The 72,089-nt window shown below is 37.5% G+C and overlaps 2 protein-coding genes and 1 pseudogene across 2 annotated transcripts in view; 1 reads left to right on the forward strand and 2 right to left on the reverse strand.

Moving 5' to 3' along the window:
* Positions 1–3,142: 3,142 nt before the first annotated feature.
* On the reverse strand, positions 3,143–3,592 carry LOC149084007 (uncharacterized; annotated as a pseudogene).
* Positions 3,593–32,235: 28,643 nt separating this feature from the next.
* On the forward strand, positions 32,236–58,570 carry LOC149084008 (uncharacterized). The gene is made up of 13 exons (XM_089235437.1): positions 32,236–32,386; positions 40,222–40,385; positions 40,527–40,611; positions 41,562–41,652; positions 42,695–42,778; positions 43,328–43,401; positions 44,140–44,228; positions 51,084–51,133; positions 51,666–51,721; positions 52,597–52,639; positions 54,036–54,077; positions 55,884–55,957; positions 56,725–58,570. Exons 1-13 carry the CDS (start codon positions 32,353–32,355, stop codon positions 58,524–58,526), a joined length of 2,688 nt encoding a protein of 895 aa, XP_089091563.1. The 5' UTR covers positions 32,236–32,352; the 3' UTR covers positions 58,527–58,570.
* Positions 58,571–64,594: 6,024 nt separating this feature from the next.
* LOC149084009 (vitellogenin-2-like) overlaps positions 64,595–72,089 on the reverse strand; it is an 18,668-nt gene continuing 11,173 nt past the window's right edge. Inside the window, exons 14-27 of the mRNA XM_089234353.1 lie at positions 71,770–71,894; positions 71,502–71,624; positions 71,190–71,307; positions 70,865–71,087; positions 70,449–70,737; positions 70,136–70,339; positions 69,627–69,977; positions 69,355–69,504; positions 67,435–67,641; positions 67,028–67,325; positions 66,008–66,159; positions 65,642–65,887; positions 65,238–65,487; positions 64,595–65,071 (exon numbers count right to left, since the gene is read on the reverse strand). Of these exons, the coding sequence (XP_089090479.1) occupies positions 64,791–65,071; positions 65,238–65,487; positions 65,642–65,887; positions 66,008–66,159; positions 67,028–67,325; positions 67,435–67,641; positions 69,355–69,504; positions 69,627–69,977; positions 70,136–70,339; positions 70,449–70,737; positions 70,865–71,087; positions 71,190–71,307; positions 71,502–71,624; positions 71,770–71,894 (3,017 nt within the window). The 3' untranslated portion in view covers positions 64,595–64,790. The remainder of the gene's footprint in view (positions 65,072–65,237; positions 65,488–65,641; positions 65,888–66,007; positions 66,160–67,027; positions 67,326–67,434; positions 67,642–69,354; positions 69,505–69,626; positions 69,978–70,135; positions 70,340–70,448; positions 70,738–70,864; positions 71,088–71,189; positions 71,308–71,501; positions 71,625–71,769; positions 71,895–72,089) is intronic.

Below are 72,089 nucleotides of genomic sequence, written 5' to 3' on the forward strand. Positions count from 1 at the left end.
CTGAAAAGCAGGTTAACATCTCGGGCGTGATCTTTCGATTCCGTTATCAGAGCGGACAGTAGATTTTTGGTTTCGTTGCATATGCACATGTAATAGGATATAAACGTGTTCTGCAGAACTACGTGCGCCATCACAAGCACAAAACTGGCTAGGAAACCGCCAAACAAGAGCCCTGTTGGACTGTCGTTGTTCTGAAATTCATAAATAATGTCGTAATACCTCAGATTCAATACCATTTCATCGAGGGCATATTTCTGTATGAAATCATACGGTATGAATAAGAATGCCAGTAACATTACTATAATCTGCATGACACTATTTTTGGCTTTAATCTTCCTGTTTCGGAAAACCCGTTTCTGTGCGGAATGTATCCTTCTCAGAAGACGGCGCATCTTTCTGCCCCTGGAAACGATGCTCCACCAAAACAGGACGTGTATGGCGAGCGTACCGCCAATGCTCATCAAGTTGTCATCAGTCTTCCTGATCCATCTCACCACCAACGCCAGGAAGAACTGTAAGCAGTAACAAACAAAACTGAGAAACATAAGGAGGAGTCGAAGCGGGAGAAGTCTTTCCTTTCTGACGAGACCACTGCCGAAATCTAAGATGGAAACAGAAATGAAAGCCAATTTGAAATACGAATCTTTTACTTTGTGATTCAAGATGGAAGCATCCGAGACCTCGGGTGATTTGTAATGGAAGAAAATCCTCTTCATTCTTTGGAAGGTTACTCAAGACTTTTGGATGAGATCTTTTATAATGGGTAGAGTGATGTAGAGCTATACGGCACAAGATTGTCAGAATAGCCCCTATGATAAAGATATCACCAATCTCAATTACTTAGAATCTCCTTAAATTGATTAGTTTGGGAGCATTCATTGGTTGAACGCCATTTACGATGATCGTCACGTCTTCGTAGAAATGTCAAGATTGATAACCAATCCAGTCACCTTCGGTTTTGTTACGTAAAGACTAGAGGGGGGTCTTCGTTTAAACCAGGCTTTGGGTGCACTAAATTGAGCAACTCTATTCAGTTCAGATCATGAACCCATGGTTTGAAAGCAATGGATTTTGCTCCCGAAACACAAAAGATTGATTGCTTATTTTTAATGAGCGGCTTGTTAGTTATTGTACGTGGTGAGGAAAGGGTTTCTCTTCCACAGACAACAAATATCAAGAAAAGCTATCATTCATTTGCAGCAAGTTTCTTAAATAGTTAATGTACATGTCACACTCTATGTCACTTGTCTGATATTTTTTTGTTAATTAAAGAGATCGTGTGACCCACATGTTAATGATGAGAATAATAAGTTCGCGAATGATTGTCACGATCTGTGAAGATGATGTATCGTGTGAAAATGAAAGTGATCGATGGATTTTCCTTTCCCGGAGAATAATAATAATTAAAGTTTTATCAAGACGATAGCTGTATGCAGTGAAACATATGTATATGCATATCTTTTTTCGAACAATTAAACTCTAATTACACGAAGGGTCAACTGCAGGAGGAGAAAAATTTTATTTTTATCGGTTTGGAGAGATTACGGGGGGGCTTAGCAGGATACAGCGACGCACAAGCGTCAAATTCAGAAGGGGTGGCAAATTTTAGAAATGAGTGGTAAATTAATGAAAATGGGAGAGAGAAGGATAAACCACAAATCCCCCTCTGTCTGGAAAGCGAGGGAAAAGGTTAGTAAGTGACCAAACAAGTAACCTAGAAAGTATGCAATCACGTGAGTAACCGAAAGAGTGGCCAAGACAGTAAGCGACCTAGAGAGCAATAGGCCCTGTCAGTGAGTGACCAAAAGAGTGACCTAGAGAACAATAGACCCACCCTGTCAGTGAGTGACCAAAAGAGTGACCTAGAGAACAATAGACCCACCCTGTCAGTGAGTGACCAAAAGAGGGACCTAAAGAGCAAGGGTCAGTGAGTCATGGCCTCCACATTCAATCATCACGTCCATCTAGCAGGGCCCCCCCCAGACTGGGATCTTTGGTGGGCGCCAGGTCAGATTGTCCGCTTCTATAATGAATTCATAGTGTGAAAACACAAACAAGAATGATGAAAATCATCCCGGTGCTCCGAGCTGGATCCCTGTAAACCCCACCCTTGGGCCATGCAGTGAGTGACCAAAATAATGACCTAGAGAGTGTGCAATCATGTGAATGACCAAAAGAATGACGTGAGAAGAAATCAGGTAAGTGAGTGACAAAGAAAATTGCGAAAACATTCGAGTGATCAAAAGAGTCACTTATATATAGGGCGTACTTACAGGATGGCATATTTAAGGAATGAATGATCCAGAAAAATGAACAAGAATAGGAAAAGGTAGGCAAAATTTGTGTAGCCCACAGGCAACAAAACCGTAATTCCGCCTCTATCAATTTGCCGTTTGGAACAGACGCAATCGCCCTTCCCGGACATTTTCTTCCTGATACGGAAAACGAAGGAAATGCCAGAATATGGCCAAATGGTGCTCTGAAAAAAAAGCAAGCGAATGAGGTGAAAGATATTTGAATGCTGTGTGTGTGAGGCGGTCTCCCATTTGTCTCTCCTCAGAGAACAGGCAGATTTTAAATACGATACTTACATAACATGAAAATTGAAGCGCTTGAAACTTTTACTTCAAAATATGGAAGACAGATGTCACCCGTATAACGCAAAACAAGCCTAACTCTTACAACGTAAATACGCTAGGGCCAAGCATACACACAACACACACACGCGACACGTTCCTGAATGAATATTACATGAATGTTGCATTATGTTGACCAATTATTTTTAATACATATGGTTCATAAAATAGAGCTGTGCAATGTTAAAATTTATTGAAAGAGATGAATTATAAATTAATGGCCCAATGAGATGTTAAACTCTATCTCCGCTTCTGCACATAAGCATCTTCATAATCATGTGAGAGACATTTGAAACTTGAAAATGTCAACACTTTTTTTCAGGAGTTGTCACGTCTTCTAAAGACGTCACCCAAAATATATTAAATTTTTACAAAAAAGGGATAGATGAGCGCGTCAATAGTATTGCGAAACACACTATTAAAACTGAAACGTCCGGGAGCGAAAATTATATTGAAGTTCAAATCTAACGTAAACTTGTACAAACATCGGTTCAGAGGACCACTGCTTAGTTGGACAGCATCAAACGCGTGAACTCTTCGTAGTCGATTTTGCCGTCGCCGTTGATGTCCGCATCTTTAATCATTTGCCGCGCCTCGGCTTCCGTGAGTTTCTCACCGAGATGGGTCATGACGTGCCTCAGCTCCTCGGCCGTTATGAATCCGTCGCCGTCCACGTCGAAGACGGAGAACGCGTGCCTGATGTCCTCGTCCGTCATGACGTGTTTCGTCCTCCTGGCCATGAGGGTTACGAACTCCGAGAAGTCTAAGGTACCGTCGTTCTCGACGTCCACTTCCCTGATCATGTCCCGGATTTCGCGTTCTGTCGGGTTCAAGCCCAGAGTCCTCATAACGGTGGCTAGTTCTCTGGCCGATATCACGCCGTCTTCATCTTTGTCGAATAAGTTGAAGGCTTGCCTGAAGTCCTTAAGCTGTTCCTGGGTGAATTTTCCGGTCATTGCATTCGGAAATAAATATACTACATTTGTGGTCACCGTGTCTCAAATCCAAGAAGAAACCGCCGGAATTTTCTCAGTTTGCGCTCGTAATTGCGTGTATTTTCTCAAAAACGAAATTCTAGCGAACATTCATAGACTTGAGACTGTAGCTGTTCAACGTCCCTTTTCTTTTCAGCTGGACTTTGTAAATATTTCGTACAAATACTGCATTTTCAACGGCTTATGGTTACGACCACATCAATGATTTATATCGCGATATAAATCGTACGGTAAGATATTACAACTAGCTATATTCACTGCTTTCTTAGAAAAACAATTAATAGATCTTGTTCTCGGGATAAAATAAAATGAATTCCCAAGCCATGTTATGTATATATACTGTTCCAGAGGTGACACTAACAATAACACGCATCAGCATCATGGTGGAACTAATCCTGAGAATCCAGGTTCGAACTTCGTTGGCGGTACACTAGTGGTCGACTGAAGTTAGTTTTCTGAGGTTACAACTTCGAGGCATGAATGCGAGCTACTGTCCTATTCGGGAAAAGTTTCTCTACTGAGACTAGGCAAACTTTTAACATGCTACTTGCATTATTCGAAAATTCAAACATTTACCATTTTCACTTTTAAAAAAATATGGAAGACAGATGTCTGTGACAGCAAGAACACGAGACAAGCCTAACTTTGACAACATAAATACATTACGGCAACGCATATAACGCACATAGGGGCCGTTCAAGTATTACGTAAGCAAATATTTACCCATTTTTGACCTCCTCTTCCCCCCCACCCTTGTCAGCAGCAAAAGTCAGCAAAATTTCGTCATCACTGCCCCCTACCTCCTATTGTGGGCATATTGGTGGGATCAGAAACGTACGCGGGAGGGGGGCGGGGGCATAGGGATCTCGTGCGCCTTTCCCTTCCCCCCCCCCCCCCCAGACGAAAAAAAAATATTTTTAATGCAAAAAATATTACCTTTATATGCAGGCCCATCATCTAGAGGGCGACGGCCCTTCCCCCCCCCCCCGGCTTTTGAAAATACATTAAAAATGGTATATAGGCCTATATATATATGTATATATACAAATATATATACATACATTGAGTACATGTGCTTCGCCCCCCCCCCCCCCCGGAAAAAGTTGAAATGACGGCCCTGTGTTTATATGTGTTATTATAATCGCTTTCTATTAATTTCAATGCTATTTGAAGAACTCACAATTTTTCTTTAAGAAATTCATCGTAACCCACCCTTTAAGACATATATGGTAAACCCTTGACCCGCAGATCAAATGTGGCCCTGAATGTTATCTGATGTGGCTTGCCTCAAACCCAATTTTGTAAAAATGAACTAAGCGGCACATTTACAAATGACCCGTGGCACAATTCCATAGCATTTAAGTGGCCCGTGGCACATTTTCAGGCCTCAAAGATCACTTTCACTTTCAAAGATCACTGAAGTAGGCCTCAAAGGTCACTTACACATTCAAAGATCACTGAAGTAGGCCTCAAAGGTCACTTTCACATTCAAAGATCACTCAAGTAACCCGCGACACAGTTACAGAACCCTTAAACGATCCGTGGCACATTTAGAGATCCTTTGGGTGACATGTGGCACAGTTTTAGAGCACTTAAGCTATTGACATGAAAATTCGCGCTGACATAAAATTGCACTTAAGTGCTATTTTATGTCAGCGCGTGCATTCATATCAACGAAAATGTTCGTTAGCCGATGCAGAAAAATATAATAGGAAATACATCTTCGTTAGCCAAAAAAAATCGTTTTGTACATTATTCTTAGTTTCGAATTAATTGATTTAATTAATTATGATGGCAAGTCGAATACTTGCCCTAGTAAATATAGAAATGGGGCGAAGTTGAAAACCTTAGCTGTAGAGCTTGATGGGAGGAAAGGGGGGAAGCGTTTTGAAGTAGTTCATCGATGTTCTACGTCCCGTGTTACCCGACTGTTCCGTTATCCCCGAAAACTACCTATATAAGATTTTTTTTGAAGCTCTGGGGAGAGACATACGCAAGTTTTAGAAGCTCAGAGAAGCCACTATTACCACAATGTTTGAAGACCTTTTGTGTACATAAAGATTTCCCAAAGGAAAACTCTCGAAACTGGAAACCTCACATAATCTCTCAACAGTGTTTACAATGAATCATCGCCTAACAGATGGTTCAGCAACCTTGGTTGAGAGAGAACTCCCTCTTTCTAAACACTCTTTCTCTGAAAATTTCATGAAAATGATTGTATCATAAGTGAATATTACAGTATAATATCATTTAATACAGGGGTAACCTATGGGTCGCGACCCAAACTTGGGTCACCGGGGCTCCGAGATGCGTCGTTATCTAAATCTACTAACAACCAAGGACTATGAGCTACGGGGTCCCGACTCAAACGTGATTCGCACTGGCTTCAGAGAAGGGCCGTACACAAATCCACTTGCAGCCAGGGATTCTTGAGTTATGGATCATGACCCAACCTTCATTCGTTGGGGAATTCCGAGTTGGATCGTAAAAATTCATTTAGCCAGGGACTCGAGCTATGGGTCGCAACCCATACTTGATTAGCAGGGGCTTCTGAGATAGGGTCATAGAAATTGACTAACAGCCAGAGTACCCTGAGCTATGGGTCACTAAACGGACTGTTACTTGGTTTCCGAGATGGGTCGTACAAATTCATTTACGCCAGGAGATCCTTAGCTATTGGTTACTAACCGGACTTGCTTGGCAGGGCTTCCGAGATGGGTAGTAAAAATTCACTTAAAGATTGAAAGAATTCAGGGTACAAGGGTTCAAACCCACCCACCTACAGAAAATTGCACTTTTCATTCTCGTCTTCGCCGTCGTTGGGAACGGACGTGCTTTTATCGCGCTCCGCTCACCGACTAATAGAAGAAGTATATCCGAAACCGTTGCCGGGGGATTATCCGTCACGTCAGTGCGCCATTTTGTGTCTTTCTTTGTGTTTTTCTTCGTTCTCGTGAGTTTTACTTAGCGTGTTGTTTATTTTTGGGCCATATTCTGCGGTGTTCTCTTTTTTTACTAGCACACGTTGGATTGCGAGATAAGAGTTTTTTTACTATATTGCTCTTAATTTTTTTAATATTCGTTGTGTATTTTCGATCGACTTAAATTTTTTTTTCTCGTTCGCATTTCATTTCTATTGAATTGTTGCCAGGCTTGTGTTTTCTCGCTTCTCTGATATAAATTCGTAGATTTTTTGGACGTTAGGGTTAGCAAACAGTGTATACTTTTTTCCAAGCTTCTCTCAATAACTTTGTTTTTCCTTCCACTTGGGCCTATAGTTGTAGTGTTGGTGTGATTTGAGATAGTTAGCTAATTCTAATAAGTAAAAATTGTACTTTGTAGCTTAATACTTTTTTTAGAGGGTGTTGTATTCTTTATATACATATTTATTTTATTCTTCGTGATTTAGTGTTGAGCATTCTATTTTACGTAATTTTTTCGTACAATCTCTTACGTATATTTTGCATAGTAATGTATTTTACGTTATTTTAATTTCCTGTGAACGTTTTTCATTTTCCTATTTTTAATTATTATTATTATCTAGCTTCAGCAATAGTGTTAGTATGCCTCGACCTCGACTACTGTTGTGTAGAGCTTGCGAAAAGAGGTTTCCCTGGTCTAGGGGTATAGTAGCTGATAGTTTCAATTGTAAAGGGTGCTTGGATAGGAAAAGGCTGGAACTCGAGGTCGAAGCTTTACGGGAAAATACAAATACAACGCCACAACAGGCAAACTACCCAACGAGGTGGCTGACTTAAGAACATCATGGATCCCCGAGCCATTTTTTGGAGGTCTTACCTACTACTGCTACACCCCCCCCCCCCGCGGAACCCCCAATGAATCGGTACATGCGGGAATGTACGTGTAGTGAAACCTGATGTGAAGTTTTTTTTTGTTTCTCTATAATGCTTGTTATGAGTAGTGCTGCCATCTGCCACCTGATGTTTCATGGGAATATTTTTCTCCATATCACTGTATACATATATATATATGTATATTTTTTTTTTCTCTTCTGTCCCGCTCATTTAACAGAACTGCGCTGTTTGTCATGTTCTTTCCTGACAATTACCACTTGATGTTAAGGACTTGCTGTCATTTCTGTTCAGTGCTTCCATGTGCAATATATGCATGTTTTCTTTCAGGTGGCAAAGGAGCTGAAGCGAATGATTGGAAACCGAGATCCCACGGGTCCATCTGCGGATGGATTGGTGGGGACGGAGTGCGGTGTTGGCATGGACGGGCGCGGGCTGCCGGAGGGGGACGGACGTTTGGTTCGTTCTGTTGCTCCTTTGAGCGATGAGTGGCGGACGGGAGTGTTCTCTCGTAGACTAGGGGAGCCTCGGGCCTCGGAATGTTTTTGCTGGGTCGGAGATCTGGCGGGCGGTCCACCTGTGCTCCTTCTTGACCATCGGAGGTTTCCGGGAGCTTCCCGGAGTGTGGCTGCTTGGGATGGAGTGGGGTCCCGGCGGGACGGACCCGGTGGCTTGCGAGTCGGGGGATGTTCGCCGGGCCCGGATGTCAGGAGAGTTCTTCCAGCATGGCCCAGCCGCAAGGTAATCAGCTTATATCCCGCAAGGGACAGAGCGGGGGCCATGTTTGGTGTTAATGCCATCTGCCACCAGTTTTTTTTTTCTAACTATGAGTGAAGTGTTATGATTGAATGATTTATCGTTGTAGGACTGTTGCTCTCTGTGGCGAGACTTTTTAACGGGGAGATCGGCTCACATTTGCGCCTTGAAGTTGGGAACCACAGAAAACCAACATCAGCCGACCACCACTGTAAGGTTCGAACCCGGATCCTCGCATTGCGAGTCATATCGCGAAAAAGTTAGGGTGCTAGAGGGTCCGGTTATAGCGGAGCCTCTGGTCGTCGAGCCACCTGTTGATGAAGAAGCAATCTCCACGAACAACGACAGTTTAGAGGGCGAATGGGTCGTCGTGGAGGATGTAGAGGGGGATAGTGATAGGAGTTTAATCATCGGCGTTTCTATGGTTGGGGAACTTGGGAACCGCGTGTGTAGGGATTTTCGGGGATTCGAGCGCTGTTGTCTTACTGGGGGGAAGATTGGCAACGTTCGAGACGTTTTTCATCGCCGAAAGTTGCCCTTGCGGGTGATTCTGTGGGTGGGAACAAATCAGGTAGGAGCGAATATTAGTGAGTCTCTGTCAGAGTACCGGCATTTACTATTATTCGCTAGGGAGGGGGGTTCAGATGTGGCAGCGATTCTAGTGCTGCCAAGGGGTAGTAGGGGGTATAGGAATAGGATCCACCAATTCAATATAGGCCGGAAGGACATTTGCTTCTCACTTGGGGTCACGTTCTTGGACTAAATCACCGGGAAAATTAAAATGTGTGTTAATAAATGCCTGCAGCTTTGGGTAATAAGAAAGATTTTTTAGAAACTATGATAGTTGTGGAGGGCTTGGATCTTATAGCCATTACAGAATCTTGGGCAAACGATGGGGATGAATCTTTTTTACACATCTCAGGATACGATACTTTTTTGAGAAATAGATCTGATAGGAAAGGGGGTGGTGTGTTGATATACGTGAAATTCTGTTTGAAGGCTAGAGAGTGTAACGTGCACAGAAGTGATATTGAAACAATATGGGTTGAACTTGAGAACAAAAGACGTCATAAACTTATTGTTGGGGTTTGTTACAATCCAACGAATAGGGATCAAAACTACGTCGCCATGTGTAAGCGAAAGAGGGTTCTCATACTAGGGGATTTCAATTACCCGGGTATTGATTGGGAGAACCTTTCATCTGGAAATCAGTTCGGAAGAGACTTTCTTAAGTTGGTGCTCGAAAATTTTTTGTATCAGCATGTATCAGAAGCCACTAGGGGTACTGCTATTTTGGATTTAGTTCTTACTAGTTCTGAGGATCTAGATGAACATGTTTCAGTGGGGGAAGAGTTTTCTTCCATTTCCCTCGGGTAAGGTTGATAACGAAAGACTGGTTCCTTGTTTTCGGAAAACTAACTTTGATGTTTTGAGAAGGTTAGCTGAAGTTTTCAAAGACCGGTTGGAATCAGTAGGGGTGGTAAGTCAATGGGAAGAATTTAGTACGAAGCTGTCCTCTGTTTTGCACGACGTCATACCCTTTGTTCGAAAAATGCGTGTTTGTACATCGCACCAGCTATGGTTCACGGATAGCGTGCGGAACCTTTATCTTGGAAAGAAAGGGCATTCAGAGAGTATAAAAGTGGACGAGGTGACCTATCATTGTTTACTGATAAAAAAAGACTGTTGAAGAAAGCGATAAGGGCTAGTAAGAAGGAAGTTGAATCTAGGTTTTCAGATAACATTGGCTCTGACCCAAAATAGGAGTAGTGTTGCTGAGGGTATCGTCCCAATAGATTGGTAAGAGCAAAAATGTCGACGTTGTTTACCTTGATTTCCAGAAGGCATTCGATCGGGTCCAACATGGCAAACTCTTGAAGCATTTACACGAGATTGGAATTGGGGGCAACTTGCTGAATTGGATAGAATCGGGGTTAAGAAATAGATCGCAATGAATTATGATGAACGGGGAATTCTCTGGTTGGACAGACGTCACAAGTGGAGTTCCTCAGGAAAGTGTCCTTGGCCCCATACTTTTTTCACTTTTTATCGATAAACTCGATCAGGGTATCGATGGGATTACTAGCAAATTCGCAGATGATGTGAAGCTGATGGGGGTAATCGCGGAATGAAAGCGATAGGGAGTTGCTCCAGACCAACTTAAACAGTATTGCAGCATGGGCAAATGAATGGAGCATGACGTTTAGCGTTGATAAGTGCATGGTCGCTCATTTTGGTTCGAACAACCCACGGTTCTCTTACGAGTTGAATGGTGTCACTATCCCGGATGCAACTAGGCACCGATTTGGGAATTCTCATTGACGAGCGACTTAGGTTTTCTGAACATTGTTCAGCGGTGGTAAAAAAAGCGAATAGAATGCTTGGTCTCATTCTCAAAAAGGTCTCTTCGCGTTCTCCTAAAGTCATTCTTCCGCTTTTTCGAGGCTTAGTTCGTCCTGGACTGGAGTATGCTGTAAGGTTTTGAAGACCATACCTACAGAGGGACATAGACTTGGTTTTAAGGGGTGCATAGAAGAGCTACGCGTGTCCTTATTGACACACGGGGCTTGAGTTATGAAGAGAGACTTCATTTTTTGAATATGTGTACATTGGATGAACGCGAGTGTCGAGGAGTTATGATCGAAGTGTTCAAAATTTTCAATGGGATGGATAGGATGGACCATGAACTTTTAGTACACCGCCAATCGACTGCTTTTACAAGGGGACACCAGTATCGATTGGTGAGGGACAATGCAAGGTTATGGTGTCGCAGGGAAGTTTTCTCTAATAGGGTTGTTAATGAATGGAATAGCTTACCCCCGGAGGTAGTAAATTGTAACACAATTGACACGTTTAAAAAGAAATACGATAAACATGTTACGGTAAATCGAGAAGCTATCCATTCTTAGAATAAGACAACCATAAGTATTCTTTATGGGCATTGTGTAGTGTTTTATCATGTGTATATATTGTTTGTAATTTGTGTTAATTGCATTTTTAATTTGGTTGCTGTATTTTTGAAATATATGACAACCATATTTTTATGGGCATCTTTTTATCAGCCACCCCGTTGGGCATTTTGCCTGTTGTGGCGTTGTTTTTGTATTTGTATTTGTATAAGTGTTTCGCGACACATTTAAAGATAACTTGAGCGATCCGGAGTGCTCTTCTAAATTATTTACGTGGCACATTCTAACATCAATGATGGGCACTGCGGCAAGTTTCGAGATCACTGAAGCAGCCAACGATGAATTTAAAGATCAATAAAAAGTGACCCCCACACACACACACACACACTGCACAGTTGCAGATCACTTAAGCAGCCCATGGCACGTTTATAGATCGCTTAAGGAGCCTAGGGTTCTCTTTAGATGATTTAATTGGTCGTCCCCGCCACATTCTCACTCCAAGTATGTGATCCGTGGCAATTTTATAGATCGCTTAAGTAACCCCTAGGGCGCTGTTTTAGATCACTTAATTGAACCGCGCCACATTTTCACTCCAACTAAGTGATCCGCGGCAAATTTACGAATCACTTAAGCGTGCTCGACCGTTTTCAAGCAGTCGGGGCACATTAGCAGATAACTTAGGTCACAAGCGTGTGATAAAAACTTTGGATTATCTCTATCTGACTAATCGGCGATAAATATGGCAACCTCGTCCTTACCTAATTGTATGCTTTAGAAAAAAAAATAAGGGGGAAAGAAAAAAAAGATAGAAAAGGAAAAAGTGTAATAAATAAGACAGATACGAGAGTTTTTTCCGAGTTATCTCTTCACCATCACCCTACGTGTTCTTTTTGTCTCTTATATGCATATAGTAAAAAGATATGTTATATGCGTGAAAGAAAAAGTCATTAGCAATAGCAATTTAAAAAATGAAGATTCACATATGTATGCTTCTGAAAAAGGCGAAGAGGTTACATATATATATGTCACATACTTTACATTATTACATATACAGGGCCGCAACTAGATGTTTGGTCAGCCGGGACAAGAGCACATTTCGGCTCCCCCCATGCAGGGCCGTCTTAAGAGCACCATGGGCCCCCGGGACAAGTGATTTTTCTGAGGCCCTACCTGACAAATTTTCGAAAATTTCGACTAGTTCTAATTACCCAATACCGCATTTGAAACTGATTAATCACTTCACGTACAAACTTTTGCAACAAATTTAGATAGTCTTTATTTGACGAATTGGCGATAAATCTGGTAACCTCGTCCTAACGCAACCGCACGTTAGAAAAACGAAGAGGGAAAGAAAAAATATAGTAAAACCCCTCCTTTACGGACCCCCCTCAGATGAGGTCACCCCTCTTTTACGGCAAAATTGTAATTTCCCCTGGTATAATGAAATTATGCATTTCATACCCCCTCATTAACGGTCACCTATGTTTTAAGGACGAATATTTGTGTTCCGCCGGTGTCCGGAAAAGAGAGGTGTTAGTGTATATAAAGGGGGAAAAATATAATAGATAAGGTAGATAAGATTGGTTTTTAGGGTCTCTTTTCACACTCACCCTACGTGTTTTCTTCCGCTCTTACATAGTAGAATTCTATAGCAGATATACTACAGTACCATTCTATAATAGAAATATACATTATATGTGAGAATAAATCATTAGCAGAAGTATGGAAAGAAAAGAGTGGGAAAGAAAAAGCAACTTCAGCTGATGGCGTCACTATAAAGCTTCACTATGGTGAAGAGAGGAAAGAAAAGACCGAGAACTTGTTTGGATTTATTCTGCTGGCGTTTGGACGCAATATTATGTCCGTAATCGTAAAGGGGTTAAATATTTTACAAATTTATTTCCGAGAAATCGATTGAGTTTCTTCAATGGATCAGATTTGTCTTCTGGCCGAATTTTAAGCACTCAGCTTTGCATAAACCCAGTAATTAAAATCCAAAAGGCTTTTTTTTTGTACTTGGTTTCAGATACCCGGAGTTATTACTGGAAACAATTACCCACGGAGATGTAATGATTCTACTGTACATGCTACGCTCTATCTTTGAAGGTTGCGTTTTCGTGAAGTGATGGCAACTGGTCGGTGACTTCGAGAAGCTGCCGGCGGCTGAAGCAATGTATGTTGAATTGGCCGATCATTCGGCAAAGACGATAGATTCATACCATGATGCATATAGTACTGTGTCATCAAAGTATTACTCCAAAATTGTAACTACTGTGTACATGGTGAAATTTACCTGAGAGACTCCCTTGAATGAATTTGAATACGAGTGTTCATAGAAGACAACATCAGCAAGTTCCAATTATAATGTGTTCAGCTTTGATTGCTCTTGGTCTTGCAACTGTGAATTACTTTCACTTCATAATCTTTCCATGGAGAGGGCACTACGGAGTGGAACGCCGCTGTTTTGAACGCATTGTCTGTACGGTGCACATATTAATTTTGGTCGACACGTATTCAAATATAACTCTTAGGTTCGGTTACTTTCTGTTTTCATACACTGGATGCCATTTAAGCATTTATTATGCATCTTTTTTCATATATTTTTAATGTTTTTTATATGTTCACAATTAAAAAGAATATCCGTGAAGAAAATATTCATAATAGTGAATTTAACGAAAACAAAAAACTATGTGAATTCCACAGATTATTTCGTATGATTTCCTTTTGATTCTGATCGCCGGTACCGCCATCTATCAACAAATGTCAAAAAATTAATGATGTTTGTTGAGATATTTCATGTAATGTTTTCTTCACCGCTTACTTCCTCTGTAACTCAAGTGTGGCGGCGCTGATATAGCAGCGAGAGAAAGTAGGTTATATATGTTTTCCCGCCAATATAGGGAGTAGCTTGTTAGTCGATAGACGTGATGGTCGTACTGTGTTTTACCGTGTGATTATATTAATCTCTATAATAAACTAGATATTTCGTTACTTAATTGATGAGCGGTTCATGCTTTGACACAACATCTCTGCTAAATTCCCAACAATCTGGTTATAGGCCCAGGCAGCGTAACTCGCTGTGCATCGTTTTCAAAGTTGAACGTTGACCGTGTATCTGCTGTTTAGTTTTCGTCTTCGTATCTTCGCAAGTCGTGTACTGAGCGAGATGTCAGAGCTTACAAGCATACAGAAGCTGAGTAAGGACAATTACGAGACGTGGAAGCTACAAATTGAAGCGGTGCTCATCAAAAACGGCCATTGGGACTTGGCAAACGGAAAGGAAACAAAGCCTCCGGAAGGTACAACGGAAGCTGATGTCGAGAAGGTCAAGAAATGGACCCGGGCCGACCAAAAAGCCAGAGCGGACATTGTCCTATCCACAAGTCCAAGTGAACTATGTCACGTGAAACACTGCACCACAGCTAATGATGTCTGGAAGAAACTCAAGAAAATATACGAGTCCAAGGGGCCGGCGAAAAAGGCAACTCTGTTGAAACAGCTGCTATTTCGAAAGATGAAAGACTGAAGGTATGTCTGATCATCTGAATATTTTTTTCGATATCGTCGACAAGCTCCATGAAATGGACATTCTCATAGCTGACGACCTACTGTCGATTTTGTTGCTGTACAGTATCCCCGCAAGTTTCGAAAACTTCCGATGCGCTATCGAATCCCGTGACGAGCTACCTACGCCTGAAGCTTTGAAAATAAAGCTGCTTGAAGAGTGGGACGCGAGAATAGGAAATAAGGTCGATATTTCCCAGCAAGCTGGCTATTCCACCGACAAGAAGGGACAACAACGTCAAAAAGAAAGCGACGGAAGATGGTGGTCAAACCATAAAGAAAGCGACCGAAGAATGGGGTCAAGCCACAACAAGAATGTGCCGAAGAACAAGCCGTTGCGAAACATCATCTGTAACTTCTGCTCCAAGAAAGGCCATAAACCTTCAGCGTGCTGGAAGAAGAGGGCTGACAGGCAAGCTGAATCTCCGAAGCACGAAGCTTCGATGGCTGCACAGGATCCACAGACTATACTGAACCAGGTTTACCAAACACAGTGGTGCCTGGATAGTGGAGCAACGACGAGAGACTGTTTTGTGAAATTAACAAGCAATCGAACTCGTTCGTGAAACTGGCTGTCGATAAATCCGCCGAAGTGACGGGAAAAGGAACCGATCGCATCAAGGTGCCAGATGGACGCGGGACCAGAACAATTCGTCTGGAAAATGTTTTATTCGTTCCCGAGCTGAAAAGCAATCTGATGTCGACGTCCAAAGCTACTGCGAAAAACCGGTCCGTCATCTTCAACGAGCGAGAGGCAAGAGTCATCGAGACAGATGGATCCGTACTCTTACGAGCACAATGCCATGGGGATTTATACTACGTGACGCCAAGCATCGAAAGCGCAGCAGTTGTCACCGATCTTCAGAAGTGGCATCAAAGATATGGCCATCTGAACGAGAGGGACCTGAAGAAGCTGAAAGCCGAACAAATGGTACGAGGTATGTCATTTGGAAATTCCGATTCTTTGAGGGACTGTAAAATATGCATCCAGTGTAAGCAAACGGCTACACCGTTTCCAAAAGAGTCGCGATATCAAAGCAAAAATTTGCTGGACCTTGTCCATTCCGATGTGTGTGGTCCCATGGAAGTCCCATCATTAAGTGGTTCGAGATATTTCGTAACATTTATTGATAACAAATCTCGTTATGTGCAAGTATATTTTCTCAAAACTGAAGACGAAGTGAAAGGTGCATTCGTGAAATTCAAGGCCGAAATGGAAAATCGAATCGGGCAGAAAATTAAAACACTTCGCACCGACAATGGGCTGGAATATTGTGGGTCTCAATTCACCCAATATTTGCAACAGCAAGGGATTCGGAGAGAAAAATCCACCGCATACACTCCTCAACAAAACGGTGTCGCCGAGCGTATGAATCGCACAATTGTGGAAATGGTAAGATGCCTATTGATCCAGTCAAAGCTAGCCACAAGTTTCTGGGCGGAAGGTGTAAATTGTGCTGTGTACCTCCGAAATCGAGCACCTACTAGGGCTATCGAAGAGATGACGACTCCATACGAAGCATTTTTTGGCATGGAGCCAAGTGTATCCTACTTCAGGGTATTCGGACAAAAAGCGTTCATGTTGAACAAGCGATTAAAAAGCAAATTCGAGCCAAGATCGCAAGAGCATATTCTCATCGGATATGCATCTGAATCGAAAGCGTATCGGCTATGGGACAAGCAATCAAGAAAGGTGATTGCAAGCCGTGACGTAAAATTTATCAACGAGTTTGAAAATAATCTTCCTTCCGATGGTGAAGTCGAATGTGTATTTCCAACCGGAACTCGTGTAAGCGATTGTGATGATGAAAACGAAAACACGTTTCCTATATACAACCGCGAAACCGTAAACACTAAAAGAGGCAACGACGGTGTAAATATGCCATCATCTGATTCTAGCGAGAACGAAAGTTCTTCTGAGGGGGGCGAAGATGACTCGGACAGCGACGCATCTCCTACCCTGCCCTCTGTTCAAGCGCGAGTGCCTGGTCGTCCTAAGCTTATCAAGACAGGGAAAAGAGGAAGACCGCGAAAAGAGTACCAAATAAAAACAATCCTAGATAACGAGGCCGTGCAACTGGCTGATGACACCCACAATAATCTTACTGTTTCTGAAGCTTTGCGTGGGCCGCATCGAGCGCAATGGAAACAAGCCATGAGCGATGAATATGATGCCTTAACCCAGGAAAAAGCATGGGATATCGTCAATAGACCAAGAAACAAAAAGGTAATTGGCTGCAAATGGGTACTAAAATTAAAGTATAAACCTGACGGAAGTGTGGAAAAATATAAAGCAAGGCTCGTCGCTAAAGGTTGCTCTCAAGTACCCGGAGTGGACTTCGCAGAAAATTATTCACCTGTGGCAAGGCTGAGTTCAATCAGAACTGTAATCGCCTATGCAGTTGAGAATAATCTCACGGGTTATCAACTGGACTTTGTGATGGCATATGTGAATGGTGATTTAGATGTAGAAATCTATATGGAAATCCCAGACGGATTCCAGAACGAATTGAGTGCTGATAAAGTGTGCATATTAAAGCGATCACTGTACGGACTGAAACAATCCGGAAGACAGTGGTACAAGAAATTGGATGAAAAATTGAAATCTCTGAATTTCCATCCTCTAAATTCTGATAAGTGTGTGTATGTCAAGAAAACGTCTACCATAGAAACAATCATTATTGTATATGTTGATGATCTAATTGTGTTTACAAATTCCAAAGAGAACTACAAAATCATTAGGGATAATCTCGCAAATTCTTTCAAGATGAAGGATCTTAGAAAGCTGCATTATTGTCTGGGCATCGAGTTTGAACAAACCATGGACTCTATCAAAATGTCTCAAAAGAAGTACACCGAGGATATCCTGGGGAAGTTCAAGATGCAAGACGCTAGGCCAGTATCCACACCGATGGAAAGCGGCTACAAGCTGACCAAAGAGATGTGTCCCGTAAATGATGTGGATAAATCCGAAGTGAAAGACGTTCCGTACCGAAGTCTGATTGGTTCTCTGATGTATCTATCTGTGGCAACTAGACCTGACATCACGCATGCTGTGAATTTTCTCAGCCAATTCAACAACAACCCCGGAAAATGTCATTGGGTTGCAGCTAAGAGAATCCTGAGGTACCTCAAGGGCACCATGGATCAAGGTCTCACATTCAAGCGTTTGGGAAAGCCATTGACTGCATATGCGGATGCCGACTGGGCTTCAGACATCAATGACAGAAGATCATACTCTGGATACGCGTTCACACTCGCTGGAGGAGCCGCGACCTGGGAATCCCGAAAACAACGAAGTGTCGCGTTATCATCGACTGAAGCGGAGTACGTGGCGTTATCCGAAGCTGCGAAAGAGACTGTATATTTGAAGAATTTCATCCTTGAACTGTCTCCAAGTTCATTGACTGCACCCGTGACTGTGTTTTGTGACAACCAATCAGCAGCAAAGCTTGTGCAAAATCCTGTGTTTCATGCTAGAAGCAAGCATATGGATATACGTTATCATTTTGTTCGCGAAGTTTATGAACATGGTATTATCGATATAAAATATTCAGCTTCTTTGGATATGCCTGCTGACATGCTCACCAAAGCACTTGGTAAAGGCAAGCATCAAAAGTGCTGTAAGCTGCTGGGATTGTATTCTGTGTAATGCATTTATTTTGTGTTGCATTTCATGTCAATTGTGTTTATGTTCGTTGCATTATGTCACAAACATTACGTTGATCGTTATATGTTTAAGAGGGGGTTTTGTATGTGAATAAATATATAGAATTTTTTTTTTTTGTGAAATTTATTTTGCATATGTTGTAAAAGAAAACTTTACATTAGAGGGGGGGGGGGGGATTGTTGAGATATTTCATGTCATGTTTCCTTCACCGCTTACCTCCTCTGTTAGGGTACGTCCATAGTGAACCGCTACTCGCTTTATCGCGGCTGAAAATAGATCGTGAAAACTCATTGGGGCGGCCATAGTGCGCCCGCCTACCTGCTTTTACCGGCTGAAACTGCTTTTACCCGCTTTAACCGGAATGAATTGTTATTTCTTTTTCTCGCTTGACCGGCTCACCGCTTGCACTTTAAAACGGATACTTTCCTCTAAGTGTTCGTTTTATAGTGGAATAGTAAATCGACGGAGTTTTTGTAACGATTAATTATCGTTATTACTAATCGTTGATTAATTATGACATAATAAAAGCAAAATCGTTAATCATTAAGTAATTAAGGAAAATTAACAATTATAGTGAATCCAATTGGAGTTTTTGTGAGAATTAATTATTGTCAATACTAATCGTTAACTAGTTATGGCATAATATAAGCGAAATCGGTTATTAATTAAGGATCATCAATGGTAATACTGAATCCAACGGAGTTTTTATGACGAATAATTGTTGTTAATACTAATCGTTAACTAGATATGACATAATAAAAGTGATATCGGTGATTAATGGTTAATTAACGATTATACTGAATCCAACGGAGTTTTTGTGACGGATAATTTTTGCTAATACTAATCGTTAATTAGTTATGACATAATAATCTAAATCGTTAATTAATTAAGAATCATTAATGATCATACTAAATCCAACGGAGTTTTTATGACGCCTAATTATTGTTAATACTAATCGTTAATTAGTTGACGTAATAAAAACGATATCGTTAATTAATCAAAATACCGTTGGATTTCGTTTTAGCGTTAATTAGTTAATTAACTAATTAAGTTGGTGAACTAATTAATGATAAAACGAAACCCAACGGATTTTGCCGTTAATTAGTTAATTAACTAATTATCGGCCAGTTTAGTTTTATCGTTATTAGTTGATTAGTTAATTATCGATCATGATTTAGTTTTATCATTAATATAAACTAATTAACGATAAAACTAAATCAAACGGAATTTTGTAACGATTAATTCTCGTTTTTCTAATCGAAAATTTGTTGTGGCACTAAAAGCGAAATCGCTGATTTATCATCAATTAATTAATTAACTATAATTAGCGATTACACTAAACCTATTGCAACTTCAAGGCGAGTCCTATTCATTTCATGTACATTCGTCATTCTTTCATGTTTAATTTTATGATAAATATTTTTTGTTGTCAACAAAAACACAATAAATCCCCACGTGATAGCTCCATGATGCCAACTGCTCATGCGAGCGGTGCACTATAACCACCACCGGCTAGAATCGCGCGAGATCATCTCGCCTTCTACAACTGCCGCGGTTTTAAGCAATAAAGCGAGAAGCGGGAAGCGGTGCACTATGGACGTACCCTTAAATTGTTATTGACGTTATAAATATGTATGGTATATAAATTAATAATTAATATTCAAGTTGTATAACCAAACAAAAATTATAATTTTTTAAAAGTAAATTTTTATACATATAAATTTATATACACTGCTGGCCACCCAAATTGCAACACCAAGAAAGACAAAAGATATCGCAACAATATTTATTTTGTAGATAACATGTTGACCAAGCATCAAATGATTAAATTTATAGACTTCTGTGAAGTGTGGTTCCTGCCAAAAGCAGTAGCCAGAGTAGCCGCCATTGTTGGAGATCACCGCTGCCACACGCCTCGGCATTGATTCAAAGAGACTTTGGATGTGTTCTTGGGGTACAGCAGACCAAGCAGCTTCCACGCGTTGCCAAAGTTGATCTGGTGTGGCAGCTGGGGATGTAATCTGGGTCAATCGTTGAGCAACCATGGACCACATGTTTTCTATCGGCGAAAGTCCGGAGAGCGAGCTGGCCAGGGAAGCAATTCAATCTGGCGATTGACGAAGAACCTTTGGACAATGCGTGCCACGTGTGGTCGCGCATTATCCTGTTGAAATATGGCTGTGGGCAAGCCTTGAAGGTAAGGGAGGACAACTGGCTCCAACACCTCGGAGATGTAGCGCTGGCTTTTTAAAGTACCGGCAATGCGTACTAGAGGAGTGCGAGAGTGATATCCAATACCGCCCCATACCATAATACCCGGTGCAGGACCAGTGTGGCGGTGCATAACGCAGCTGTTCAGCATCCTCTCTCCACGGTGTCTCCAGACTCGAATCCGACCCTCGTGGTGTTGCAGACAGAAGCGTGACTCGTTAGTAAAGACAATTTCATTCCATTGTGCCGTCCACATCCTTCTTTCATCGCACCCTTGGCGGCGGAGACGTCTGTGGTTCTGCGTCAAGGGTAGACGAAGCAATGGACGTCTTGCGGACAGACCACTCTGCTGTAAACGGCGTCGAATGGTACGCGCAGACACTGGATGATGCGGTACAGACTGAATGTGCTGTGCTATGGTTCGTGATGTGGCTGAGCGATCCGTCACTGCCATACGCACAATACGCCTGTCATCACGTGAAGTGGTGCACTGAGGTGGATGCGATCGAACACGTCGGTCCGTCGTACCCTCCTGCATCCAACGATCACATATCCGCATTCCAGTTGTTTGGTTTCGTCCAACACGACTACCGATTTCCCTGAAAGATAATCCACAATCTCGGTAGGCCACTATCCTTCCTCTGTCGAACTCGGATACTTGATCAAAAGATGATCGCTGTTTACTACGAGGCATAATTGATCGTTTTTTTGAAAAAACCACAAGAAAAACACAATTGCCGTACTTCAAATCGTCGAAATCTCCAAGCCTTAAATAGCGCTTTGAAGTGGCGCGCGTGGTGTGCGTCTGCGCTGAAATTCTAATCATTTGCATATCTCACCTCCGCTAATGCATGTTGTAAATTTCATATTATTTACATGCTTCCTTCAGGGTGTTGCATTTGCGGTGGCCAGCAGTGTATTTAAATAGCATCTGCCATGTCTGTTGCGTTATAACCTAGATTTCGATAACACTGACTAAATCGGTTAGATTAGAGAAAAATGGTGGGAAACTATGGACTAGAGATACAGAACTAGTTTTTGTGTGTGTGTGTAATTTCAAAAGGTACAACGTATTAGGGAAATGCCGTACTCTGGAATTCCAACCCAGTCCTACATATCCAGAGGCGAAGGTAAATCTGGACTGTAAGGTAGATTCGAACATGCTTTCTTATGGTCTTTTTTGAAATGTCTATCCTGGGGAAAATAGTGGTCACGACTTTTCTGCTTGTACTACTATAGTAGATAGATAGAACCGCTCACAACCCCGGACTTATGCAAAGCACCTTACTTCCGTTACCTCAAAAGAGGCAGAGTTGCGTCAGAAAAGTTAACAAAGATTTATAGTGGTGGCTCCCCATGCCCGCAAGTTTCGAAGGGAGAAAAATTGCACGTGCGCCCAGTGGCACATAAGGGCCGGAGACCGCAGCCTGGGATTCCGAAATAAATGTGGAAAAGACTTGTGGGCAAGAAAGTAGAAGAAGAAGCTGGCATGTTGAAGTGGGAGAGCTTTGAGAATGATCAAAATACACAATACACAATGTATGCAAATTACATATATACAGCGCCTCGACTGTGACGGGAAACGAAACCTCCGTCCACAGTGCTGAGCAGTTTTGTTTGCTTGTCCTATTGCAGATTATTCAACACACCCACACACACAGAATTCACACACAGACTGCACTGCAACGGGAATAATCAAACAGCCTCCGTTGACAGTGCTGGGCATTCACATTTGAATTACATGCATATATTATTTACTTTACAAAAATTTCCCTTTTTTATATTATTGGGAATGCACAAAAACATTACTCTATGAAGGTAGTATTGGGTACAAATATCACCATGAGCTCATACAAATATATATTCAAGGTTACAAATTACTATCACACTATAAAATTGCGGCGGGAACAATCAAGCACAGCCCCCGTTCACAGTGCTGGGTGGCAGCGATCACATTTGAATTACCCACACATATTTACATAATATATTTATATAATATACGCTAATTACATAATATAAATTTCCCTTTTATAATAATTGTTGATACACATAAACATTACTATGTACGTCACATATTCACAACAGATGCCATAATTAGCTCATACACATATTCAAGGTTACTAAACCACCATCCCACTATGAAATTGTATATACAAAAACATTCATAAATTATACAGGGTGTATTACTCAAATATTATGGTTTAGGAGCCTAAGTGTGGCCCTCTATATGGAATCCGCATCCGTTTCAGATTCAAATTCCGAATCACTAGTGGATTGTTCACTGCTTCCCGTTATTATGAAAATAGTTTCTTTATTATTTATCAGATAGCCCAAGACTTGTAGTTTCCTCGTTGCAGATCTTTGTAAAATAATTTTCCGTTTCCACAAGATCTCTCGTCCGTTCGGTGGCGCCTGTAAATGGTATCCCCTTTGTGTACTCACACTTACTACTATAGTAGAATCCATATAAGCCACAACGCATTGACTTTGAAATCCAGATAAGTTTACGGCTGTTTTCACGCAGTCCCTAAGAACAGAGAGACACTCGGGGCTTCATCACACACGGTGGCTTCAGCGCATTGTCCAATGTGAACTCGGGTGCGTTCGGAGATTTATTGCACCATTGCCAGCCAGTCCCCAGTGACATGTTAATGCAGTCATGGGTCATTAAAAATATTTAGGTTTTATACTAGAATGTTTTAATAGAATCATTGGACGAGTGCTGTTGCACCCCCTCAAGTATGCTTTCGTTAGTTAGGAAATAATGGACTTCGCACTCAAGTGGCTTGAAAGTCCCTTTCACTGTATAGAAAATTGGTGTAAACTGTAGTACATTAATAAAAGTAATGTTAAGTAATAATAAAGTTAATAAAAGGAATGAAGAATTTAAAAATCAGAAATGAGACGCTTATTGAAAGGTAACTTCATTACGAAATTGAAATTTACGAAAGGTCATTCATATTCTGCTGTTGCCATTTGAGTTCAATGATGAATAATCATAATTCTATGACTTTTTTTCACATTTTTTAGCCCGGATGCAAATTTTTATTACCATTATTTCCTCTACTTCAATAATATGCTATGTATTTAAATCCCTATCTGGTAGGACACTGTATATGTTCGTCTTGACTACATCGCTAAGACTTTTTATTTTTTTTCATTTTGCAAGCTGACAGTAGAATTAGTGGTTTACATTTTCTGGATCGCACTGAGCACTTGAACAGAAGTTTTTTTGACTATTGACGGTCAATTGCAATTTTATTGATAAGCCCAATTTTTTATTATTATTTGCGGTACATGATGAATTTTTTTGCGTCACGACACCCATGTGATGATTTTTTCCCAATTTTTTCAAGCTTTGATAGGACATTGGTTACTGCATTTTGGACTGACTGTTGTGATTGGGAGTACAATCTCTTTTTCTCATGCACAAGCACCTTCCTCATCACCAACAGTCTCTTTTTAAAATTCTTCACAGGCCTTCGTGGCCAGTTTTTATGCAGATAGCCGGTTGCTGGGGGGGATTGAATCGGCCCCAACTTTAATTCTGGTCAGGTTCTGCTCGTCAAGAAGTTGTAAAGTATGAGGTGTGTGTTTTCTATAATGTCGATGAAATTCGAGAATCATATTTAATGGATGATCTTTTGTTATAGTGTCCTTTCTAAGTGTGCACTCGAAGTTTTCAGGCCCATACACACTTAGGGGACAACCTAGGATTTTCTTTTTTGACCGAGCGAAGGTTTTGGCCCTTGATGATTGCATCGTCATGCCATTCATCAAGCTCCTTTCTGAAATCAAATTCAATGATCGCAGCGTCCCGCAAACTCATCTACATCTATCCAGAAATCGGTCCTTAATTTTTTTTTCCTTTACACCGTTCTAAGGTAATTAGTAAAAAAACGGACGAGGCCATACCTTTGTTTCACCAGTTCGCTTTATCCGGCCATACCCGTCCACCCTCCCTGAGCCGAAGAAGCCGTAAATTTACGGTTGATGTTTCTTCGACTCGAAAAATGTGGCGTTCTTTGATTCGAACGCTAATTTTGAAAAAGGCCGTCACTGAACCGAAAGAACATCCACACGGATTCGTAGTTAAGGTCAACACTCTGTAACACGGCGCCCCGTGTTTTAATCTGTGTTTTGCAAGAACACAGAAAAAAATACTGCAGGCACATATCTCTTCCCCAGTAAATATACTTTTTTTTTGTATCTTAGCATGCGACCCTGAAATAGCAACCAGGGTCAATTTACTCAGACTGTATTCGAGCAGTATTACAGGTCCTAGTGTCTCGCAAGTACCCTCACCAAATTTCATCCCAAATCCTTAATACCCTCATCCTCCAACAACAACACCATATCAGAGACATCTCGTCATGGCGTTGCTGAACCCGGTTAAGAAAATAACCAAAAAGCTCCATCTGAGATTTTTGTGCTCGGATCTCTCTTTTTTATGATACGGTGATTCGCTTTGTTTATATAATGATATTAAAGCACCGACAACAATTATAACTAATAATAGAGAACAACAATGGTTTTTCGGAAGAATTTCATGGTTTTCTTTCTTTCTGTTGAGAAACAACGACCACAACAAGCAACAACGAAACTCCATCAACAATGGAAACCTCGTTGTTTGGACTTTTTCTTTAAAACGTTAAATCCTAAATTTTGAAATAAATAAAATGCCGTATAAAAAAAATCAAAAAAGTTTTCTCGCCGTTGGAAACCTCCGTCCCCGTGGGCCTAAAAGTCAATACGACAATTTTTTTATGACGAGTAAACTCGGTTCTTGTTACACCGATATTTTCAATCGACAAATAAATATGCATCAGGGCCGTAACTTGGCTGGGACAACCGGGGCCCCGATCCAAACGGGTGGCCTCACAAATAATGTACATTTATTATGCATAATTTTTTTTCCCTTTTAAGCCCCCCCCCCCCCAAGAAAATGTCTGCCCTGGGGCCAAGAAAAACGACCCTGATCCGTATGTATAGCTGCATCATGTATTTTCCATACGCATTGTCCGAAGTTTCTACGGAGGGCCGCAATAAACTGCGGTGCTACGGGAGATTATGATTATGTTATTCTAGGGAACGTCCTTACCATAACATAATCTTTATAAAATTCTTGATTTTAAAAATGTAAATAAGCCTCGCTGAAAATGAAGCAAAATGCGGGACATCTTGCAAAACAAAAGTTCTATGGCCAGAATTACGGGAACATCCTGCAAAATACGAGTCATACGTCCATAAGGCCGGCATTACACTATAAAAGTTTTCTTATAAAACTTCTTATAAAAAAGTCCTTTTATAAAACTTGAAAAATTCAACCAATAAGCTTATCGGATGCATTTGCTGGAATGTAACGTATGAGCTTCATTGGTTGGATATTTCACGTTTTATAAAAGGGATTTATAAAGGGTAATATCAGCCTTATTCATGTAGAAATTTCTGGGCTACAAGTCACAGAAATACTGCATCTCTTGTCCGCGGACTAAATGCTGTGCACCCCAGATCTATGATGTATTAGCCATGTGAAATGATTCAGCACCATCTATAGAAGAAGGTCTCACGGGCGAAATATCGCTCTCGAAGTGATGCGATGTGTCCCGTGACCTCAGATATAATTTTGTAAAAATGAACTAAGCGGCACATTACCAAATCATTCAAGTAGCCCGCAGCACATGCTCATTCCAATTAAATGGTCCGCAGAATATTTCTGGATCACAAGGAGTCTGCGACACCTTTAAAAGATCACTTAAGTTGGATCACGGAGTTAAAGAAAGGGCTCTTGAGGTTATAGATCACGACCCAAACGGGATTCGCAAGAGCTTCCGAGATGAGTCGTAAAAATCCACTTACAGTCCTGTTATAAATGCAGTTATTGCATCACTGATTTCACTAATTTCGAAAAACAAAGTCACATGGGTTGCGGCTGAAAAAGGTTTAGAACGCCCACCCTCCCCCTCCCGATTTAATGCATATCAGAGTATAAATGAATTTTTTTAACTGATTCTCAAATTAATTTGAACGCATTAACATAAGAACAAAACTTCATATCGTGCAATATGAAGATATACAGTGATGATATCGACTTGTGATATCGATATACAGTGCTTCATATCGTTTTTCTTTTCAATTTTAAAAGAGATTTTATGATTTTTTTTTTGGAATCAATTCATTATTTTGATAAACTTTTTCCATCAAAATTAATCGCGTACAGCGAAACTCCTCGATATAACGATGCTCAGTGGACCAAGAGCAAGTACCGTTGTAGAGAGGTTATCGAGAGGTAGCACATTATCATCAGTCACCACAAAATTTTTGCTGTTGTTAGCATTTGTTTCGAATTGGTTATGTTAGTTAGGGCCGTAACTAGGCTGGGGCAACCAGGGCACTGCACCTGGGCCTCGAAAATAATGGGTGCCCCACAAAAGTTTTACATTTGTTTTACCTAATGATAAGCCTTTCAAGAGAGGCCCCCAACGGAAAAGTCTGCCCCGAGGACCCGAAAAGGCACACTACGACCATGATGTTAGTTTATTCATTCGCATTTATATCAGTTGTTTATTCATTCGCAACAAATATAAAAAACATTTATTCACAACAAAAACTTAACAATTGAATAAAATTCAGTTATACAGTCGAATCCGGTTATAACGAACACCAAGAGACCGGAGGAATCACTTCGTTAAAACGAAATTTCGTTATAAAGGAATTCCAGGTTACCTAGTATTGTTCCTATGCAAACTTATCTGGGGGATTAGAAAAGTGTTCGTTAAAACGAGATTTTCGCTATAACGGTATTCGTTAAAACGGGATTCGACTGTAGTTGTTCCACATTGTAAAGTACTTTACCGCAAAGCACTTTCGGGTACCGCACAAAAAGTAGCATCATGGCAACTTCATAAATACTTTCGGAGGGGAGGGGTAGATAGCGCTAAATGAACGATGCTTTTAAAAACTCTCGGCAGAACAAAAGCTGGTGAGGAATTTAAATTATATCGCTGGCGGGTTTTTTTTTAGCGAAATATAAGGATATATCGTTGTAGAAGTTTAAAAATGTATAAAAAAATAAAATGTTGTAGAGGGGTTTATCGTGGTGAAGGATATATATCAGGGAATCGCTCTACTGAGAGGAGTTTAACACATAGGAGCACATAGGCGGTGATAGACTTGGAAGTCTGGGGGTGGGGGGACATGGCCATTATTGCTGGGGGGAGCAAGATGATGATGTCAATTCATATATACAACCTCTGACAATAAAGTTCGGTGAATAGTCCTGTAACATTAACGTAGATGAAATGTTAACGCAAGTTACCTTACTGTCCTTCGAAATAGTCACCTCCCATTACTATGCACCGCTGAGATCTCCTATACATGTCCTGGAAACTTTGCAAGAAGTCTTCTTTTGGGATGGAGTTCACGTTTCGTTGGATGTCAGGAATATCGTCAATTCTCTTTCCTTTCAAAGCGAGTTTGAGTCGTGGGAATAGGAAGAAGTCTGGAGGATTGAGCCTCATCTGGCGAGTATGGGGGATGTTCAATTTGCACCAGCCCCCTTTTTTGCCAGGAACTGTTTGACGATATTGGCTGTGTGAGGACGAGCATTGTCGTGAACAAGAAACCATGAACCTTGTTGTGCGTACTGAGGTCGTACCCTGCGTAGACGTTTCATGAAACCTGTCAAAATGTCAATGTACCTTGCAGCATTCATAGTCGTTCCCTCTGGTACTTTAAATTGATCTTTTGTTCGTTCATTTTCCTGTTCTCAGTTAAGAACCAACGCACTAAACAAGCACTTTGTAAAACAAGTCTTTCACGGATCTCAAACGACGCTCAACTGAACAACGGTGGCGGCAAATGGTCATCACCTGCCGCTACGCATGTGCAGCGTTTTGCTTCGCCAGTGTTGCCAGATCGGCCGTTCTGACTTCATTCACCGAACTTTATCGTCAGAGGTTGCACATATATACATTAGAACAGCCGACTCCACCTTTGACGTTGGGGGGAGGCGCACACCCGTATCCCCGCCCATGGTTTAACATTAACCAACTAAATCACTTGTCGCGTGTAAACGGCCCTTAACGCCGTGTCTTCCAAAATGGCCGTCTGTTGACGCTCACTGACAGGAAAGGGGAAGGGGGGGAACGTGTGGTGAGGGCCTGTACCGTTCTTGGTCGTTGTCGGTCGTTATAAATGGCAAGTGTGACGTTATGACGGGCGAAAAATTTGGATTATTTCAAAAGAAACTAATTATCGTAAAAGATATTCTCCTTCGAAACGAAATGCTGTATAAATGAGAGTAAAACTATTTTAGAGAAAAAAATGAAGATATTTCGGCGTTTACTGAGTGAATACATTTTTACTATACCGTTCGGTATCGGACACGTAGAAATTTCCGACCTCTTTCGACGCTCGGTATTCAATCGATGAACCGGCGTCGCATCGACGTCGATCCGACGCATGCCGATACCGTTGTGCTACTGGAGTAGCCACTTAACACTGTTTCTATCCCCACAGATGGTCAACCATAGCCCAAAGACTCTCACCAAAGCCCCGACTTAAGGCCCGTTTATACGAGGCAAGTGCTTTAATTGGTAACTTAATTTTTAGTTGCCAAGTACGATACAATGTATGCAGACGATAAGGCCCGTTTACACGGCTTTAGTTGGCAAGTGCACAAGTGATTTAGTTGGTAAAGTTTAAGTTAATACGAACGGTTCCATTTTTTCATGTTAAATAGACCTATGCGCATGCGCCAGTGGGCGTGACCTGCCGCTCTGGAGGGGTCTTTTTGCTCTCTCACGGAGGGGTTTATTTTGATCTAAAGCGTGAACCTGTTCATACTCCGTCATCTCCTGAGGTTTCGCTAGAATTCCGCATGGAAATATTGGATATAGTTCTGAAATATTGGGTGGTGAGGTGGCCAGAGGACACAACCTTCAAGTTTATTAAAAAATATCTTCGCCATGAATGTTTGTTGAAGTATAGAAATGAAAATTACCTTAACAAACAAGCTAAAAATTATTCGATGTTGGAAAAAGTTATGGAATATTCTGTCGACGTGATGTCAGGAGTTGAAAAAATTGAAGATTCAAAAATATATATCAGGTGAGGAGGATTTATATATTAAAAACTGGAGGGGGGTTTCGAATATTTCTCTCGTCCAGAACGAATTTGCTGCCATCTGTTGTAAAAATACATGATCAAATATTTAACATAAAGATATCATCTCTATAGATTAAATTAAAAAATAATAATGATTTCGAAAATTTGGAAATAAGTTTTATTTAATGAATTTTGATTATTTAATTTTTAACCCTTAGAATTTCCTACGAATGCCAAGAATCTTCTCCCGTATTTTCGGCTTACATAATTCATAATTTATCTCTTCAACTTCGATTAAAATATCATATAATCGATATTTACAACTTAGAGGAGAAATAGAGAAATCTTGTATTTCTTCTCGATGACTTACATAAGTTTATAATATGTTGTGTATGCTTTTTTTCCCCCTGTGGCGTCATCTCTCGACCCCTTACGTGCACCTCCTGATGCGTGGGTGGCAGAGGCGAAAAAAGGGGACAAGCGAACTGTTTCCCTTGCGTGACCTACTTCTTGCTCAGTGTGTTGTTCTCGCGCAAGTGAGAAAAAAGTTTCTCCTTTTTTATTATGTGGAATTAATATTGTTAACCTATGTAAATAGTTTTTTAAAATTAAATGAACTTAAATATTATCAACCGTTTCTTCAATTGGAGTCAGAAAATACATCATCCTCAATGTGTACCACATAACTATACCCCCTCTTGGGTAAATGAAAGTGAATAAATTCTTTAAAAAAATATCATATAATGTGGCTCTGATCACAGTATTCTTAATCTGAATGCCAGATAAATAAAAAATTATTACTATTATACTCCCGCGCGTTGCGTCTGTCTCTCTCCGTGGATTTCAGTAGACTGAAGCACCTAACTGCACTCACCTCCGTAAAAATTATCCAGTGAGCGTCTACTTACCACTTATCGTGTGAACACTTTCAAGAAGAATCGTTAAGTTAGAATTAAGTTACCAACTAAAGCACTTGTAAACGGGCCTTTACGTCAATAAAAGCATATTTGTTGCAGAAGATTCTTTCTCATATGGTGGGCGTCGTTAAAATCAGTAGAATGTTCTGTCTTTTATACTTTCAAAGAGAGCCGAAATTGAGCTATTGAAATGTTCTTTGTGGTCAGCTGAGAAGGGTGCAGCAGACTCCAGTCACGGAAAGAACCCCCCCCCCCTTCTCTTTTTTTTCTTGCTGACCACTGCACCACCACCTTCCAAAGAAGATACTCCCTCCCCCTTCTTTACGGGATGTCGGCTGAACTCGTCTTTTTTTCAACACCTTCAGTAATATGAAATGAGTGCTGTTTTGCTTCGCTGGACGCCTACTCACCCTCCCACCTCTACTTGTGACAATACTATATACTGTGGGTAGGCGGTGAATAATACTGTAAATAGGAAGGTTATAAAATCATGTTTTTTTTTACTTGAACGACAGTCTGTGTGTAAGAAAAACAAAAAATAAACATAATATGGTTTAATAATTGTATATTATTTACGATAGAAATGACACATGGCACTTCCACACGTTTACGGAACGTCAAAAAAATTAAAAAAAAAGTTTTTCTCTCCCCCTCTTTCTATACTCCAAAATTCGCCACCCCTCCGAATTTGTTGCCCTGGGCTGTAGCCCGCTCAGCCCCCCCCCCTCCTGCCCCTCGTCCCAGTTGCGGCCTTGTTTACAGCAGCGTTTAATTTCGCTCCTCGGCGATTTAAGCAATAATTGACAACTTCGCCCACCTTTGACATCTATTTTAGCGATTCCCGCATTTGAGATTCCAATTTTTCATTTTTTTTTTTTTTTTCCCCCCTCCGGGAAGTATGGTCAGATTGATGATAATTGATATGAACTGTTTTCGTCGTGGTTAGGGTGACCATACGTCCCGTATTTCCCGGGACAATCCCGGTATTTTCTGTTTTTTTGGCCGTCCCGACTTTTCGACAAAAGTGTCCCGGTTTTTCCCGTATTTTACACGAAGCCTAGTTAAATTTTTATTCTTTATTGAAGTCAAAGATTGACATTATTTTTCAACTCATAAATTATTTTATGATAATTACATCTATATATAGGGTGACCATACGTCCCGTATTTCCCGGGACAGTCCCGTTATTTTCTGTTTTCTTGGCCGTCCCGACTTTTTGGCAAAAGTGTCCCGGTTTTTCCCGTATTTTACACGAAGCCAACTTGAATTTTTATTCCTTATTGAAGTCAAAGATTGACATTATTTTTCAACTCATAAATTATTTTACGATAATTACAACTATATATGAGAATATTAATCTCCCACATTTGCCTTGAACGTTTGTCTTTCGTGGAATACATTGTAATTCACTGCAATTTGCATCATTTCCCGCCATTGTGATTTTTCCTTAATTTCAACAATATTTGGCAACTTTGTTTGAATTTGGCGTTGTTTTTGGTGAAAATTGGCAAAGTCCCGTATTTTCCCGTATTTGGAAACGCAATGTCCCGTATTTCTCTCGAGGAAATATGGTCAGCTTAGTCGTGGTAAAATATGGTTATCTCAATCGTAATCGAAGAAAAGCAGACGACAATTCGATTGAATTCCTTCTTCTTGGTGATTTTTGTTCCCGCGTTTTCTTGAAAGTAAACAGCATTGATGGCGAGGAGCGCAGTTTTGGATCATCTCTTCACGATATCCTCATCCTTTCAACTGACTCAAACGAATTTCCATCATGAAGCCTAAGCGTAATAAATATCAAGAGCTTCGTGAGTAATTTTTCCACGTGTTTGCTTGAATTATCATAATTCCAGGAATTATTAATTACGGCATTTAAATAGCATCGGGGATTTTCCTTCATTATGCATTACGCGTTCATTAATAAACATGTTTCTTTTTTCTTTTTTTTTGATTCAAATCGATTTTTACCATTTGTTCACGGCTTTAAGGGTAAATTATTCCTTTATTATAGGACTTTTAAAACTCTAGGTTAGGGTATCGCAAGGGTCTGGTGTCCCTCATACTCCCCTCCCCCCCCCCCCACATCCTGCTGTAGGCGCCCCTGGGCTGCGATCTTTGGTGGGTCCCTGGTCGGATGTTTCATTGGCTCAAGTATAGCGGATGATTCAAAAAAGGTGTTCAATGTTTTGAAGAGTGTGGACCACTTCATTGATTCTGAAATGTTTTGCTGACCACTTGAGGAAATGTGGTGCAAGTCACTCATGTGATCTGAAGATGAAAGAAAGTGTGCCACGGGCCACTTGAGTTGCCTAAAACTGTGCCGCAGGTAATTTAAGTGATCTGGAAATGTGCCATCTATAAAATGCAGTGGGCCACGTGCACATGAATTGTGAATGTGTCGTGAGCCTCTTAAGTGTGATGTGAACCACTCAAGTGATCTGAAAACGTGCCACTGGTCACTTGAATGATCTGAAAATACACCACATGCCACTTAAGTGAACTGGAGGTACACCTGGGGGGATCCGGAAATTTCACCTCCGATATTTTCAGAAAAGTTAAAATAATTGAGATGGTATGGCATCCCTAGTGCCAGAACAGAGGCAGACAAGACTGTCTTAAGAGCATCATAGGCAAAGTGATTTTTCTGAAGCCCTCCCTGCCTTGACTAGAAATACCTGCCTACAAGTTGGCATGTTTACACAAGAGAATTTCAACCCAATCTCGTCGTTATGAGACCCTCCTTCTGCACTTGAGGAGGTGGCGAGACAATGAGTCAAGCTCATCCATGCGTTAAGACGACACTAGAGGTAGGACCGCCTCAAGAGCATCATAGTTCCATCCCCCCCTTCACTTGAAATATCTGCCAACAAGTTTATATGCTTACTCTGAAAAATTTCTAACAGATCGCTTTATCATGCTTCCGTGCACGTGAGACCCCCTTTGCAGCTTAGGCGTAAACTTTGTCTATTGGCAGGACACTCCTTAGTATTTACCACTATTTTTGCAATGGCTACAGGAATATTGGATTTGCAACCCCCTCCCCATAATATATGGAGCTATTCTATTCATCTTAACTTAACACTTATGCCGGGCCATGCCAATGCATTATGATGCCACTGACTACTAAACCGTGACAGTAAATCCTTGTTTTCAGTTATTGCTTTCTCATGGCCATGTCAACTCAAGGGCTCACAGGAGCATAGTTTGACAGCCACTTAATGATAACACTCCTCTGAAGATCTTGCATAGCAGCCAGAATCTGGGGGCCCTGGCAGTTTGAGCCTTCCCAATAAATTTTAAGAGGGACCAGAGTAGTTAATAAATATAGAATGTAACACACACCCCCCTCCTCCTGTGTACACACTTACATCCTGTATACAGTCGACCTCACTTACAAGATTTCTCAAAAAACAGTCATGAAAATATGTAAGTGGGAAAACGCCTTAAACTGGAAATCTCAATGAGCATTAGTAAGAGTTGGGAGACCATGAAAATGAGTCTTACTAAGCAGAAAAATGTTTGTTTTAAGCAGGTCTACTGTATATGGGAGTACGACTTCACCACAAACTAACTCTGGCCATATCACTATTTTGCAGTTTACTGCCATTAACTATTTGGGTTGGAAATGAAGGCACCATCTATCAATGTTCACTTCAAGCTCATTGGGAAAATTTCTTGTTATCTATATTTATCTATATTTCCCCCCTGGTTGAAACCTGGGACCTAATGGCAACCTTCGTGGGGGAAGACAAGCATCTTACCACCATGCCACTCAGGCTATGTATGGGACTACTACTTTACCGCACACCAACTCCGGTCATATATCGCCATATAGTAATTTCCAACCAGAGGAGTTGGGTGGGAAATGAAGGTTCCATCCATCGGTGGTAGCCCCAGGCTCGGTAGGTAAAGAACTTGCTTCTAACATTTTCTATGCCCGGATTCGAACCCATGGACCTTGATGGTAATCTTCATAGTTGAAGACGAGTATCTTACCATGGCACCACTCAGGCTCTGTATGGGACTATTGGCAACTTTCAGACTGGCCAATATTTTCTTCATGTTGACCCCTCCGTATAGCAATGCAGATCCATAACGTCAGACTGGGGTGGGGGTAGCCCAGCAGGGCAGTCTCCATGATACAATGATCCGATGAAGTTAATTTTATATGGTTTTTGTATCGGAAGCAGTTGCTAAAAATTTCTTTCAAAGGGGGTATAACTTATGTTCCTCAGGAACCAAAATGGCAGAACGATAGACTTAACCATGTTATCTCATAAAAATCAGCCTTTTTCTAGCATTTCAAGGAGTGGACCCTATCTTCCCCACCCCAATGATCTATTCCATATTTTGAATTGACTTTCCCCTTTGCAAATATTTTCCCACTACAAGCTACTACTACTAAACCGGACATGCACCTCATCCATATTCCTCTACAGAACTTCTAACGAATTGGTACATGTGGGAATGTGTGTGTATGTATAGTGAACCTTCCGTTAAGTTTGTTTCTGTGTAATGTTTGTTATGTGTAGTACTGCCGTCTGCAATCAATTTTTTAAACTAAGTTTTTCCTCAAGTCATAGTGAATGAAGTGTAATGAATGAATAATTGTAACGTTGTATGCCTGTTGCTCACTGCAGTGAGACTTTTTATCAGGGAGATCTGCTTGCATTCAAGCCTCGAAGTTGGGAACCGCAGAAAACCAACTTCAGCCGGCGACAGTGGGGTTTGAACCTAGATCCTCATGATGCGAGTCTGTCACTATGACCACTCGACCACCACAGTGGCTCCCACTAAAAGCTGCGTACCCATGACACCTATATACATGAAGACACAGCATTTGGTTTAGAAGATTGATGAGAACACATATAACACTACACTCAGTGCTGTGTTGTTCAGCACAACTCACCTAAAATCTCTTGGTAAAATGGTAGTAAATTGCCTTAATGGTGGTTGACCGAGGTTGTGAATGGTTTAGAAGAAAGTCTCTTTGCGAAATGGTGTTCTGATACTACCCCTATATATATATAGTTGATTGCAAAAATGTACCCTTCTCACACTGAAGTGAATGTCATTGTGTGAAAAAAAATTGGTTGCTCTCACGGCCCCATGATCTTCCAGAAAGGCATTCGCCAACTTGCAAAACTTGGTAATTCTTGCCTTTAGGTCAAAAGCAATTACTTTTAATTGAAATGCATATTTTGTCTCTCATCACTTTTTCATTTGAATCAATCCTCATAATTCACTTAGCAAAAATCTGCTGTAAAAACTTAATTAATGGCACAGAACTTCCATCTCAAGAATTGATAATATTGGATTATGGGTCATTCCATGTCAAATCACCCAGCCATGACACCCATAGTCTCAGATTTCAATGATTTTTTTTTTATTTGTTGCATTTACCATCCTTATTAACCGTGTGAAATATTATTTGCATATCTCTAAAACTTTTTGAGAAAAAAAATGTTGAAATTTATCAAAAACTGATGCAGATGACATTTCCGAGGCTCAATTTTTAAGCGGCATTGTTTGAGAAAATAAATCATAACTTTTTCAATTTTCAATATATTCAAGTGAAATTTTCACTAAAGTGTTCACAAAAACATACAGAATATGAATAAAAATAATTCATACACTTACATTTGAAATTTACATGCAAAAAAATTATGTAAACTTTGTTTTTGTGGAATTTTTCGTTAGAAAAAATACAATTTTTCAAACGTATTTTTAGACCAGAGGCACACCAGTTACCGAAACAAATTTTATTTTAAATTTCTCATAAATATATGAAGTAAAATGCTGGAGAAAAAAAATAATGGTTTTTTGACCGTTAATATGTTTATTCTGGCTCGCAACACAAAATTCATCGAAATAAGACTGGGTCGTTCAGATTTCAAATCATTCAACTAGATACTGAAATGCAACCCATCATCCCAGATTCCAATTATTATTTTTTATTTATTGCTTCTACCATGCTTGTTGACCATGCAAAGTTTCATGTACATATCTCTGAAACTTTTTGAGAAAAAAAATGTTTTCTAACCTCACGAATGACGTCTCTTAGGCTAACCCCATTCAAGCAATATTATTTGTGAAAATATATCATAACTTTGCAGATTTTCAGTATATGCAAATGAAATTTCCATTAAAATGCTCACAAAAAAATGCAGATTATGAATAGAAAAAATGTAAACCTTAGAGGGAAAAAGTCATTTAAATTTAATTTTTTTGTTATTTTTATTTTTATTTTTAACACAATTTTTTAAACACTTTTTTTTGGATGCACAGCATGAATTTTCAATTTTATATAAATTTAATCCTATTAATATATTAAGAAGACTAGAAAAGTAAACATTATTTTGACAGTTAATACATTTGAGTAACAAAACAATTGTACTTATATGACTACATTAATTATATTTGTACATTTTGAATTAATATAATGATTCATGCTTAGTAAAAAGAAATTTATATTTTATTTTTCATGTACGCTTATACATTTATTACAATATTCATTAAATTAAGTTTCATGAGTAGTTAATGCAATAATTCAAAACAATTAATAAATTTTAAAATTCTAGGATTAAATGAATTCATGAAATAATTAGAAATGTTAATGTAATGTGTCAAATGGGAGTTGGTGAAAAAAAAAGGTTTTGGGGGAATAAAATAATTTTTCAAATTAAACCTTCATGTTCAGAATCTTAGAAGTGTTCAAATTCCAAATAATTAATTTCACTTTTAATTGATCCATAAATATTTCTTATGATGCAACAAAGACAAACTTTTGCAATCTGATATATTTTTGCATAAAGAATTATTTTGTATTTGATAAATCCAGATAATATTAATCATATATATAGATTAATTTTTGAAGTTTTTTAACATGATTAATTATAAAGTTATTTTACCACAACAGTGTTAAATTTTTTTTTAATTACTTTGATTTTTACAGCATATATTTTAATAAACATATATTTAATGTATATGATAAATATGAAATGGTTATACTTGTGTGAAAAAAATCTACATTATAATATTTAACACAAGCCTCTATATATTTTTCCCAAGAAATAATTTAAAATTGCTGATAAAAAGCCAGAATATGAGGCATTAAATCACAAAGAATGAAATTATCAGATACAACCTAATTGTTGTAGCTGAGGCAGATGGAAGAGAGTAGAATTGAAAACCTAATGTATATAATGCCTGGTGGTGATATATAAGATGTGATGTTTCTTGTTGTGATGATGATTGTAAAAAATAATAATAGCTTCTGTGAAGATATGAACTATGGCACACTGGTCTTTGTCCTTCAGAGGGCAGCTGGTGTCTTATTTAATTATAAGACTTTATCATCCCAGCAGGTGATGATAAAGTCACTGCTGCTGCTTCATTGTGAAAACTAAAACAAAAGTGTTGGAACTAAACTGGCCCCCCCCCCTATCCAATGATGCAAGTCTCAATTATGATCTTGCTGAAGACAGAGAATGTGCTCCTTAAAGTAGCCTACTCCAGGGTTAGCAAATTTTTCTTATGATAACACAATTTCCATTTGAGCTAAATATTTTATATCATTTTGGAAATAAAGGAAAATGTCAGAAAAGACACTTGAAATTTATAGTGTTGGAAAAAAAACTGGATCTGACTGTCATAAAAAGTGTTATGCAAAAGTGTAAAATCTGTTACCCATTACATCATTGGACCCATCGGACATCAATATTGAGGAGTGGAGCAAGTTCTGAACATTTATCTACTGTGTGTTTAAGCATTATAGAGCTTTTTTCTCAAAGTATGAAATATATCCGGAAGCATGCTTTAATCCTTTAAAATGTCATAAGAAAAAAAATAACAAAAGGTTTAAGGATAGTAAACTTGTATTTTTCATGTATAAATGAAATAAACGGTTGTACAAAATCAATTCCAGGGCGAAAAATATGCCATGCCTGTAGAGACAGTGAATATAAACAACAATAAATTAAATGAAGAAACTGAATACTGTGAAGAGATGAACAGTGATAGTAATGTAGAGAAATAACTTGGAAAAATGTCAATTATTAAACAAGAAGCACTTGAAGAAATAAATTCATCTCTACAGAACATAGAAGAGTCACCAATTAAACTTCATAGGGTAGCTCCACAGTGCAAGTCAAACAATGCCAAAAGAAAAGTTGCATCTGCTTACAACACTTTAAAATCAAATGTTTGTAAAGTTTTTGAAGAATTACCAGAAAATGAATCTCAAAGCACACTTACCATAATGAAGATATTAAACAGAAAGAAAAGATGAATATTTTGATAAAGTTAATTAGAAATAAGACTCAATTTACCCATCACAACAGGGGCAAATTTTAACTCTGGCCCCTGCTTTAAGAAATGGGAACAAGGAAAAAAAAAAGAGTTCAATGTCACTGAATATGCCGTGAGAAAAACAGGAGAGCTTTTGTAAATGAAAAAGCAAAGGTGAGCCATTGTGTTTTTATTCTAAAAAGAATCAAAAATTAAATTTCAACGATTTTTTTGCAATCTAATTTTTTAATGCAAAGGTTTAAATTTTTTTTCCTAGTCATAATCTACATTTTTTTGTGAGCATTTTAGTGGAAATTATTTCATTTGAATATATTGAAAATCTGCAAAGTTATGATATATTTTCACAAATAATATTGCTTGAATGGGGTTAGCCTAAGAGACGTCATTCGTGAGGTTAGAAAACATTTTTTTTCTGAAAATGTTTTTGAGATATGTACATGAAACTTTGCATGGTCAACAAGCATGGTAGAAGCAATAAATAAAAAATAATAATTGGAATCTGGGATGATGGGTTGCATTTCAGTATCTAGTTGAATGATTTGAAATCGGAACGATCCAGTCTTATTTCGATGAATTTTGTGTTGCGAGCCAGAATAAACATATTAACGGTCAAAAAACCATTATTTTTTTTCTCCAGTATTTTACTTCATATATTTAGGAGAAATTTAAAATAAAAGTTGTTTTGGTAACTGCTGTGCCTCTGGTCTAAAAATACGTTTGAAAAATTGTATTTTTTCTAACAAAAAATCCCACAAAAACAAAGTTTACATAATTTTTTTGCATGTAAATTTCAAATGTAAGTGTATGAATTATTTTTATTCATATTCTGTATGTTTTTGTGAACACTTTAGTGAAAATTTCACTTGAATATATTGAAAATTGAAAAAGTTATGATTTATTTTCTCAAACAATGCCGCTTAAAAATTGAGCCTCGGAAATGTCATCTGCATCAGTTTTTGATAAATTTCAACATTTTTTTTCTCAAAAAGTTTTAGAGATATGCACATAATATTTCATACGGTTAATAAGGATGGTAAATGCAACAAATAAAAAAAAAATCATTGAAATCGGAGACTATGGGTGTCATTTTGGCATTTTGCCGGGTGATTTGAAATGGAATGACCCTTATCTAAGCTGATGGAGTTTTTCTCTTGTTCAAAACCCTGTAAATAAAGTTTCCAAATTGTGATGTGTCCACCTTGAATAATGTGCTTTATGAATAATATGTTACTCCAGTATTTACTTGTAACATAATATAATATATATATATATATTATGGTTTCTTCAGTGTAGCCTATCTATATATTTAATTTACTGATTTCTTGTATTGTAGAGGGTGCTCTTGATGAGGGGAAGAGTCTCAGTAAGAATGATATGTATAAGTACAAGCGCTTGCGATCAGATGCTCAGTGGAGGCAGGCTGTTACAAATGAATATAAGTTGCTTCAATCTTGTCTCCGTCCCGAGTATATCCTACCTAAAAAAAAATTGTCAAAGGTATATGTTTTGTACTATTGGTAAAGTTATCATGTATGCTTAATATAATCACATTTTTGATTCATTACAAATGTGAATTACCACTCAATGAAAGGATGCATAAAGATGATTGAATATTTTTCCTCTTCCTCCCAATTGTAGTGTGATATTCTGATGTGTATTCATAATCAGATGATGGATTTAGAAGAGGAAGTTGCTCAACTGCTAAAGAAAAAGTACAGGAGAGGTATAGTAATTCAGAATCAAAACATATCAAACATTTGCAACCATTTTTAGTACTATTGTGGAAGGGTTTTCACAGGGCCATCCTAATACTTGGGCTGACCACGAATGCTCCTACAGCCTCAAGAGAAGAAAGAGTCTCTCAAAAATGAGATCTGTATGAAATATTTGAGAATTTACCAGGTGGAGCCTCAGGAAAATCATTTGGCCCAGGGGCCCATGATAATCTTAAGACTGCCCTGTTTGGTCATTGTGAATGAGTAATTAATTTATTTCAATGTTTTGCCCGCACAAGTGAGAGGCATCTTCATGAGGCAATGATTGTCATCACTTGATCATTGTCTCCTGAAGATGTCTGTAACTTGTGTGAATGAAACTTTGAGTTTATTTGCTTCTCCATGATCGCCTAAATTCTGTGAAATTCTCCCATCATAATTACTGCATGTATGAAATGTTTGTCATATATTATTTTGATTTCTACGTGTTATAAATTTATTTTAATAGCACTATAATCAAATTCGGATATGGGAGAGGAAGTTGGTCATTCCCCCTTCACAAAAGAAAGTGTATTATTGGAATAAGGGGTGTCTGCCTCCCCCCCCCGATATTCGAAGAGCCTTGTTCTGACAGCAGCCTGGTCTGTACAAAATCAAAGAGACATAATGCAAATCCCTTTGTTTAATTTGGCAGCAGCAGGTCCTTCCAAGTTTGGCATCCATCTAGTGTGTTCCATTTCGCTCATGATGAAATATTTTGTTACAGCCGCACACGTGAAAGGGAAATTCTATCAAACCTCTCAAGGACAATGCATCCCTTGCTCACGTATACGTACCCTAAGGAGCATGGACTATTTTCATTTTTTAAATTTACTGTTTTTTAACATCTACCTTTTTGTTATTGTTCTGAAAATTACCTTATAAAAACTATTTGATTACATTCTGTTTTAAAAATTAGGTAATTGTGATGACTCTTCTGGTTGTGAGCCAGAAAAGCAGCAAATTCGTCAGTGGTTTGTTGGAGTTTTAGAAAGATACAAGTATATTCGGTAATTTTTTTATTAAACAGCTCTAAGCACTGATTTTATGAGAATGTATTTTTTTAAAAAACTGTTTTCAAATATTTTACAATATTGTATTTTTTTATACCGTGAAAATCATTTGATCATTTTAGTCATACCACTGTCATTTTCTGCACACGACTAATTATACCGAGACCTACAATTTATTGTCAATTCCGAATGGCAGCCTTTTTTATACGTGGTGCGCTAACCCCTCTGTGTGAGACTCTCTGCAGTAGCAATGTTTACCTGTGATCGTGTCGCCATATCTGTTGTACCCTTGTGTCAGGCAAGTTTCTGACAAGGATATATTGGGTATCAAATTCATTGTACCTCTAAATATCCTTTGGTACTTTAAGCAAGTATCTTGTCAACCTGAGCTACCGCACCCACTGTGAAAATCCTACGTAATGAATTAATTTATAGATGTGACTAAATTAAGAATTTTTTAAAAAGCATTGAGAGTTACCTACACGCATGGGGAAAAAAACAAATTTAGTGAACTAAATTTTTCGAATAAAAATTATGAATCAGCTGTGACTGGTTGCATGTTGTCAAATGGAAAATTTGCAAACAGTTTCTGTGCTTGGAGTATGGACAAATTACATGTGAAAATCACTCAAACTTCTTGATTATATTAGTTGTACACATATCAGATTAGTTTTAGTTTTTCTGCTGTTGTCAATTTAATTTTTAGAAATTTTTGCTCATTTATATAAAAAACAGTTTTCATTTGTTGATGAATAAAGATTTATTCTAAACAAATAATAAGCATTTTAATAAATTTTGTTTTGATTTATTTTTCAATTCAAATTATTTTCTTATTGAGCTTGTTCTAGTAAGTTTTTGATTGCAATTGACAGTTGTTTAAGGAGGAATATGTTATTTTTTTGTCCTCAAATGAAGTGATTATTTATATAAGGATAAAAGCCTTATACTGTTAAGCAATATCATGAACTCTAACACACTCATGTGTTACTTAATTTATTTGCTGATATAGTTTAATCGAACTTTCATACTTGTATTTCAGGACACTTTCAGAAAGTGAAAAAAATCAGCTGTTGCTTGATCAAGAGGAGGATGAATTAGGTTCTTTGTGGCCCTGGGAAACAAAGTAAATGCAAACATTTTCAAATTTTTAAAAAGACATTATTCTATTAGTTTCATTTCATTTGATTCATTCATTGTTTTGTAATAAATGTTTGATTTTGTCATATCCGTCTCCTTGTCCCATTACTAAATAATTTTTTTCTATGGTTACATTAGCTTCAAAAATGTATCTTATATTTTGAGTAACATTTTTTTATGGGTATCATATGGGGGAGATTAGGTAGAACTTCATTATGTTAGTTGTTAGTGTTTTTAATATACATTCATATTGTGGAGAAGTGCAGATTTAAATTCTGAAAATTCTCATTAATGCTATCCCATTTCGGCTTTTAATACTTGAGGTTTCTATAATTCAATTGTTTTTATAAGAATAGGGGATATTTGAAAAAGGTAAGGCTTATTATCCATGATGCTATATGATTTGAATATTTTGAATAAAGAATTCCCAAAGGTATAACATATTTTTTACAGTTACCTAACCCAAATTGTGAAGCAATTTCATTCATGATACAATTAATTCACTTTATACGCTGCTAATATGTTTTTGTTACAGAAATAAAAAAAGGAAAGAATTGGCCCATGAGTTCTTGATAGAAGATGATATAGATTTTGATTTTGAACTACCAGGTGAGAATATAGTGACATGTTTCTCCAATGAACTCAATAATATTATCATTAATTTGCAAGAATGGGATGGTTTTTCTCAACCTAATATATGAAAAGAAGAGACTTTTTCTGGATGTTACGCTGAGGTGAACTCAGAAAGAAAAGTCTCTCTCTACTGATCTCTGCTAGAAATCAATCCCTGGGCCTCTTGCAATTTTGGCAAGCACACTACCTATATACACCATGAGAGACACAACTTTGCTTTTCTTATGTAAAGTGCACTATGCTGTGACGTGCTGAAGCAGTGTCTTAGCAGCCTCTCTTAACTTCAGCATATGGTCCCCAGTCTGCAACTACAGCGAGCAGATTATGTGCTAGATACAAATATTATTTGCATTTTTCTCTGCACAATACATGAAAGAAAGAATTTTTTCCATAGAAAAAAAGTTTACTTCAACTTGTCACACCACAGTACATGTTATATAAGGAATATTTATGGAATTGAGAATATAGATAACATGCTTGCCTGGACTGCAGGGGAACCAGGGCTAGATTCTTGGCAGAGGCTAGTAGATTTTTCTTTCCATGTTCACGTCGACATAATATCCAGAAAAAAACCTCTTGCATTATCCTTAATTGTGTTTATGTGATTTGTCTTGTTTACGAGTCTTCATTTTACTGTTCTATTCGCTTTCTCCCTTATTATTTCAATATCTTTCTTGCCATCAATGACATGTTCATTTTGATTGCTTTCTTAAGGGGATATAGAAGAAGATTCTGACTCTATTGAGGCTATTTTGGAAATTTCAAGTACACCTCCAGATGCTTACAATACTATTAATGAGGCGGTATGTACGAAATTTTCTTCCAATTCTCTTTTTTCATTTCGTGCCTAATATCAGGGGTTCTCAAACTTTTTCACCTGTGAGCCCTATCATAAATCAATGCTTATCCGCAAAACAATCTAACAAAGAATCATTTCAAAGAACCTTTATCATAATTGTCACTGCACAGCATCCAAGGCAAAGGTTGGGCAGTATACCGAGACACCAGTTTGAGAACGCCTGCCCTTTATCCTTTACTGCTGAAGAAAACATTTTTCTTTTTATAATTTCGATTTTAAAAAATCATAAAATATACTGAAAACAGCTTAGAACAGTTGTTCCCTTTTTTTCTTCTTTTTTTTTTTCGGTTCACTGCACCCTTCGCGTGCGCATCAGAATTTTCCATGATGATTAAGTCAGAACATGGTCCCATCCAGTGTTTGCCAATATGCATATATGCATCTACATGCATGATTCATTCATTGAAATTCAATTTTACTCCTCCAAATTTCGTTGAGGAGTGAAAATATTCCTTCAGATTTTAGGTATTTTTTTAATAGGGTTATTTTCTCGTTTTCATTTAAAAATTCCTTGCTTTTCACAAAATTTCCCCTTAAAATTTTGGGAGGAGTAAAATTACTCTTTAAAATTATTTTTTCGGATAACACTGGTTATGCTGTAACAGGGAGAGCGTGATTATATTATGAATTTGAATTATTGTTTCTTATTTAACTAAATAGTTTATGAATATTGTAGGAAATAAGTACATGTTTTAATTTCATCATCTCTGCCACAGCAACTCAAAATTTGGGAACCACTAGCTTAGAAAATTGCAAAAATGTATATATATATATAATACAAAAAGTGTGAAACTCTTATGACCGGAGAAAAGTATCGGTATACAGGACTTATTTATATATAATCATACATACATAAACAGCTATAATGATAAGTGTGCCTCAATCAGGAAATGATATCATTATGTACGGTACAATTGTGCAGGATTTTCACTGCATATAGTATTTAAAGTTTTTAGAATAAAAATCTAACTTTGTAAGTAATTTATTTATGACATGAATGTCGCTCTCCACTTGTTAATACAAGATATACAGAAGACTGGATGTTGTGAAGATATTTATTATTTGAGATGTTAATTTTTTAAGGAAGGAAAAAACTCATCTCTGCCTCTTCCGGGAGTCAAACCCAGGTCCCTCGATTGCCGGATGAGTGCTCGTCCGGCCTAAGTGCCGTTCGGCACATATACGCTCTAGCGAAGGAAAATCTCTATCTCCTCTGTAGCTTAGTGGCAGAGCACTCGTCCGGCAATCGAGGGACCCGGGTTCGACTCCCGGTCGAGGCAGAGATGAGTTTTTTCCTTCCTTAAAAAATTAACATCTCAAATAATAAATATCTTCACAACATCCAGTCTTCTGTATATCTTGTAAGTTATTTATTGTTTAAGTTTCTGACCCAAAAATTCCTCATAATTCTGGGGAAAATTTTGAGATTTATACATTTTTTTATTGTTATGAAATTATTTTGAAATTTGTTAACCAATCAATGAAAATTAGTCATTTTTTAGTATAACAGGTGGTAATTCTACTATGGTAGATCAAGAGGTTTAGAATTTATGATGTAACCAGTTGAATCTATTGGCAAAGTTACAAAACTTCAAATTTTTTCACGTTTAGCACATATCTGTAACACACAACCTTGTTTTTTCAGCTGCTTTTGATCTCTCATAAACTACAAAACAACCAGCCCGTTTCTTTAAAAATTCTCTTTATGTGTGAATAAGGATAAGTGGATTGAAAGTTGAGGTTGCCACATTTTCTATAGTTCTTCAGGGTTCCGTTCACAATCCCGACAGACGAAATCCCGACAGGTCAAAATCCCGACAGGGTCGAAATCCCGACAGGTCAAAATCCCGACAGGGTCGAAATCCTGACAAGTCAAAATCCCGACACGGTCAGAATCCCGACAGGGTCGAAATCCCGACACGGTCAAAATCCCGACACTGTCCAATTTAAAAATTCAATTTCGCCGTATAAGCCGCACTTCGTGATTTCTGTCGGGATTTGAATTTCTCGCGGTGAGGGGCGTGCGGGCGCCGATGAGAATGATAAATTGTGATCAAATAAATTTTTCAAATTTTAATTTCGCCGTATAAGCCGCACTTCGCGATTTCTGTCGGGATTTGAATTTCTCGCGATGAAGGGCGTTGGGGTGACGATGAGAATGATAAATTGCGATCAAATAAATTTTTCAAATTTTAATTTCGCCGTATAAACCGCACTTCGTGATTTCTGTCGGGATTTGAATTTCTTGCGGCAAGGGGCGTTGGGGTGACGATGAGAATGATAAATTGCGATCAAATAAATTTTTCAAATTTTAATTTCGCCGTATAAGCCGCACTTCGTGATTCCAGAGGCCTGAGTTAGGTCCGACCGTTCATCGCATACAAGTTCCAAGGAAAAATTGATATTCTTTGCCTTTGTAGTCTAGTGGGCTCACCCAGAAAGCTCGAGAACGTGGGTTTGATTCCTAGCAAGAGCACAGGTGAATTTTTCCTTCCTAACTTCATCTCGCATCAGCCAACCGTTGAAACCTTCGTATAGATAGCGGAAAGTGATATCATCCTCGGAAAATACAGTGTGTGTGGCTCAAAACAAAAAAATCTAAATTTTTCTTTGATTTCCCGTCCTTTAACTTCCAATTTGAAAGTTGTTGCATTGTCTCTCCTGATGCCAACAGAAAAATTGCATGTTTCTCAGTGCAATATTCGCTAAGATATTTGAATTCGAAAACTGGAGAAAAGTTATGAAAAGACAGCAAAAACTAATCGACAACGCTCCTTCCCCAAATTTATGCTGTCCTTTCCACCTTTCCTTCGAATTTTGAATTCAAATATCTCGGCGAACATTGTACTTGTCAACTTAGATTTTTTTTGTTGGTCTCAGGAGATACGGTGCAGTCACTTTATAATTAGAAGTTTTAAAAATTTATATTTTTTTATTTTGTTACACACTGTGTTTTCACTCTCAAAACTGGTACAGGGTAATTTTTGAACGCCTTTTGAGCATTTTTTCAAACTGAAATCATCTCTACCACGGATGGTTGAGAAGACAATGGCCGTACTAACTCTTAAAGGACACCCTGTATGCAACTACACTACCACACAATTTGCATACTCTCTTCAAAGCCTTAAGACCAACTTAGAGATAGAATTTTAAGAAATTTTTTTGGGAGTCTCAACAGTATAAAATAAAACTATTGACAGAATTTTATGTTTATAACTTCGTAGTGAGAAGGGGGGAATTGGGGATCCGGTCCCCCCCGAATGGAATTTCTAGATACGGGCCTGACCTTCAATGGTTGCGGCTCGGCGATGAATCAGTGAATTAAGCTGTCAAGACATGTAATTTTATACATATGAATAAAAATATTTCTCTACTATTACATTGCTTTCGAAAACCTTGAAAATTTTAAATTAAGATCTTCATGAAACGGTCTAACTTTGTGCAATATCATTTGACAATTTAAGTCTATTTGAAACTTGAGCGAGAAAGAATTTCGAAAATTCTGAAAGAAAATAATAAGGAACAGCAGTGTTTGTGGAGGATAGAAAAATCGATAAATGCCAGAAAAAGGCAACCCTGAATCCTTTGCTTTTCGCCAAGTTGGAAAAGTAAATGAATTTCCAAATTATTGATCTCCATTGATCATGGTATGCGCCACAAACCACTTGCAGCGACAAACGGAAATCCCGACAGAAATCGCGAAGTGCGGCTTATACGGCGAAATTAAAGTTTGAAAATTTATTTGATAGCAATTCATCATTCTCATCGTCGCCCCAACGCCCTTAATCGCGAGAAAGTCAAATCCCGACAGAAATCGCGAAGTGCGGCTTATACGGCGAAATTAAAATTTGAAAATTTTATTTGATCGCAATTCACTATTCTCATCGTCGCCCCAACGCCCCTCGCCGAGAGAAATTCAAATCCCGACAGAAATCACGACGTGCGGCTTATGCGACAAAATTAAAATTTGAAAATTTTATTTGATCGCAATTCATCATTCTCATCGTCGCCCCAACGCCCTTAATCGCGAGAAAGTCAAATCCCGGCAGAAATCGCGAAGTGCGGCTTATACGGCGAAATTGAAATTTGAAAATTTATTTGATAGCAATTTATCATTCTCATCGTCACCCCAACGCCCCTTGCCGCAAGAAATTCAAATCCCGACAGAAATCGCGAAGTGCGGCTTATACGGCGAAATTAAAATTTGAAAAATTTATTTCATCGCAATTTATCATTCTCATCGTCACCCCAACGCCCCTTGCCGCAAGAAATTCAAATCCCGACAGAAATCGCGAAGTGCGGCTTATACGGCGAAATTAAAATTTGAAAAATTTATTTCATCGCAATTTATCATTCTCATCGTCACCCCAACGCCCCTTGCCGCAAGAAATTCAAATCCCGACAGAAATCGCGAAGTGCGGCTTATACGGCGAAATTAAAATTTGAAAAATTTATTTCATCGCAATTTATCATTCTCATCGTCACCCCAACGCCCCTTGCCGCAAGAAATTCAAATCCCGACAGAAATCGCGAAGTGCGGCTTATACGGCGAAATTAAAATTTAAAAAATTTATTTGATCGCAATTTATCATTCTCATCGTCACCCCAACGCCCCTTGCCGCAAGAAATTCAAATCCCGACAGAAATCGCGAAGTGCGGCTTATACGGCGAAATTAAAATTTAAAAATTTTATTTGATCGCAATTCATCATTCTCACCGGCGCCCCCACGCTCCTCGCCACGAGAAATTCAAATCCCGACAGAAATCGCGAAGTGCGGCTTATACGGCGAAATTAAAATTTGAAAAATTTATTTCATCGCAATTTATCATTCTCATCGGCGCCCCAACGCCCCTCGCCGCGAGAAATTCAAATCCCGACAGAAATCGCGAAGTGCGGCTTATACGGCGAAATTAAAATTTGAAAAATTTATTTCATCGCAATTTATCATTCTCATCCGCGCCCCAACGCCCCTCGCCGCGAGAAATTCAAATCCCGACAGAAATCGCGAAGTGCGGCTTATACGGCGAAATTAAAATTTAAAAAATTTATTTGATCGCAATTTATCATTCTCATCGGCACCCCAAGGCCCCTTGCCGCAAGAAATTCAAATCCCGACAGAAATCGCGAAGTGCGGCTTATACGGCGAAATTAAAATTTGAAAAATTTATTTCATCGCAATTTATCATTCTCATCGGCGCCCCAACGCCCCTCGCCGCGAGAAATTCAAATCCCGACAGAAATCGCGAAGTGCGGCTTATACGGCGAAATTAAAATTTGAAAAATTTATTTCATCGCAATTTATCATTCTCATCGTCACCCCAACGCCCCTTGCCGCAAGAAATTCAAATCCCGACAGAAATCGCGAAGTGCGGCTTATACGGCGAAATTAAAATTTAAAAAATTTATTTGATCGCAATTTATCATTCTCATCGTCACCCCAAGGCCCCTTGCCGCAAGAAATTCAAATCCCGACAGAAATCGCGAAGTGCGGCTTATACGGCGAAATTAAAATTTAAAAATTTTATTTGATCGCAATTCATCATTCTCACCGGCGCCCCCACGCTCCTCGCCACGAGAAATTCAAATCCCGACAGAAATCGCGAAGTGCGGCTTATACGGCGAAATTAAAATTTAAAAAATTTATTTGATCGCAATTTATCATTCTCATCGGCACCCCAAGGCCCCTTGCCGCAAGAAATTCAAATCCCGACAGAAATCGCGAAGTGCGGCTTATACGGCGAAATTAAAATTTGAAAAATTTATTTCATCGCAATTTATCATTCTCATCGGCGCCCCAACGCCCCTCGCCGCGAGAAATTCAAATCCCGACAGAAATCGCGAAGTGCGGCTTATACGGCGAAATTAAAATTTAAAAATTTTATTTGATCGCAATTCATCATTCTCACCGGCGCCCCCACGCTCCTCGCCACGAGAAATTCAAATCCCGACAGAAATCGCGAAGTGCGGCTTATACGGCGAAATTAAAATTTAAAAAATTTATTTGATCGCAATTTATCATTCTCATCGGCGCCCCAACGCCCCTCGCCGCGAGAAATTCAAATCCCGACAGAAATCGCGAAGTGCGGCTTATACGGCGAAATTGAATTTTTAAATTCGACCGTGTCGGGATTTTGACCGTGTCGGGAATTTGACCCTGTCGGGATTTCGACTTGTCGGGATTTCGACCCTGTCGGGATTCTGACCGTGTCGGGATTTTGACTTGTCGGGATTTCGACCCTGTCGGGATTTTGACCTGTCGGGATTTCGTCTGTCGGGATTATGACCCACACCCAGTTCTTCAGTTGCAGTTGCTGTGAAAATATCATTCAATCGCAAAAAAAATGTGATGATCCTTTGGGCCTTCATCATCCTCTTAGTGAGAGTTCTTTACTTCTTCGGACTGGTATAAATGGGTGAAATAATTTGCTGACCTGCTAAAAATAAACGGAAAAAATTATACACAGATGATCTACTGATATCTGTTATAAAAATAAAAACCAATATAGAGATGGTATTCTATTTAAATGAATCTAAAATTATGCACCGGCTATATGAAATGGTTGAAATGTTTCATGGTTTAGAGAAAATTCTCACAGACCAGCTTATGAAGAACAATTCTTTTAGTCATTTGGCAGATATCATATGAAACTGGTTTCATGAAGCTTGAACTTTGAAAACTGATATGAGACTGATATTTTTATATTCCTTTCTTTGTTGATTATCATAAAATGAGTCAGTAGTTTTTCAGATGAAATGGATAAATAGAAATGATTCTAATTATATAAGTTTATTTTACAGATCGAAAGTATTCCCACTGTAGATGCAAAGGAACTGGAAAAGACACCTGTGTAAGTATTGTGCTTGAAAATTTGATTTATGTATTCCTTTTTTTATGTTTTGAATATTGCATGATGGGAAGTCCAAACATGACATATCTCTAATGCTGTTCATCAATCTCTTTAAATTAATGAGTTTGTCCATCAGAAAATAAATGGGTATTGCAATTTTAATGTTTCTTTACCTGTAAAATTTCTCTCACGCATATATTTACACATAAATAAACTTTTATTAATGTATTTATATCAGGGCCTGGCACAGATTGCAGAATAAATGGGTAAATCTAGGCACCAGAAAAATTTTTTAGAAGTTAAAAAGTTTTTACCCAAATGAAAAAGTCCAAAATAATGCTTCTTTTGACTTTTTCAGGGCATAATGACCCTCTTTCATATGTTTGCAGATATGCTTCTATAAATTCCAAACATTAAAGTTTCATTAAATATATTAAGGAAGGATATAAAGTATATCATGATTCAAATTTACATATGTGTATTTATAAATACTGTATGATGACTTAAATATGTTTTCGCATAATATATATAGGAAACATGTTGACATAATATGCAAAAGAAGAGCAAAGAAGAAAAACAAGGAAAATGGTAAGAACTTCTCTTTTGTATGTGCTTATATTTCTTGCACTTACTGCATATACAGGATTTTGCAAAGTTCCTGAGGGTATAATTATTCTTAACCTATATGCAATAAAATGAGTTATCTATTACAACTGGATTTTTCCGCATAGTTTCCAGAATAACTGTTATAGTTGACAAGGAAGCAGAGCTATGAGAGGGCAAAGTAGAGAAACTTGAGTTTTTGTCTGAATGCCTCTAAACCCACTTTATATTACTGTGGAATAATTAAAAAAATGTCAGAGAAGAATCTGGGTGTAGCATATTAACACTGCAGCTAGTGGGACTTGTGGTTTATCTAAACTCATATGCTCGATATGAAAATTTTGTTTTACAAACAGATATTTCACTTAACTTGCTTTTTTAATTTATATCTTAATTTTATTAATCATATCCAAAATTACTATTTAGGGATTTTTATAGTATAACTGTTATTTGTGATTTAATTTGGTTTTTGTGCATTTTATATTTTCTCCAAGTAACAGGAGCATGACAAATTCAGGCACCATGGTGACTAAAATATTTGTATTGGTGCTTCAAAGCATTCTATGAGTAGTTATTGACATTGCAATTTCACTTCTTTTTTTTATAGTTTGTTCCAGACATTTTCTGTTAGTTGAATTCAAGCTATGTAGCCATTTTCTAATATGAGTAATTCATGACAGCACTTCTGGAAAATGAAACATGCATAACTTGGATATCAAGAACACCTTAGGGCCACACATATACACACACAAAACTTTCTACATGCACAAACTCATTAGAAATTCCCTAGGAAAATAATAGTATTTGTGATTAATTTTTTTTTGCACATGTTTGTTAACGTTTTTGAATTTTTTCTTTAGAAAATGATGAGAAAGAGAATGCTGGTATCAAACAGAAAAGAAGGTATGTGTTCATAAAGAAAATTCACATAAATATGAATAATTAACATTTTTTAAAATTTAATATGATTCATATTTGATCTAAATTCTTACTATCTCATTTAATTTTCACAATGATAAGGTTATTGGCATAGTTCTTTTGTGTTTCACCTTTTTCATGCTTTTTATTCGACTATTTATAGCAAGACAATTTTTTTTAGTCATGGTTTTTAATTTATTAATTTTTTTTTTCAAATTTCAAATTTATTTGTTTCCAAAGTTAAATAACACATAAAACAGTCAAATCTCTATGTTTGTCGTCTAGAGGCCTAAGCCTGTACAGAGCAACTAATCAAAAAACTACAGATGAAAGAAACAAAGAAAAAAATAACACAGAAGTTATAATAAAAAATAAAGTTAAATAAAAAAATGATTTGATAAATTTTTGTAACAAATTGAAAATACTTGTTCACAAAACTGTAGCATTTGATACAATAAAAAATGGTATCAGGCAACTACAGGCATATTAATAATAATATAATTTGCTTCTTATATAATTGAAAATATACATCAATATCGTCTATTGCTATTAGAAATTCAAAAAGTGATTTTTTAAATGATGCAAACCTTGATAAATTCTGTATAACCAACGTTAAAGCATTAAATAGTTTAGGAGCAAGGTAGTAAAAATGTGTGTTTGCTAATATTTCTTTTCTAAATGAGGGTATGCAGTAAATTTTGTTTGGTTTTCTCAGTGATATAAACTCTGTTGTTTGAGTGCATATTGATTTATTATGATATATGTAGAGTATGATTTGGTAGATGATGTTATGTCTTATGGGGAGTAGATATAAATTTCTATGAATTGAGATTTGAGAGCGAGCACTGTAAATAGTTTTGAAACATCTGTTTTGAATAGAACAAATAGGTTGTAGATTTGTCTTGTAATCGCCACCCCAGAGGATGATGCTATAATTGATAATTGAATAAAACCAAATTTAGTAATGATTTATATTAATGACATTTTTTTTTTTAATTCAAAACTTTATTTTTTACTGTGTAGCTTTCAGTTTTTGTATTACTTTATTTCATACACTCCTCTGTGAATTAGATCGAGACTCCAGAATTTTTATGTACAGTATGTACAGTTAAACTTGCTAAATTTAAATTTGATCATTGTTAATGCAAGATCACTCATTGCCACTCATGATATGGATACTTCTGAAACAATTCTTGGTTCACTATGTGATTGCATTACTAATTTCATGTGTTTTATAGGTACTCAAACAAGAACTTTGCTTGATAATTTATCACATATCATACTAATGGACTGTATTTGTATTATAAATCTCAAGGTTTTATGAGTATTCACCCAAAAAAATCTGAAAATATTTCATTCAGTACTTTTCTCTTATTTTTAGGGTTAAGCGAAAACAAGTTGGTGAGAAGGCAAATGGTAAAAGGTAAAATATTTGTGCAATTTATGTCAATAAGCCTCTTTTTTTCTTTTTATTGAAAAAATTATCAGATTAATAATATTTTTTTTATTCTCACACACACATCCTACAAGTTATGGCATTGAAATACTTTTTGAAGTGATTTAGTTTTTATAATATGAAATAACTTTTATTACTAAAATATTATTTAATGATTATCAAATCATTTTTTGCCATCAAATTATCTTGAAGACTGGATCTAATGCATTTGGTTTATATAGCTATATCAAAGCAAAACATAAATCTGTAATTGTATCTCACCTCTAACTAGAACAAAATATGTGAAAGTAATGATCCATTAATAAATGTTAGGCCATTTTAATTTGATCCCTAAACTGTGGAGAATATGAGAACATTTTCTTTGGCTGTGAATGAAGTTTAACAGTATAGTCATATAGTCATGCACATAGGCATACACAGAATTTTCTCAAGGCTGAGGTTTTCAATTTTTTTTCTTCTCAAGGGTGGGGAGGGGGGGGGTTTACGTTTTTTCCGGCAAAATAAGACTATAATCTCGACTTGAGGGGGGGGGGGGTTAGAACCTAAAACCCCCCTTTGTGTACGCCAATGGTCATACATACTATGATGCTAGTGCTATCAAAGTTTTGCCATTGGTGGCATCAATGATGTTTCAGAAAAAAAAAAAATCTGATAAAAAATTTGACAATTGTTTCCAGTCAGATACTGTTAACATATTTTAATGTATTGTGATGCAGTTCATTGATATACTTCATTTAATTTCTGTTGATGTTTCCAATAACATAATTTCTGTTGAAAAAATAAAAATTACATGCAACACATGAGCATAATTTTCATTCTTGTACTTTTATCGTGTTTCTTCATTTACATTTATCTATAGTATCTGATATTTACTTCTATTTACTGTTTCAAATTGAATAAATTTTAAAAATATGAATAGGGAGCAAAAAAAATTTGATTAGTATTTTTTTTATATTCAAATTTTATTTATGTCATCTAGATATTCCATATTGTTATGTACTTTAAAAGTGTATATTTTAAAAAACTGACTTAGACATAAAAGGATACCTACCTATGATCATATAACACATTTTACTGGACCTTTCTAATTTTTAATTTTTTCTATTTTACTGTAAATTCATAAGTGGAAATACAAATATTCACTTCTTTCATGGAATAAATTGCAATTCCCTGCGGATATACTTCATTAATTTGCTGTGTTGCAAGTTTTAATTTAAATTATTTCCCCTTCACTGGCAATTTTTCCATGATAGTTAATAATTTTTGCAGTTTTGAGAAAAAAAAATTGCATAGAGGGTAACTTATTTGAATTGATTTTTTCAGTATAAACTTTATAAATTATCAGAATTCATATCCTAGATAGAAAATAAAGTTTTTTGTTCAAGGATAAAATCAGTTGATTTTTTTTTATTAGTAATATTGTTCCATTCTTAAATGTTGAATTAAATACACAAAATTGCTAAATTAATTTTAGTTTGAAGATAGTTAATAAATCTTGTAGGGAGCATGTGACGATAAATCACAAATGCTTCCCTAACAATATAAAGGCATTAAATACATTTATTAAATGATTAATGGAGCCACAAATATGTGTCTCTTGCATCTATGCAAGCATGCCTTTCTATTCAGTGAGAACGTCATCTCACGGTGGATGCTGTCACTACAATCCTTCTTTATTAAATATGTAGTTATTTTTATATGTGTTTGTGTTTTTATTGTTTAGAAATTTGGAATTTTTTTTTTTTAACTCGTGTATATATATTTTTGGTTTAGAAAACCACTGGCTACTATGAATATTGATTCTGAGGCAATACTTGATGTTCATAGTATAGAGTCATCTCCTACAGGTAATGTTTTTGATATTAATGTAATTTCAAATGATACTTTTTCCCTCTTTCTGTTATGATGATGGAAAATTTATGAAATTTTATATTTGATATAAATACGAATGCATACTATTAATTTTAAAATATTAAGCTTGTTGTTTGCAATTTTAAATGGTTATTTTTTATAGTCCAAATATTTTTTGATGAATATGAATAGGGAGTTGAAAATATATTTTTACCAACTTGAGCAAGCAGCTGAAAATTTATTCAAATTCTAACACAAATTTGTCCACAAAAAATTTGTTTTTTCTATATTTAAAAAAAAACATTTCCTCTGTTTATCATAGTTGCAATACCATTTGCTATTGAGTAGACTCAATAACAAGAGTAATGCGTTTTGTAGCTTAGTTGCTGATTCAGTCTTCAATTATGCCCATTATCTATTCATGATGGGAGTAGTTTAATGGTTAAAATTGGCATTCATGAGGTAGTTTGCAAACTTCATGGATCAATAAATTATATAAAATACTTCTATGTAATATTTTAATAGAGTTGCATGAAATTCTATGCATGTATCTGTTCATATCTATGTTTCTATGATGTAAAAGGTGTGAAGAATTTAGTTTTTTTAATAATAAGTTAGGATATATAGGTCCAGTTATTAATCCTTTATTTGAGTTTAAAACCTATTTCATAATGCTTTCTCACTGTTATATGGTAATTTAGTGTGAAAAACGAGCATCTTGGTTTATGCTATAATTATTTAAATTTAATTTTTTAAATTGCAGAAAATTCTGGAGAGAAACTTGGTGTCAAACCATTTTTAGCAAATGCAAAGAATAAAGCAAATGTTAAAAATATAGCTGATGGTCTTTTAAGATACAAAGAGGAAGCCAATTCGATGGTAAAACCTACCACTCGTCCAGCATGTCACAAAAAACTTCATTTTGCAAATAATAATAAAAAAGAAACCATGGCTCATCCTTTTTATCATGATTTCATGCCGATGTGTAAGAAAAAGAAGGAAAAAGATACAGGTGATAAAACTTTAGGCCTCTCTGTAATGTCTCTCGAAAGCTCTGGACCTAAAATAGTGAATATGAATAACTTTTCCAAGTCCTCTGAAACTAATTTTGTTGAAGATATTCATATGAATGATGAAGTGAACAATAATGAAAATAGACACAATAATTATTCAATATGCACTTCCAATGAAACTGCATCTAAGTGCAAAACAGTAAATATCAGCAGTTCACACATCTGTTGTCAAAATGGCATACTAAATTCTCATCCAATGTCTGTTCCATTATCCTGTGAGAAAAGCACAGCTCAGATTGCTCCTATTTTGCCTGGTGAAACACTTCATCAAATACCCTGTGAATCTAGTCAGTATATAAAAAGTCAAGAAACTGAAATAATTAATGAAAATATAGCTTCTGTAAGGTCTAAAAAGAAATGTTCTTGTACAAATTTTAAGCCATCTCAACCAAGCAATAAAATCTCAAAAACTTCATTGCCATTTCATAAGGTTGAAAATGCACCAACTTCAAGTTTGCTTGCCAATGAGAAACACAAGTTTCATGATCTGCAATACGAGAACACAAGTAGGGTGAAATCTGGTTTGTTTTCACTTTATAATGATTTCTCAGCTGCTAATTCTTCCCATTTGGAAAAGTTGGATGATGAAAGTTGTATGGAGAACAATACATATGTGTCTATTGGAAGAATTCCTAGTGAAAATAGTATACAACCATGTCCAGAAGAAAGTAATATGGATTGTGACATAACTTTTTCACAAGGAGATTTCTCTTTCAATTTAGAGAAGCTTCCAGACATGAATGCTGTTCAATCAGGTCTGAAAGAAGCAAAGATGGACTATGACGACATACTTTTCTCTGAAAGTGATTTCCTTTCCGATCCCAAAACTATTGTTGATGTGAAACCTGTTTTTACACAGATTTTTGATTTTAATGCTTGGGGCTTGTCTCTTTCAGAAAATACTTTTGATCACAAAGTTTTGCAGTCCCACACACAAGTTTTATCAGACCCAAGCTCTAAATGTTACTTTGGAATCAATGATGAAGACCCACCTATTGAACCTTTGCATTCATCCAATTATGCAGATGATGGTAGATTTTTAAACATCAAAGAAGAGCCATTTGATGAATATTCAAGTTTATCCCATGTTAATCTGATGAACATGGATAACATTGCAGAACCATTGTATCCCAGCTTAAGTAGCCAAGAAGCTACAGATAACATTCAATTTCCTTCTGAATTAGATGAGTTTATTGACTTGAGCATGTTTTCATCTCCTGTGATAAGAAAAGAAGATCCGTTTCTGTGTAGTTCAGTTCCAGGGCATTCTGCTGCTCAACCAGCCGACTTTGTGGGCAAGAAATCGCCTACCAATAATTTGGTTGAATTTCTGGATTTTTTTAGTGCTGGAGAAGAGCGGCCAGTCATTAGCAATCCCTGTCAAAACTATGAAAATTTCATGTCTCTCTACTGTGATATTCCAGATCAATCAATGCATTGTGATACATCAGAAAATTTCCTGAACTTTGAATTGAAAATGGAGGAGCTTTAAGAAGAATACTATGTTATCATTATTTTTTTAATGCATTTTTCACTCATTATATATAGACTCAAATTCATTGATTATATTGATAGATGTTGTACGTATTCATCTTAATTGCTTTCAACATAATGCTTTTGCAAGAATTTTTATGAACTTAATAGGTAAAGTGTCACATTTAACCATTTCTATTTTGACATAGATTAGTAATTTTGTATAAAATAAACTATTGTATAGTCATATAAAAAGAAGTTAAAACACAAAATGTCAAATGGGGTGCTTAAGAAATACGTAATTTGTATGAAAAAAAAAACAGTTATGGTATAACGAAGGTATGAAGACAAACTTGATTGAATTGAAGTTTGTTTTGAGTTGAGATCCTTTCTCAGTTTATTTAATTTTTGTTTGAACGATTTGTTGACAAGTTTTGTTCCAACAAGAAATCTGTTTCTGGCAGATTCTGGCTCTTGCCATTTATTTGTTCAAATGTTTTTATTAATGTTAATTAAAACCTTTGCTCTGTGAAAGTTTTTAGTTCCTATGAATGTAAGCATTCAAAAGAGATAATTTAAAAAACAATAAGTAGCTTCCTCATTTAGTCATACACTATTATCAAAATAATTTTGAATATTTTTCTTTGTTAATGATTCAAAATATGTTTAACACCAGTTAGTTCAGAGAAATTAAATTATTAATTTATTTTTACGTTATTATATAATGTTATGAAAAAGTTTATTTTATGTATTGTAGATAATTTTCACTAACTTAGCACACATGTACTAAGTACAGAGTTCGTAACTTTTTTTATGTGTGTGATAATGAGGTCGTTAAGGATTTATAATTTTAATAACTTTGCAAAATTTATATCATCACAGTATATGTTTAATGTCAGAAACAATGTAAATAAAAATATGTTTCAATGTTCAAACAATTTTAAGAGATGATCTTAAAGATTTGCGATATTTTTAGTCATTTGCTTCATTTTGTAATGTCCTGATTAGTCTGTGTGGGAAAGAACCCATTTAGTATTTAGTCACTGCTGTTGTATAGCCCATATTTTTGGGTTTGATCTCTTTCTTTTGGCGAGGTGGAGATGAATGAGAAAATAAAATTTTATGTCTTTAAAACATATATTATTTTTCTGAAACTTGTGTTCTGAGAAAGATTATGGGAGAAGAGTAAAAATTGAATAGCATTTTTTATTAAAATAATTGTGTTTCGTGTTTTGGAATTTAAAAACAAAGACTTTTCATTGCTCACAGAACATAGGAGAGATGAAGTTTTTTTGGACAGTGCGCTTGGGTTGAATATAGGAAATTATGGTAGTACAGTGAGAATCCTGTATAATGATACCCTTCATAACAATAATCGTCCATATAATGATATACTCTCTGGTTCCAACACACTTTTCATAGTTCCATCTGCATATTCCATGTAGGTGTTTCACTGTATTTTTTCCCCAGAAAACTACACTGTGAGTGCTGAGTTCACTTAATATTCTCTGAATAGCGCTTCAAGATTTGCTTTTATTCTGGGATCCAGACCTCTAAATCCACAGTTTTTATATGCATACTCGCTGTTGGCCTATCATTGTGTTCTGTGCAATCTGAGCAATTTTTTTTACCATCTAGTCGCTATGCACCAGAAACTGCTGGTTCAGCTGCATCTTCACTTTTTTAAAGCAAATATTTTGTTTGCTTTAAAAAAGTGCTTCTTAATTTTTGTGCTTCTGCTCCATCATCTTTTGAATAAATCTCTCACAGTAAACATTCTTGAATTTGGGTGTTAAATGATAATTTTCTCCCCTTCAAAAACTCATTTTATGCACCACCTATCAGGATGACATCTACCTTATTTAAAAGTTAACTTGTAGTAAACTATTCTTTCACATACAAAATATGGTAAAACTTTTTACATTTTTCTGGTGGAAAAAGTATAGATTTTTTTTATTTTAGTATGTAATGTGTGTGAGGACTTTTCATTTTGAATCATGATTTATGACTGGCAGAATTATGCAAAGAAATTGGCATGTGAAGAAATATTCATGCAGTAAATCAGTGAACAAATGTTTTGAATTTACTTTCCCATTTGTGGCCATTTAAATATTGTTTTGAAATAACAAAATGTGTGATTAGCATGACCAGTTTTAATTTTTTTGGCTGTTCTGACTAATTATATGTTCAATGTCTTTTCAAAATATATAATTTGAAAAATAGACTTTAAAAAAAAATTTTAGGTGATTAACTGAAGTGTTTTCAATCGTTTTGCCATGTGTACAACATATCTTTGCTCCATTCCTCATTTAGCTTCAAATTTAACACAATACTCAAGCAAATGACATCCTTTTCCTGATTTTGTGAACTTGTTAGTGTTCTTTTTTTTAGAATGACTTGTATTTGTTTATTTTGTTTTATTTATTTTAAATACAGAGCTTGTTCCTTAAAGGTTATCTTCGAATGTATTTGTTGTAAAAAATTTCCATAAAATGGATCGCATGGCTTTCTGAAATGTAAAAATATTTTTTCCCTTTTCTATCAAAACATCTGGGCATCCTGAAACTTTATTCCCAAAAGTTAGAAAATCTGCAGTAAAAAAGGATTATTACATGAATATTTTCATGCAAATGGAAATTGGCTTGTTTTTCAAGAATGCTGTTCATTTCTCCCAATTGCAACAGAACTTTGTTTTTAAACTCTCTATGGTCCGGTATACAGGGTAGTAAGAAAAGTTGCTAAACCACATTTTACTGTTGAATCATTCAACCTAGAAGCATACTTCTAATTAGAAAAAGTATCAAAATAACGTATAAACCTCAGATATGTCGTTCATGTTGCAAGGGGTTGTATAGTTATTAAAATACAAAAACTAACTTTTTATGCCAACGCTGTCCTTAAAAACCCAATAGGAAAGTTGTTGCACTGTCTTCCCTGAAGCCAGCAAAAAAAAATTCCATGTTCCTAATTGCAATATTCATTGAGATATTTGAATTCAAAAATTGGAAAAGAATAGCAAAAGCTAATGGACAAGGGTTTCTCTCATTTATTCTATTCTTTCCCAATTTTTTTCGAATTTTTTAATTTGTAAAGAAGCATATATACCAGTAAAATTAAGAGAAACTATATATTTTAACCTTAATTGGCCATTTTAACTAAATTAGAAAGTTGACTCTAATTAACTAAATTGCTGTATAGGTGTATTTTTTCAATTAAAAATATGCTAACAGCACGTATTTGTAAAAAAAAAGAATTTCAATACTCGTTTTATATTTTTGTATACATAGGTGAACTGTAAAGGGTTAATGAATGGGTCTGATATAAAGTGGAAATTTTATATGCCATCAAGATTTTGCCCATGTGATTTCTACAACATCAGAACCAGTATTGTATGCATAGTAAGGTTTTCAACTACCTATAAGGTCAGGGAAAATCTGATAAATGAAAAGTGATCCAAAAATATTTCAGAAAATATTTGGCAAAATTCAGCAAAAAATTCTGTGAAAGTAGAAAACTGAAATTCGAAAAACATTGGGAAGGTTAAGATTTCGAATTATATTTCTTTCTATAGGAGTTTCAGTCAAGGAAATTATCATGCAGATTTTGCTAAGAGGACCCTGCATAAATAAAAACATTAAGGGAAGCATATAATAGCCACCTCCAAACTAATCTTCAATGTCTGACATGAAAAAAAAAAGTACAGTAACTTAGACCTATATCCAGAGAAGTCTTCTGATGTATAGGCTGAACAAAAATTTGGTCATGTGCATGAGACTTTATCTATGCTTCTGCAGTTTCGTGGCAATTCAGATTTCATGTAAGAATCCATTTTTATTCAGATCTTTTTCTGATTTTTTTAAATAGAAGGAGAAAGTATTTTTAAATTTTTAAGAAGAACCTTTAAGTAGACTGAAATGCAAGTTACAGCTACTCTAAAAGAATTTAGCTTTCAAACTTGAGCATGTCATGAATTACATTAACAAGTTTCTGAGATGTCCTTATTTTTTTTTTACAAAAATTTTTATATTCATATTTCATGTCTCTTGTTTCATTTTAAAACTAGTCAGTGCAACTTAGGTTTTTGTTTCAGAATTGTGATATTGTTCAGTCATGCTGAATATCTTAACTATAAATGTTAAATATTTATTTGAAAACTGAAATATATTTACTTTTTGGAAGAAAAATGTTTTCATTTTATTTACAATTACAGAACATCAATGCAATAAAAACTCTTTCTATAATGGATATAAGAATGTATGCTACTTATCTATGCATAATTACTTATACATGGTGATTCAGAGCTTGTAGGCAAATCTTGAGTGGTAGAACACATTTGAACAAAAAATTGTTGTCATACAATTGCGTTAAGACCAATGCATGGTCTTAACGCAAGCGATTTACCACTACACAATGCTATATCATTGTTGAATACATGAAGCACTGTTCTTACCACTTATCCTCATTTTTATCATGGATTGCAGAAGGGATTGCTGGTTTCACAAATCAGAAAAAGGCAGATGCATTTTATATATGGTTGCACCAATGTCTGTGCAAAATGGGCTTGTGGTGTCCTCACAGTCCTGCATGCCTTGTTCCCTACATACACCTGACAAAGGAGCCCATTGCACAGACACTGGTGAAATCCCTGAGGTTTTTCAAGTTGACATCTGGTCTGTTGATAGTAAGGGGTCATTCTCGGTTGTGTTGTTACAGGGAGTTTTTCTCTAATAGAGTTGTGAATAAATAGAATAGCTTACCTCCAGGTGTTGTAAATTCTAATGTGATTGACATGTTTGAAAAGAAATAGTTAAACATACTGGGGTAAATTATCAAGAAGCTATCCATATTTAGATGACACAATCATAATTTGACACAATCATATTTATATGTTATCATAATTGTTTTTTTATTGCTCTATTGGTTGCTGTATTTTTGATATAGTATAGATGTATTTTCAACATCCATATTTTTTATAGGCATCTTTTTTGAGCCACCTCATTGGGCATCTTGTCTGTTGTGGCCTTTGTATTTGTATAAAACACTTCATCTAGTCTGCACTTCTAGAGCATTCCGAAGATTCACAAATCAGCTGTTGAAATCTGCATATACATGTCTGCCTTTTTCTGATTCGTGAAACCATCCATCCCTTCTACAATCCACAATAGAAACAAAGATAAATGGCAAAACCTAGTGTTTCATGCATTCAATGACAGCGCCATTTAGCAGTTCATCACTTGCATGGTAACCATGCATTGTATGAAAAAATTGCTTGCTGAGAGAGATGTGTTCTGTCACTCCTTTCAATGTATTTTTTCCATCTATTCAAGAACGAAATATTTAATCTGTGCATGTAAAGGGGTTGAATTTTTATATTTTTGAACCAGACCAGATCTTTAAAAAAAAAAATGCATAGAAAATTACCACACTTATTTTATTCAAGTTACTCTTGGTTATTTATCAAGTTGACATGGGCAGCATATATGAAGTGCACTTTTCTCAGAAAGGCAACAGGGCATGAGCCTTGTTTGTAAAGAACTTTCAGAGCTCAAAAATTATTTGATATTGTATTTGCTTATCTTCTCATCAGCCAGCTGTTAAAACCTTTGCATGGATAGCAGAGAGTGACAACCTCTGCTTTCCTTTATGTGCGATTTGAAGTCCTAGCATTTGTCATTTTCACTTAAAAATCTGGAAGACAAATGGCAGCATCAGTAAAACACAAATAACTCTGATGACATGAACATTTTAGGGCTAATATAGGCTAAATTCAAGCACGTGCCAATTCATTAGAAATTCTGCAGAAGAATGTGTACCAGGCGCATGCATGCAATGCCGTCTTAATGCATGAGCCCCACCTGAGCACGGCCCGGGGGCCTCACAAAATGAGATCTTGTTGAAATTTTTGAGAATTAGCCAGGTAAGGGCCTCACAAAAATCACTTAGCCCGGGGTTGGGGACCCATGGGGGTCTCGAGACGGCCCTGCATGCATGATTAAGTAGTTTTGTGATAACTCCTTCAACATTATCAGATGTCAAACACTGACGAATAACAAATCACAAACTATATAAAATAGATGAAGACAAAAATGAAGTTTCAAAATATAATTTATTAACACCTAAAAATTGACTGAATGTGCATAATTGAAATTTTCAACTGTTCTCAAGTACATAATAACAATTCTTTTACAAGACAAAAGGAAGAAACAAGTTAATTAATCTGTCAGTTGAGAAAGCAACTCTCAGTACAATTTTTTTTTTCCCCTACAACGTATAAGTCCAACTTTTACATATCACATGATCTAGGAACAGCCATAACAGAGACGAAATCGACACTCTTGTTTTCAACTTCGTGGATGATTCGTCTCTCGGATTCGATGATCAGCCTTCTAGTTGTGGAATCGCTGTCGGGCAGGCAGTGGAACTCGATAGATCTGTTTTCACGTTGGGCTGGCCTCATGTCTTCTGGGCATGTTGGTACTGGCTTGGTGCTGAAGCAAATGAATTCTCCGTGCTGCATGTGGATGGTCTTTTGCTTTGGCATGTCAGGTTCTTCTGAGGATGGAACTGCGCCAAAAAATAATGTAAAAAAAAACATGAGTAATTTGAAAAGACTTTTCTAGGTTTTCGTCATAATTTATTTTCTAAATTAAGTTCAGAAAGATAAAGGGGCCCAAGACTATATATAACCAAAGAACCTGCACACGTCTTTTTGACTTAGAAAATACTTTACCTGGCCATTCTGTGGTGTAATCAGAGTCTGATGGCTCCCAGTGCCTAGAAGAATCCTCAGCATAGTCACAAAGAACTGGTCGTTTTGGGGTTTCGCTGACACCACATTCCCGAGCGTTCACTGCGAAGCTGTTAGCAAAATCTTCACTGTCTGAGTACAGACATTGGTCAGCGCCTCTAAATTCCCTGGTCACTTCACCGTCAAATTCACTGCACAGACCACACAGCTTGCCTTTGTATAATGGGTTGACCTAAATTTGTGAAGGAAACGATAGATAATCATCATTCGCATCAGACGGAGTGTTATACCATCAAGAAACTCTCCGAAACTGGAGAAGAATCAAGTTTCTACAACTGATGAAAATTATCAGCGGCCATAGCAAAACAAAAAAAAACAACACATGCCTGGAATCGGATGTAAGTACCATCGTAGTGGACACGGATTCCAGCGATTTCGGCATGGAGAGCCAGAACGTACTTCTTCTGACCCTTGAACACCTGTGGGATGAGGTAAGCGTGAATTTGAGCCTCCTTGTTCAACATGATGTGTTTGTTGATCTTCACTGGACGGTGGTTGTACTCGATAGAGTAGCTGTCGCCACGTGTAGGTTTCAAAGTGATCAGGTCTTTACCGACATAGATGTCAAGTTCCTGAAATCGGTAATTGAACAGAATTAATTATAAATCAAACAGGAGGCGCGCGAAATGCAAAACAAGTTAAGGGAAGATGTCACATAGCGCAAAAATTAAAATAATAATAATTGTACTTACTCTCTTTGAAGATCCAATTTCCCTGATGAAGGCAGCGAAATGTTTCTTTTCGGTGCAGTGGGCAGACAGCAAGTAAGTGCACTTGTTAGATGGCAGTTTGAAGGTCTTCAGGTCGAATGTGCTGACATGTGTTCGGCCAACTGAGCAAGTGACTGATCAAAGAAAAATAGGATACAGTTACCACAAAAATTCGATTGCAAAATAAAATATGCTATTAATTTTCTTGCGCCCTTGAATGATAATTCAAACGAGTCAAGCAATGTTTTCGATGGGTTAAAAACTTTGATTACTACACGATCAGGTGCGTCCTGACAAGGCAGTTCTAGTCATCAAATAGAAAAGAGGGCGACTACAATCAATTTATGATGAGTCGAATAGCTGAATTGAAGTTTTCATGTCATCCCAGAACCTTCTATGTTATTAGTTCGACTAGTCTACTTGTTGTAATAACTCAAAAGTTTTTCCTCAGCCGCTGCGTATTTCACTGATCGCGATTTGACAGTACTTAATGTTCTGTCAAAGCCATTTTTAATTAGTAGATGATTTCATCCTGCTACCGCCGTGGAATGAATGAGATTCTCTGTGGCTCGGCTCAAAAAGCAGTTAACGAGTTGGAATGTGGACGCAGTGTTTTCTTAACATCCGCAGGTGGCATCATCAAGAGATCTTAGATGAAACTGACTGAAACGAACAGAATAGAATCTAAATTGTCATCTCTGGACGTCTGAACCCTGAAAAAACTGATTTGGCTTGGTTGAGCATAACCTGCTGGGAATGGTAGTTTACCATGCATTCTATCTCTTTCACACACACACAGAAGCATGTGCCGCAGCCATGGCATCCAGAAACTATCTTTTTTGATTTGATTATGATGATACTATATTCACAGAGTCTTGCTTCAAGTTAAAGCAAATAAGCAGTTGGCTCTACCGTTTTCCCCTGTATGTACTCGAGCTTTCTGTGTCCCGCATTCATAAAATTCTAAAGATAAAGGAAATAAGATACTTTGTGTAATCATACCTGGGTACGTGTTGTTCGTCAGATACTTGTACAAATTCGCTTCAGCCCGGTACAGTCCAGACATTGGGATGATCCATTTCGCATTGATGTTGTTGTAATGTGCAGTCTCAGTCGGGGTCCTTACATCAACGTTGAGGATGGGAACATCAGTCAACCTGTCCACGTAATCGGCAGTGATGAGCAGAGTCGATTCTGGGTTTTCTACCTTGACGCGGTTCAGGTCGAGGTTGCTGTACAGAGCATACTTGATGGCTTGGTCGACCTTGCTGGTGATGTTCCACAAGAAAGCTGGCAGATCCTGCAAATTAAACGCAGAATGATGTCTCAGTACGGCTATCGTATTAGTTACCCCATTTCACTGCAACGGATCCATTCTTTGAAGCTAAGAACTCTACTACCGATCTCACCTTCTTCCATTCAGCCCTGAGCTTCAGCCTGTTGAAGATGGTCGTCTCTCTGATAGCCTTCAGGCAGTCCTTGGTAAGAGATTTGCCTTCATTCATATCACGAATGCATCTCTCGTGAGTCTCAGGTGTGAACCAATCGTCTTCTGGCGTTGTTGGGAAATCTGATTCATCAAATAGTTCTCTGTATGGGGCATACAGCATTGATGCCTGCAAAAGTAAATAATTGAAGATGAATATATTTGAATATCTATGTAACGGTATTGGAGGGGGGGGGGAAGCATTATTGATTGCATATTCCAGATCTACAAAACCCTTGGAAGATATTAGATATATCAGCAGTATCATATACATGAAATGAGCTTAACCTTAAGAACACCTACATAAGACTTAGTGGACCGCCTTTCTGAGTGATCGCAATTTGCAGACTGGTTGAATTCTAAGAGTTTATGACACAATTTCATAAAACTAAGCCGTGTTTCTTGCAGTCGCTTTGCAACATCAACGTTCATTCCATACAAATGCCGCAATTGTTTAACAAGGACCGCACTCTCACACGTGGCAAAGTAAAAAAAAAAAAAATCATTGTGATATAAGTCATTTATGTGGCAATAGGAGCGCGATGAAGCGATTGTTCCCCAGCAGAAATGGATGAATATAATCTGCATAAATATGTAGCTAAATCTCTGAATCCTCGAAAGGATTCAGATTGAACTATGAGAAAGTCCTCACACGGTTACGTTGTACTCCAAAAGAGCAGTATTGACATCAGCTGTGTGCGCCTGATACACTAATCTACATCTACATAGTGCAAAAGAAACTGTGATTTATCGCTGCACCACATGTCCCACATTCACTGACAACATTTCTTGTCTCTTCATTGGGATTTTTTCAATTTACTGTGAGTTATGCCCCCCCCCACCCCCACATCTTGCAGCAGAGCCCCTAGGCCATATCTTTCACGGACCCTTCTACAAATAATTTATAGTGTTAAAAATGACAAGAATAATCTCAGTCCTCTAGGTTTGAGCCTTGTCAGTCAAACCTTGTAGGGAGCCCATGCTGCACGCATGCGCATTTCATTTGGTCGTGACAACTTAAGCCAACGAAAAGAATGGATAATAGTTGTGATGAAATAAAAAAATATTTGTATGATATGTTTTGCGATCGGGGCCAAGTACTAAAAAATATATAAAAATGCAACTTCATATGCCTGTAATGGCATGACAATAGTACCCACCATTAGAAATGACTTGGATGACACTACTGTCGAGTCATTTATACAACGAGCCTACACACGCGACATCACATATGGACATAAAATATGCCACAACAGCCATTCACTCTGGAAGTTCATCTCAGTACACTCCTCTCAAACACAAAACACACATAACTCAGGCGTCATAAAAACGTTAGGGCCGTACACAACACTTCCCGGCATGTACAAATTTGTTAGAAATTCCGCAAAGGAATGTATATACGAACTACACGTATGCGGTAGCAGCAGTTTATGACGTCAACTCCATCTGCTTGACATTAATAATGTATCGTGAACTGGCTCATGCTCTTTATATCAGAGATGTGTGATGCCGATTTCACATGTTACGATTATAGCGTGCAAAGTATACAAAACAGGTATTGTTAATATCGAACTTGTGAACCTCTATCTGGATATCAGTTCAAAAACTTAGGATTGTATAAATTGTTTTATGGATTTTTATATGAAATTTGTCTTATAATGTACCAGGGAGTCTTTCAACACAAGACCTGTGGCTTCTGGCCCATTGAGGTTTTTGGTAACGTGTGTAGTATGGCTTAGTGGCTGGAAGGCCTCTTTAAAATATCAAATGTGGTCTACACTATGTCAAAAGTTGAAAACGCCCGCCATTCATATCAATATGAATTCAAGCTGAAGTAACTCACGTGAGTAACAAAGTCAGTTTCTTCAAACAAGGCGTGCTTCTGCATGGCCATGCTGCAGAAACAATCAGATCGCTGGGAACCACGCAGAGATGGATCATATTTGAATTCGCTTGGAATGTTCCTGTACCTCATGATGTGAGTCATGCTGCCCTGAAATGAGAAAAAAAAATTTACATCGAAACAAAATTGTAACGAACGAATTCCATCTGCACAATGTCGGTTCTACTCAAAAGAACAATGAAATGCACATCTGAATAAAACAGCCAACTTACCTTGTGTGGAGAACTTCTCTTCTGGCCGGCACATGTGACATTGGCCACCAAGGCATGGAGCAGACCATCGTAGGTGTGGTTGTATTCAACCCTGAGTTGACCTTCGACGACGTACGGTGCAGTTCTGAAACGGAGTTCAAATTCATGGCTAACGTGGCTCAAGAGTTCAGATACAGCCCTGTATATGATCTTAGCTTCTTCGACGGGGAGTCCAACCTTCCTGTTTTCAGGGTCAGTCATTACGTCCTTGGAGCTTTCTCTCGGGTAGAGGACTTCCAGGAGACGTCTGTTCTCTGGGAGATCTTCGTCGATGTGTTCGTGGGTCTTGTTGTAGCTCAACTGGAACAAGAACTGAAAAGGGAAAACACGAGAGAGGTTGTACATAAAAAATACCAATTTTTAGAATCTGGTTGTGAGTGAGTTTGTTCCAAAATTTTTAACTAAGATATTCGAGAATGTTTGGACCAAATTGGGTGTTATTTCGAGGTGTTGGAAAAATCGAAACTCACATCATGGATGGGTCTTCTTGGATCTTGCACCAAGGTAGCATTGAATTCCTGGAATCTCCATCCGGGATTGCGGAAACATTCAACACCGAGGGCAACAACTTCATCTAGGCTCCTTGGAACATTCTTTACCCATTCGCTGATATCCTCTGAGTGACTGACGAAGTAGAATGATGGCAATCCTGGGAACTTGAGGACCTTTTCTTTCTGAAATCGGAACATTTTTCGTTAGCAAATGTTTCCTTTTCTCCAATATTTACAAAGGGGAAAAAATTAACGCAATTAGATCGTGAAAAGACAACGGAGAAAACTCCACCTGGAAGACAGTTGGTATGGTCTTGATGGTGTCGCGATCAACCGTTGATGGAAGGTGGGCCAGATCCATCTCTCCAGCGTACGTACCGGCTTCAGAGTGGTATGTGAACAACCTCTTGGGTTCCTGCGGGTATTGGAAGTTCCAGACTATGGTGTTGTTCTTCAGGTTCAAATGCATATAATATCTCAGTGGTGCGACGAAAGCATATTTCTGCTCGAAGTATACTCCGTAAGCCTTCTTGTCAAGTGGGTTCACAACATGCTTCTCGTAGTGAGTCGAATAGTATACACTGTTGGGAAAGATATATTTATTACACACGAGACAAAAACAAAATGGTTATTGTGCATGTATGGAATCAATTATATGCTTAGTAGACTATTGTATCGAGAAAAAAAACATTTTAGAAGATACCTTACCCAGGAGTCATTTCGTAGTGAACGTAAATCGGGTTGCGGCTGTGTTCGGAAGATGACAACTTCACGGTGATCAGGAGAGGGTGCTTCATGTTGAATTCAATGGGCAAAGGAATCCTTCTGCCGATGGTGAAGCTGTGGTAAGATGCCGGAATGAAGAGCTTAGCAAATTGACCTCTGATCACTCCAGGTGCTGAGGTGTGCACGTTAAGGAAATGCTTCATCACTAAACACGAGGCAAAAAAAAAAAAAAATTAATCAGACTCACGGAAAAATATACGAAGATATTGGATAAATATGAGAAATACGGAAACAGTGGTTAGCTTACATGGTTCGAAAACGTCGCCCATTGTCTTCTTATCAAGATAAGTATACGACACACAATAGAACATTTTCTTGTAGACAGTAAGTCGGAAGTGTTTAGGCAGACGAGGCAGAACCTTGATCTATAAAAAACAAAGTAACACAACGGCTCAAAAACTCTGAGTATGTTACATCTTAGGAGTTACAGTTTCCTCTACCCCAACACAAACGCAGTTCTTCATGCTTAAATATTCCGAAGCCATCCAATTTTACCACAGCATCTTGGAAGCGAAATTTTACCCAAGGAATTGCAGTACGATGAAAAATTCATACTTACAGCTCCGAAGATGCTCTTCTCCAAGTTCTTTGGGATACTTTCCGGCCACCTGAGGTTCAAAAGTTCCGAATCGATGTGCTCCAGAAGGGTTTCAAGAGGAACTCCTTGGATATTGAAGGACAGCTATACAAGAAAAAAAAACACACACAGTTTTGAAATCGCTCCACATCACAAGCATCACAATCATGTAAAAAATATTTAAGTTATTTTTCGAAGAAGTATGATTAGCAGTTATTGAGAAGAAGCAGAAAGATGTCCGTTCACTTACTTTCCACAGATCCTCCCTCAAGCTGTCGATATTGAATGTTGCGGTGCTGTACAAGGCACTTGGGATGAATGACTCGTTGCTCGGAATGAATGAGTGGGCATAGGCAAGACCGAAGCTACGAACCTCTGTGAAAGTAGAAATAAATAACAAATGTGAGATAACGATTCTTCACATTTGCTCCGAAACATGTGTCGAGGGTACAAATCCAAGAACTTCATGTAAAACATTAACAAATCGAAGCAGCACACAATTATTTTCTGCTTTGGTCATTTTACTTGATTTGTTACTTAAGTGTAACTGGGATCAACTATGATTGAATT

Source organism: Pholcus phalangioides, unplaced genomic scaffold, assembly GCF_987345545.1.
Source record: "Pholcus phalangioides strain wild (caught in Gottingen) unplaced genomic scaffold, Ppha-v1.0 ptg000008l_1, whole genome shotgun sequence".
In the NCBI taxonomy this organism is placed as follows: Eukaryota; Metazoa; Arthropoda; class Arachnida; order Araneae; family Pholcidae; genus Pholcus; species Pholcus phalangioides.

What these genes read in the sequence shown, in the direction of transcription:
- LOC149084008 (XM_089235437.1), top strand. Translation starts at nt 32,353, where the DNA reads ATGAAGCCTAAGCGTAATAAATATCAAGAGCTTC. An exon ending in TAATAAATATCAAGAGCTTC is followed by an intron (nt 32,387 to 40,221) that starts GTGAGTAATTTT and finishes CTTGTATTGTAG; the next exon opens with AGGGTGCTCTTGATGAGGGG. An exon ending in GAACTGGAAAAGACACCTGT is followed by an intron (nt 51,134 to 51,665) that starts GTAAGTATTGTG and finishes TAATATATATAG; the next exon opens with GAAACATGTTGACATAATAT.